The sequence below is a fragment of the Phyllostomus hastatus genome, unplaced genomic scaffold (assembly GCF_019186645.2).
Source record: "Phyllostomus hastatus isolate PE091 unplaced genomic scaffold, TTU_PhHast_1.1 phas_contig_329, whole genome shotgun sequence".
Taxonomy (NCBI): domain Eukaryota; kingdom Metazoa; phylum Chordata; class Mammalia; order Chiroptera; family Phyllostomidae; genus Phyllostomus; species Phyllostomus hastatus.
The window spans coordinates 5,679,222-5,751,310 of record NW_025333854.1 but is presented as its reverse complement, the minus strand read 5'-3'; positions in this window follow the sequence as shown (position 1 = coordinate 5,751,310).

The window sequence follows — 72,089 nt, the reverse complement described above, 5'->3', positions numbered from 1 at the left end:
GATTATGAACACAGAAAAGTGGGAGAACGTATAAAGTCGTCATTGAGGTGAATGTGCATTAGAAAGGCACAGCCTATCCAAATGGCATTAATTTGCTTGTGCACTCATTCATTTATGTGTAACTGTGCCAGGTACTGTCCCAGACTCTAGGTCTGAACCTGAAAAGTAAAGCAAAGCAAGGTTGGCTCCTCCAGAGGCCCACAGCACACCTTGACCTGACCGTCAGTCTGGGGGATACTCTACCTCCAGGTGTAGGACTGTTTTCGGGAAGGAAAGTGTCTGGTTAGAGATGCACAAACTTTGTTTAAGTAGCCGCTGTTTTCCAGGCCTTCTGCTGATTGCTGCCCATGATGGCTGGGCGTCGTCACCCCGCCTCACAGCGGGGCGGTGCAGCGCAGCCGCGGGGTCACGGACCAGGGCCCTCTGCGCCTGGGTCTCGAACCCATAGATGTATTTTTTCTCTCTCCTGCTGCCTCTGTTTAGTTATTTGAAAAATTTTTTTCTGGTCATAAATGTAGAATGTACAGGAAAATGTAAAGATAAAAATAGGGAACACTTGTATCCCACATTCTTGCAGTGCACTGCCCAATACGATGGCCACCAGCTGCCCGAGGCCACCAAGGCCTTGAAAGGCGGCTGGTGGAGACGGGATGCACCGTGGATGTAAAATACACACCGGGTTTCAAAGGCTCAGTACGGACAAAACATAAAATAGCCAATATTTTTTATGTCGATTACATATAAAACTGGTCTTTTGAACATTGGGTTAAATAAATGATATTATTAAAATTCATTTTTCATATTTTACTTTTTAATGTGAAGATTAGAAACTTAGAAATCATATGTGTGGCTTGCACCGCATTCCTACTGACCAGCACTGATCTGCAGAATGTGTGCTTGGTGTTCTGCCTGCACACTTACATACATTAAAAATTGTGATTCTATTACACCTGCTGTTTTCTTTTTCTTCTAATGGAACATCAAGAACATTTTCTTTCTTTTTTTTAAAAGATTTTATTTATTTATTTTTAGAGAGGGAAGGGAGGGAGATAGAGAGAGAGAGAGAAACATCAACGTGCTTTTGCTGGGGGTCATGGCCTGCAACCCAGGCATGTGCCCTGACTGGGAATCGAATCTGCGACACTTTGGTTCGCAGCCCGCGCTCAATCCACTGAGCTATGTCAGCCAGGAAGAACATTTTCAAATGCTGTTAAATGTTTTCCTGCGACATCATGCTACCCACTACATAACGTTCTATTCCATCGGATGTAGCGTATTTCGAGGTTATTTCCAGTGTTAACCTCACAGTGAATACTATTGCATGTAACTCCATCTGTATCTCAGTTTACAGATGGGGAACACTCCCAGAAGTGGAACTACTGTAAAAGCTTCAAACCTGTTTAAGGCTTCTGATAATTATTGCCAAATTGCCCTACAGAAAGCTGTGCTTTGTACCCCCAGTTCCAACTTAAAGAGTGCTCACTTCTCTCAGCGGCCTACTTCATTTATGCTGAGGGATTTCACTTAGTTTCACAGAAACGGGATTTTATGGGAAACAACAAAGGGCTATTCTTTGGGAGTAAAATTTCCTTTTCTGAGAAACTTTTAGTCTGCACGAGGCTTAATTATTCTGAACCATCATGTTGTCGCTTAAAACTATTCTTGAGCTGCACCTTCTACGTGAAACATGAGTGAACTATATACTTTTTAGGAAAGCAGCCAATTGTAATTCCATGCCAAGGATTCTATTGGATGGTCACTAAAAAAATTTAAAAGAACTGTTTTTTTCAGAGGTGTACTTTTGGTTTCAAGCAACTGGTGTGTGTGTGTGTGAGGTTAATTCCGTAGTTAATTTTTTTCTCTGTCCTTCGGAGCCAAGTTGTCAGGAGGGTCTCCTCCTTCGGTCCGGAGCAGGCTGGACAGCTCTGCCCTGGAGCCCGTGGGCGGCCTGAGCGGTGTGTACGCCGCGGGCTGGTTAAGCAGCAGCACATGCTGTTTCTGCCACGTCAGCCTTCCGCCGCTCCCATGCATGTGCCTCACACACAGCTCTGAGGTTCAGCGCCTCTGAGTGGCTCTAGCTGACATTTCTCCACGACCGGAGAGGATGCATCACCAGCGGGACCCCTCCAGCCGCGGCTCCCTGTGGTTGCCCACCGCCCAGCGTGCAGCTCAGTGCTGAGAGCCTCCGCTGGCCGACGCCACGTGCGGGTGGGGGCTCCAGCCGCGCTCAGGTGTGACGGGGGGGGAAGAGCGCCTGGTTGGCTTTGATTTCTGTTTGACTCTTTTATCGGTGTTCCTATGTCTCTGGGCCACTTAGAATTAAAGCTGTCCTTTTAAGGTAGGCATATGGGAAAAGGAACAGGCTTTCCAAAACAAAGCACCAGTGACAAAGGGGATTTTTAAAAATAGTGTGCTCATGGGTGTGTGTGTGTGTGTGTGTGTGTGTGTGTGTGATTCCAACTAACTTACAGTGGACTCAACTGGTCTGGAGTTCTCTAATGATTTTGTCGTGATTAGATAAGATGAACAAAATATTTTAAAATACATTTTGGCCCAAAGAAAAGCTTGCAACAGTAAACTTTAACAGGGAACTGAAAACCACATGTGAAGGGAATGTTTATTTCTTTGAATCCCAGCCACTGGCTGGATATCTGGTGTACAGAGCAAGGCTGTCGTACTTGTTGCTTACCTAACCTGTGGTCCTCCTTTGTTTCGTGACTAACTTCCTCTTAGGTATTGATTCTGTCTGCCTGGCTGCGATTTTCCTCTGGGGCTTGCATTCCCTTTCAAATGTAAGCAGATCACCAAACTCCAGGAGAGAAAAATGTGCGTCCTGTCTCCTTAGCGATTAGCATAGGAAAACTGATTGAGGTCACGTGTAGGATAACGTTGGTGCTGATGGAGTGAAGAGCAGAGGGGTGCTGGAGGCTAATTAGCAAGGAAGAAAACGTTCCATCTGCTAGTGAGAGACAGCTCTGCCGGCGATGTTGCAAGACTCTTGTCAGGGCCTCTTCTAGTCCCCTGTTGCCTATAGTTTTTTAAAACGATTTCTCCATTCTAGTCACGTGACATCAGTCCTTTGTGGTATAAGGGTCATTCTGAAAATGTCTGCCCGCAGGAGCCAGTGATGTTAGTAAAATTCTGTAAATGCATTAATTCTTGTATCCTATGCCCTAAAGAGGTCTTCTTTAGTATATACGTGGTAGGAAGTAAGCAAAATTAGAGATATATATATATATATTTTTTTAATTAAAAAAGGCCAGTAAATTTATGCTAGCAATGCTGAATTAAGTTTTGATAGAAACAGGAAGCATGTGATAGTTAAACGCTTTTTAAATTGTGGTACAATGAACAGTTAAGCATCACATTTCTTTTATGTTTTTTAAATTTAAATATAGTTAGTATAAAGATTATATTAGTTATATTAGTTTCAGGTGTCTAATACAGTGATTTCACACTTTTATACCTTAGGACGTGATCACCCCACTAATTCCAGGGATCTGCTGTCACTGTGCAGACTTACCCCAGTGTCATCGACCGCCTCCCCATCGCCCTTTCCACCCATCCCCATGGCCCTGCCCCGCTGCGGGCCATCCCTGTGGTGTCTGTTTCCACGACTCTGTTTTTGCTTTGTTTGTTTGTTTTATTGTTTTACAGTCCACATATAAGTGAAACCATACCATATTTTTCTTTGTCTGATTTATTCCACTTGGCATAATACCCTGTAGGTCCATCCATGTTGTCTCAAATGGCAAGATTTCATTCCTTTTTTTATGGTTGAGTAATATTCCATCACACACACACACACACACACACACACTATATATGTGTGTGTGTGTATATATATATATATGTATATATATATATATATATATATATACTGTGTCTTCCATATCCATTCATCTATTGATGAACACCTGTCTTGGCTATTGTAAATAATGCTATGATAAAGATAGGGGTGTGTATGTCTTTTCAAATGGGTATATTACTCACAAAATTAAGAAAGAGTAAAACCCCCCCAAACACTAGAAAATAAGTACATAAAAAAGGACTAGGAAGACAGAGACTTTGTGCTTTTACCAAAAAAAGATACTCTAATAAATACTTTTGATGTTAATTGATTTGTTTATTTCATTATATACTTTAAGATTTTCAGATGAAATATATATTTGTGATACTGTCAAAACAGAGAGAATATAGAGATTTAAGAGTGGGAATATGAATTTTTTTTTTGTCTAACAAAGGTAGGCTAGGCCAATTTTTGGTCTATGACTAGATTCTGCTTTCTAGAAATCAGTGTCTCTCTTGCCTTATGTTTGCGGTCCATCCCTAACAATAACTGGTCAATTAAATAACCCAATATGTACTAAGTACCAAACTTTCATTCATTCACACGTTTATCCCAAAAATACGTGAAAGCACACACCATGTGCATAACACTTAATTTTGGTGAGGGATGCAATTAAAAATGTGTTACGTTGTGCCGTAGGGGAATCTGCTGTCTTTTGGAGAGAGGAGACGTTAGCCCGTTGAAGAACCGACCCGAGTTACAACTTCCGGCAGTGGCCCCGTTAGTGCGCAGCCTCAGCGGAGGGGAGGGAGAAACCACTGTGACCCGGGCCAGTAGGAAAAGCAAGTTGCAAACACAGGCATGGTGCTCTGAGCGGCTTTGCGCAACTTCCATGACATCTGTGGATGCGTTGGTTCTAGAATTCCTCTACTCCAACTCTTTTCTCTTATCGATGAAGAAACAGAGGCCCAAACCATGGAAGGAGCTCGGCTGAGATGCAGCTGAAACCCAATGGGAGTCTTTCTCTCACTGGTGCTTTCTTTTACAGCAATTTATGAGATGGGCTACTAGCCCGTCTCTGTTTTGTTGTTAATATTCTCTTAGATTTTCAAAAATTTAGGTTTGAAGTTTATATTTCTTTTTTAAATATATTTTATTGATTATGCTATTACAGTTGTCCCATTTTCCCACCTTCACTCCCCTCCACCCTGCACACCCTCTCCCACCCACATTCCCCCCCTTTAGTTCATGTCCATGTGTCATATTTAAAGGTTCTTTACCTTCTACATTTCCTGTACTGTTCTTGCCCTCCCCCTGTCTATTTTCTATCTATGATCTATGCTACTTATTCTCTGTACCTTTTCCCCCTCTCTCCTCCTCCCACCCCCCTGTTGCTAACCCTCCATGTGATCTCCCTTTCTGTGGTTCCGTTCCTGTTCTACTTGTTTGCTTAGCTTGCTTTTGTTTTAGGTGTGGTTGTTAATAATTGTGAGTTTGCTGTCATTTTACTGTACATGTTTTTTATCTTCTTTTTCCCAGATAAGTCCCTTTAACATTTCACATAATAAGGGCTTCGTGTGAAGGTGATATTTCTGATTTATCGTTCGAAACTGCACAAGTGTTTTCCGAGAGAAGGCGCGACCATTTGTGTGCCGTTGTGAAAGGGTGTCGGGCAAGACAGCAGGAGCCTGCAATTTAGAGCTGAGACACGGGAAAGGAATTGTCTGGGGTTTTGCCGCCCCCCCCCCCCCACCCCATCCTTTACCTCTGCTGGCCAATAGTGCCTTCCCTCCATAAAGAAATCTTTCAACAGCTCTCCCACATGCCTTGTACTTCCTTGACAAATCCTACCAGGAAAGCACTGTTTGTAAAGTTCAGTGCTGCTTCCAATCTGAGGCCTTATCTTTGAAATTTTGCACACTGAGTTAAAATATTGCTACATTTGTGGCCTGGAATCGTCCCTGCTAATTTCATATGGAGCAAAGAGTGCCAAAGAACTCTTAGAACTCCCCTTGTGAATTTGCTTGGTGAGCAGTCCTGGGCTTGGCGCTTTAATCTCTCCATCAGGATCAACGTGATCCTGCGTGAAAGCCAAGGTCAAGTGGGATAAGCAGTTGAACTTTCTCCTCCGTCTTGCTTGGCTCGTTGGAACACGTAACCTTTATGGCTTGCTTTCTGCTTTGGAGGAGATTCTAAAGTCCAAGCAGATGTTTCTTTCCCTCGTTTGAAAACCCCTTTCCATTTTACTAGGCATAGTGTCAAAGGAGCAATTGGAGGTAGATTAGGTGGGAGGCGGGAGGTCATGTTTTCTTTGCTAATATTGCGAAAGAAGAGGTTTTGTGAGTTTGTTTATTTTCATTGTCTGCCAATTGGGCCACTGAGAGCAAGTCGCTGATTCTGAAAACGCGGACCTCCTTCGGGTGTCGGCAGCCGCTCGGCAGTCAAGGTGAGTGGACAGGGGACAGCATGAGGCCTCTGATCCCTTTCTGTTGGCAGAAAACAAAGACCGCAAGCAACCAGCTTCCACCTTTTACGGCTTTTTCCTCCGGTGCAGTCAATGGACATGACTCCCTTCTTCCGCAAAATGCCGTAATTTTGTGTGTGTGTGTGTGTGTGTGTGACTGATAACCTATGAATAAAACAGTAGCTAGTCTGCTGGTCTTGTAGCGTGGTCCTATGTTTTCCTGAAAGAACCAGTGTGCACACATGATCGGTAGTTATAAGCCATATTTATGGTCATCTTTATAGCTCCTGTCATTTCACGTGGCTCACCAGCAAGCCCTTTAAAATGACTGTCCTATAACAACCTCAAGGGGCTGGCCTTCTGCTTCGGAACAGCGCAGGGGACAACCCAACAACCAGCCGCGAAGTTTGCAGGCAGAATTTCGTACAGTCAGTTCTGCCCTTTCCTGTCTAGAGGCAGCAGTGCAACACCTCTGACTCAGGTCTTCTCTAAAGCCCATGGATAAGGGCAGATAATTCCCTGGCTCATTTCATGGAGAGGGAAGGAAGGGAAAAAGGACAGAGAGAGAAAGAAAGAAAATGAAAGGAAGAAAGAAAAAGAAAGGAAGAAAGAAAGAAAGAAAGAAAGAAAAGAAAGAAAGAAAGAAAGAAAGAAGAAAGAAAGAAAAGAAAAGAAAGGAAGTGAAGAACATGATAGAGATTCTAGAATTTTGTGGTTGCGAAGAGAGTCTTGCAGTGAAATTACAGACTGCTGCTGGAGGCCACAGCCAGAATCACTGGCATGTTTGGGGAGAAAATAGTATGTGTCTTGAGTTCTTCCTTTAACCATTTCTTCTTGTTTCGCCCTTTTCCAGGAGCCCGGATGAACATCCCGGCCCTTTGCCATCCACTGGGGAGCACTGACCACTCCTTGTCTGAACAGATGGCGTAATGCCGGGCAGGTGACCTGACAGAAGAGGACTGTTCAGCCCTCAATGCGCGTCAGAATCATGTGGTGAGCACTTAGGAAATACTGTTATCCAGCCCCCTGCCCCCATTCTTGGGCTTCTGACTGAATCGGCCTGGTGTGGAGGGGCAGGGAGGGCAACACTGATTTGACTTTGAAAGATCCCTGGGTGATCCTAAGGGACCGGGGCGGGGAACCACAGCAGCTGGAGGACATAGAAGCTACCACTTACGTTAGGTCATTTCGATCAGCAAAGGCAGATTCTCCTTCAGAAACTATGAAAACAGTCATTCCTTTTTGTCTCGGTATTTGACTGCATTGCTTATAGGTTGACAATTTTTTTAAGATTTTATTTATTTATTTATTTTTTAGCGAGGGAAGGGAGGGGGAGAAAGAGAGAGAGAGAGAGAGAGAGAGAGGAACATCAATGTGCGGTTGCTGGGGGCCATGGCCTGCAACCCAGGCATGTGCCCTGACTGGGAATCCAACCTGCGATGCTTTGGTTCACAGCCCGCACTCAATCCACTGAGCTACGCCAGCCAAGGTGACAATTTTTTTGATGAAGCTAAAATTAAGCTCTGTTTTATTCTTCATGAACAAAAAATGTACAGCGACACAGACAAATATTTCCACTAAAGGAGTGTTTGCTTCTTGGGCCAGGATTGCAAGTGAGAACACATTTTTGGAAAATTTTTGGAAAATAGGAACCAATAAATGCCTTTATTTTGATCTAAGCTAGTGTGAGTTGCTCTGTCAGTTGCAATCAAAATATCTGTGCTCACATATGGGGTAGGCGGAAAGTATGTTTCAGACACGGAGGAAAGTAGATTGGTGATTGGAGGCCAATGAAGGCTTGTTAATAAAGGGTAGACCCGGGTTTCAAGAATTTGGATGGACTGAAGAAAGATGGAAGATGACTCTGAGTGGAAATCATGAATTTATCTGGATTCCACATGGATGGCGGGACACAATTTTTAACTAGTAAAAACCGAAAATGCTTTCTCTCAGCTCAGCGGTAGCGGTTACTACACTATTATTACTCAGCCAGGACTGCCGAGGTTCCTGACACAGCGTCTGTCCCTGGTTTGAGCATTTTACACTTTTTTTTAGGTGTCTTTGGGTTAAACACATAAGTGTTTTCTGCTAGCATTTGGAATCATGTATTTGTAGTTGCTCTGTAAGCTCCTTGAAGGTGATTTTATATCTTTGTATTTTAAAAAGTATTTTGCGACATGCAGCACAGAGCTTGGCCCATGGTAAGCACTTAACAAGTACTTCTCAATGGACTTTCCAGGGGATGGGGAGGGTGACATTGCCGCTTGATACAAGACGGAAAACAGGCTCCACAGACATTAGTTAAATATAGCCTTTATAAGACTGAAAACACACAAAAATAGCTATCTTGAAATCTCATGAAAGATCTAAGTGCCAAGAGATGGAAAGATCTAGAATGAGGTAATGAGTTGAATAAGATGCTGAAGGAGTATAAGAAGTTCTGATAGTTTCTTATTTACTCAGCTGGTTTTAAAGGCAAATTCTGCAGAGCCCTTGGCTGACTCTGAGCTGTGGCAATATGGTCTGGTACCAACAGTATGGGCTCTGGATTCAGACACACTCAGGTTCAAATCCTACCTCTGCCAGTAACTACCAAGATCATGAACAGATCATTCAGTGTTTTTTCAGATCCCATTTTAAAAAAGTTTTAAAAAGGATTTTATTTATCTATTTTTAGAGAGGGGAAGGGAGGGAGAAAGAGAGGGAGAGAAACATCAATGTGTGGTTGCTTCCCATGCCCAGGCATTACCCTAGACTGGGAATTGAACCGGTGACCTTTTGATTGGCAGGCTGGCACTCAATTCACTGAGCCACACCAGCCAGGGCTCAGATCCCATTTTATGCATGAATGAAGAACACAACTGTACTGACCCTTTAGAACTATCAGGGAGCTCTGAGGAGATAACATCTGGGATACATATTAGGTGCCCTAATATTATTAGGTGGCCATTATCACTGATTTCAGGTCAAGGCCATTCTGTGAGGGACCTAACTGAGTGGTCTTCAGTGTATTTTCTCAGCACGCTCTGGCCACTCTCCCTCCCGGAGCCACCGGAAACCAGGACAAGGCTACACGGGTCAGATGTGAAGCAGGGATTATATATAATTCAGCTCCCTCCGTGTGTGTGCAGATAGCACAGTGGAGTGGGAAGACCATGGATGGTACCATCTGCTGCCTCAGGGTCACGTCCCAGTTCTGACACTTACTGTCGTCTCCCGTGTTCCTCTCTGCCAAAATGGGTCACAGCTCTCAGTTGATCCACCTCTCAAGGTTGCTATGGGGAATAGTGACTGAAAAAGGAATTCTGCAACTACAAAGTGCTGTCCAAAAGTGATTGTGAAAAAAGAGAGAACATTCCTAGTTGTTTTTTTTTAACTGTCACTAACTCTTTTTTTCCCAAAGATTTTATTTATTTTGAGAGAGAGAGAGAGAGAGAGAGAGAGAGAGAGAGAGAGAAACATCAATGTGTGGTTGCTGGGGGTCATGACCTGCAACCCAGGAATGTACCCTGACTGGGAATCGGACCTGGGACACTTTGGTTCGCAGCCTGCGCTCAATCCACTGAGCTACACCAGCCAGGGCTGCTGGGTTTTTTTTTTTAAACTTAGAAAATCTGTAGATAGAAAGGGTGAGGTCCTGATCGTTTTTAGTCCAGTGATGGAGAGCATATCATTGAAGATGAGGTGGACTGGGTGCCATCCAACGCGCTCTGTCCTTCCCACCGCATCGACATGAAGCTCGAAAACGTCTTTGGCTGCCTCGAACTAGAGATAACAAAAAAAGTCTAAAAAGCGCAATCTTATAAATGACATAAAAACTCTCACTTCGTACAGTGACCCCGCAAATTGTTCCTGTACGTGCAGGTCATCGCCTCCCTTGCGGCTGACATGTTCCTGAAGGGAGCCCCCAAGCACCGAGGTGCCGTTTGTTTCGTTTGGGTTTGTTTTTCCGCCGCCTCGCCCGGGGTCTCGGGAAAGCCTGCACCTAGTCGCAAAGGCATGGAGCTATTTAAACAGCATGGCCAGAGGGGGAGCTAGAGCCCAAGAACTGCCACCGCAGAAATAAACAGCGTCTACTTTTATGACTTGACTTGAATAACAATGGGACCCACAGAATACCTCCCACCGCTACAGGCGGGGGGTGGGGGGGGTGGGGGGGGGTGGGGCGGTGTGGCCCTTTGTTCCGCGTCCCACATTTACCCACTCACCGAAGGTACAGATTGCCACACGCCCTCCCCGTGCCAGGATCGCTTCCTCTTCTCCCAGCGTGCAGGTTTGGATGCACTTTTCGGTCTGGAAATGTATCCAAGTCAGTCCCTAGCCTGCGGTCTCGAGTGCAGAAGGGTTTAGTCACAGCTTGGTCCAACTTCTGAACAACGATATTAAGCTTATGATTTCTGAAATGTTTACGTTAGCCCCAGCCATGCTGTTGACGGCGATTGTTGACACTAACACTGTTGGGTCCAGACGCGGGAACACGATCAGCCACTGAGATTGTTTTTCGGTGTAAGCTTGCAGATGTCCTCAACCTAATGAAAGCCAGAGTGTGTTTCTTTCTCTGGTCACGTGATCAGAAAGCCAAGGTTGCCGGGGACGTTCAGGAAAGCTTTCTTTTTCCAGGTTAACAAGTTAAGGGGAAGACATAATGCAAGGCCTGGCGAACACGGCCCGAGACGGCGCGGAGGTGCGCTGCCTCGCGCGGCGTGTTTCACGGACCCCTCCAAACCTCCTACGAGGGCAGCCGCGTGTGAGTGGCGTCTCCTGGGCCACTGTGCGTTAAACTGCAAGGGTCTGAATTGTTTGGGGTATGGAAAACAAGCCTCGAATTCAAGTAGTTTTCAATCAGCTAAAAAGCTGCTTTATTTCCCCGACATGTTTTGGCTTTGGAGACGTGGTTTGGAGCTCGCCCTGCCTGGTCTTAGAAATATGCACAGAAAGAACCTTGTTTCATTTTTTTTTCTTTTGTTTTCATTTGTTTAATATTATACTAATGGACAAGTTGGGCCAACGAAAGAGACAGAAAAGGAGGCAAGTTAAGAACAGGGTGATTTTAATTAACTCTTTTTAAAGCTGCTGAAATCTGTCCTTTGGGTTGGCAATGGTTTCCCATTAGAACCAGACAGACCCTGAAAAATCTTGAGATTCCCTTTGAATTTACATTTTTTAAAAGGCAATTGAGTTGGCAAGGAAGGAAGGATCGTTTTACAAGGTTTTTTGCATGGTGCTTGGTAGATGGGTATAGTTTTAGACCCTTACTTGAAGGAAAGTATTTGAAGCTATCGGTGGAGGGCATGAGCGCTAGTCCATGGTGGAAAACACTAATGCAGTAATACAATGGGAGCATTGTGCATAAACAAAACCAATTCTCACTTGCGCACCATGGAAGCTGTGTGATTTGCAACGGGGTGATCACATGACACAGGAAGCTGGACAGCAGCTTGAGGTCTGCTGTAATAGTATTTGAAAGGCAACTATCTAAGGATTTTGCCCTCATTTACTAAGTTTGATCTTTGACACTTGAATTCTGAGAAAAGCCTTTTTGATTGTTTTTGTCATAGTATTTTTGAAGAATATGCAGATAGTCTCGTGTTTAGAGCCCTACTGGATATATCTCGTATTGAGTGTATGAAGCTTTTTCTATGTGCATGTTGTCCAAGGTAAATGTCTTCATTTAAGAGAAACTTTGTAAGGAATGGTGGTAGCAAAGCATGCATTACATGCCAGAAGAGTACTATGTACTTCACATGTGGCAAAGCCCGACCGATTTTCTCCCATCCTGCTTCCTCTTCTTGGCAACCCAATGAGGACATTCCCATCCTGGTTTGTAATTAGGCATCAACGTGTGAGTTAGTTCTTGCCAGTGGAATGTGAGTAGTAATGACGTGTACCACTTCTACGCCTGGTCCATAAACCCGCCCACGGCGGGGCTGGTGTTCTGTCCTCCTCTGCTGGCCCGTCGCAGACAACACAACAAGCTTAGAAGTGATGTGTTGAAAAGGGTGGGGTTGCGAGATACAAAGGTCCTTGGTTGCAATGTTCCTCCTTGGACTTGAGCCCTCTGACATGGACTGTCAGGAACAGGCACTCAGGGTCGTACGTGTGTGGGGAAATAAGTGTTTCTCAAGTGGGAGTTACGTACTTGGGCATTTGTTTGTTGGAACAGCTGGTGATACTTTAATATGCATATATTATTTAGTCCTTGCTCTTTGAGATAAGAATAATATTTTATCCTATAAAGGACACGTGGATAAAAACTAGGGGTGGGTGGAAATGGGAGGGAGGAGGGGGAGGGCTGGGTGGGTGGGTTGAGACGGGAGTAAAAGATAGAAAATTGTACTGCAACAACAATTAATATAAAAAATAATTCTTATAGAAAAAAAGAATAATATTTTATCCATTTTATGGGTGAGGACACTGGCTCATAGAAATTTTAAAAAGCAATGCCTAAAGGGAACATAGTTGCTGTGTGGTAGAACCAGGACCTACCCCCGTTCTGTTTGTAGATGCCTCTTTCTCCTGCTACAATTATTAGTAAGAGATGAGACACCTCTGTTAGTTTCAAGTCTTATAGCTTCTATTACACAGGTAAACCTTGCAGGGTTGAAAAAATGTTGTGTGCATACTGGGCTCTCGATAAATTCCTGTCTTCACCAAAATTTGTCTTTAAATTGTAGGTTGCACTTAGCAAGATTTTTGTGCAGATAAGTTGGCAAAGTTTTTTTCAAAGAAAATTGGGGTTCCTTTAAGTTATGTAACACTAATATTTTAGATTAAAAAAGTTAAAAGATCACTAGGTTGTCATTATATAAAGGTTCATAATGAATATTGTTAAATAATGTAAGACTATAGTGTGTACTTTTTACAGATCACGTTTTCTAGTTTAAAGTGATTATTTCAAACATACTAACAGCAACCACTTTTGTTTACTACTTAATATTTTACTCAAGTTATTTTCACTGAACTATTTTGTGGTTTCAATCATAGGAAATCTTTACAGTCTTTTTAAATCTGATGAGTTCTGTCTTTTTGGACCCTTGTATCTCCTGGTCATTCAAGACACTGGGGGCTTTCCCACATCTATCAGGGGCAGCACTGCAGCTGCATCGCGATGTTTGGCTCATTGGAAACGATGTTTTGAACTATTTCCATAATATATGCACAATCAAGTTCATAAGCACAGTAAACGCACTACAGGGTAGTAGGGCTTTAAATGTAAAGTTGGCAAGCTTATTTACTTTATTTTTGTGAAGAAGGCAGAAGAATCACTATCTGAAGTCTTGGAAGTTAAGCAAGAGTCCATGCCCAAGGAGAAAAAGCCTACTGGTTAGTGGAAAAACTTGAACATCAATTAGATGAAAAAACAAACAAACAATAAAGCATTCTCAAGGTCCAAAACAAGTAGTGAAGGACTAAAGAAAATTGAGGAAGCTCACGACTCATATAACAAAATACTTGAAATACCAGAGGAAATACAGTTTTTGCTATTGTTTTATAAAATAACATATTTTTTTCATGGTTAATAACCGAGCATAACATTCCATGCCAAGGACCCAAGTGCTTCATTTTCTTGTTGAAGCGCTGGAATGGGTTTTCATAATGAAAAATGAAAACGGACGCCGCTTCTCAGCACCAGGGTGATGAGTTTGCTTTGCTGCGGAGCACTCCCTGGCAGCGTGCTCTTGATCTCTCTCAAGGCTCCCTGCTAATTTTTAGCGTTGCTTGTTACTCTTGACCTCATCACTCTAGGAGCAGAGTCTAGTTTGCGGGCCAAACTTCCTAGAGGAACACTGGGTCCTACTCGCTTTGCATATAAAGTTCCATCTCGTCCTGGCAGCGCAGGGCTTTCTGGTTCAAAGAGAAGAGTCTTATAAGACTTCTTGGACACCGAATAACTCTTACAAAACAACATTTTGATGAATTAAGTGTAAATGAATCAGAAACATATGGATTAAATTTCCTTTGAAATATGCATGCCTTTGCCGAATTAAGGGGGAAAGCGTTTGGCAAAATGTATTTTGCTGAACCCAAAACACTAGAATAAAGCTCAAAGTGTTCCTGGACCCCCAAACTATGCTGGAGTCTCATTTCTTTTAAAATTAATTCATTTTAGGCTTAATACTGTGTTGTTGTTGTTTTTTTTAAATTTGAAAATGGCTTCACTCTGACCTCTAATTACTCCGCTGGGCTTGCGTTTTCTTTTGTTCGTGATAAAACCCCTTGATGCCCAGGAGTATGCATCCAACTTTAGGTTCCTTGTCGTTTGACTTCGGACAGAAGTGCCTTCTTCTTCCCCTGTCAATCATTGTGCAATCTGTATTTTCCATTTCACTCAAACTCGAAAGTGCTGTATAAGCTGTCTAGAATTTCCCCCCATGCAGTGGTCACTTGGACGAGGCTTGAACCACAAGGACTTGGGACGATTCAGAAGACAGAGACAGCAGGTCTGAAGTTTGCACAGATCAGCCTACTGATGCCCCAGTGAGGAGGGGGCCTGTCGTGTGGGGCGGGGAGCCCCGCACCCAGGCCTCCCCCCTGCCCTGCATTCCTCACCACACCGTTGTGACAGAGGAGTGAGTGTGCACGGGTGGCTTTTCCTGGTGTCAGTACCCTTTCTCCATCTTTGACTTCATGTCCCTCATGGGGTGGGGGGGGCAGAGGGGTGGCTTGTTCTGAGAGGAGACAGAGGAATGCATGCTTACAGAATCAACTCAGCTGCGTGTCCTGGCAGTTACGTTCTCGTGTTCTTTCACCTGCAACTTCTAGGTAAGGAAAGCCAGACTCCGGGCCTCTCCAGGCTGCTTTAAACACTCGCTCTTTTCTTCATGAAACTGTAAGTGAACAGATCTTCATGTTCTCACTTAGACAGAACTCCCCCCCCCCCCACACAGGGCCTTTGCATATGCTCTTTCTCTGAGCTCGCAATGCCCCTCCCCTATTTCCCATCTCCCAGCCACTCTCACGGCCAATCCGACTCGGCTTTCAAGTGACAGTCAGACGTCGCCACCCGTCCAGAGAGCTCTTTCCTGAACAGTGTATCTTGAGTATGTTTCTCTTCCTTCCAAAGGTTTTGTTTCCCTTAAAGCATGAAAAGTCCCACCTTGGGATTATTTGAGTCATGTGTTGGTTGCCCCATTTTCTATTTCTTAAAGGCAAGGACCGTATTTGCTTTATCTGTGATTTTTCATCCGTGCCCAGTGACGTTCCTGGCCCACAGAATGTACTAAATGAGTGCTTACTGAATGAATGAATAAAAGAATGAGGCACTTCGTGGTCTGATCCTGCTCCTTTTGGGCTGTGTCATGTTAATTTTTGAAGCAAACTTACTACAGAAACAGGATTGCTAGAAGACAGAATGGGTGGACGGGTTTTGCTCAGGCGTCGCTTTGCTCGTTTCTACCTGCCATTCTGGTTGGATTATTCACAGTGGTCTCCTTTGCTTGCATCAGGGTTCTTGTCTGGGTGCTGCATTGTATGTGGTCACTCCAGTCTTCTGGTGTGTTGAATCTTGTTCACTTCTTTTAAGCCCTGGTGGGGTTGCTTGCAATTGCACACGGGTCTGGTGCTGTGGTTGGATGTACCTGAGGAGATGTACCCGTGTCCCCCTGTCATCTGGAAGGCCCTGTACTGTCCGGAGAGGAAAAGGAATCTTGTTTTCTCACATGCAGCCATCAGAGAGATGGAGTCACAAAAGGACAACCAAGTCATACCTTATCTGGCATCTGGGCAGATATATAACAGTGCTCTCAGGCTCACTTTTGATATGAATGCAAGAATACACAAAGTGAGGTTGCAAAGGAAAGAGTAAAAATGCACCTACAGCCAAACTCCTGTACACATAGTTCCTGGGAAATCTGTGGGATAGCTGCGCTCAAATTCACCTCTAGCACTTGTCATTTGATTTCTTCCAGGTGGAAGATACATCCTTTCTCACCCAGGAGTGAGTGCCAAGGAAACTTAGGGTCCTAGGGCTGCCCAGCGGGGACTCCTGGGAGACAGGGGAGGTTGGCTAGAATTGGAGCCTTGACACCAGGCGGCTTCCCTAAACGTAGAGCTTCTTTTATAGGCACTTTAACACCAGAGGCTGGGGGTGGGGGTGGGGGGGGGGTGCGGAGGAAAGGCAGAGCGGGGGCCGAGGGGGGAGAGACAGAGGCAGAGAGAGAGATTGATTTGCTGTTCCATTTACTGATTTACACATTCACTGGTTGCTCCCTGTGCGTGCCGCGACCAAGGGTCAAACCCACTGTCTTGGCGTGTCAGGACCGTACTGTGACGAGCTGAGCTCCCCGGCCGTGGGCTGCTCTCTCTCCCTCCAGAGTGTGGTTCTCCTTGACGGGCAGACAGGACAGACAACCCAGGAGGGACGAACTGCGGTCAATTGGCCTTTAATAACGTGGTGGTGAGGTGCGGGCGGGAGAGCGTTCCTGGCTCCCCGATGGTTCTCTGGTCAGGCCTCAGACCTGCAGCGACCCTGTGCCTGGGACCGTGAACTTCACAGGGGGCTCTCGGTCACTCCGGCCTCCTTACGTGAGACGTCATAGCAGAGTGAGCTGGAGCTGGGCATTCTCCTTCTCCCACGTGGAAGTTTCGAGGAAGCTGGGTGTTCCCCTTCTCCCAGCAGGGTGGGCTCTGGGAACATACCGGTTAACGAGCTCCCCCTGGGAGCAGGCCTGGGGAAGGAGAGCGGAGCGTTCCCGCGTCTTCCAGTGTGGCTGCTCCCCCTCCCCTGCCGGCGGGGCGAGGGCATCTGTCACTGAGACTTTCTGGGGGGACTCGGTCAGGCTCCTGGAGGTAAGTCTCACAGTATCGTGGGTGACCCCCTAGGACCCGGTGTCCTTGGAGGTTTAAAACCTCAGAGCGACCCGCACTGAGCCCCCAGGAACCCGCGGTCAGAGTTTGGGTTTTCCTTCCACGGCCCTGGTCCCGTGGCCGTGGCCGCCTGGGGAGCTCTGGCCGGGTAAGTCGAGGATCCAAGAAGAGCTTTTTTTCTCTGTTGTTAAGATCGAGGGGTAACTCCCAAGCTATGTACATGCACGCGGGAACATTTATAGCACTTTCTAAAACACAGGGCCTTGTTATTAAAACATAAAAGAAACAGGAGGCAGACACTGAAGTGAAGTGAGGAGTACAGAAGATTTGCAGGTAACACTTGGGAAAGGAAAGGAGCAAAAATGGGCGTGGGCAGTGGGGTCCTCAGAATGCCTGCAGCACCCGGGGAAGTGGGCCGCATGGGTGAGCCCCCCCTCCCCCCCGCCCGGAGAGGGACCCTCGGTGGGCAGGCATGGATGGGCCCCTGTCTCAGAGTCTCTCTCAGTCACTGGCTGGTACCATGCTGAGAGGATCGTGACCTTCCTCTAGAGTTTCATGATGTTAATTTTAGTGTTTGCATCTAGTTTTTGATCCATTTGGAATTAGCCTTTGTTTATGGTGTCGGGCAAGGTCAGGGTTAAGATTGTTTTCCATGTGGGTACTGAACTGTTCCCGCACCACGTGTTGGAAAAAGCCATATAACCGCGTGACTTTGCCGTTCGTTATGTTAGTTACACCCCCAGCTTCTGGGGCCTGAGCCCTCTCCCCTGGCCTCCATCTGATCGGAGCCTGTCACCCCCCGTTGCTGTCTCTGCTACCTCTGCTAGGGCATCTCCTGCCAACTCTGATCTGCAAGGAAGAGCCCCTGGGAACGCCCTCAAGGACGGCGTCCTCTCCTCCGCATATTTTGGGTGGTTTCGGTGACCAGCGCGCCCTCTGGGCCTCAGCACGGCATAGCATCCTCGGTGGGTCCTCAGGCCCCGCATGCTCATCCAGCCACACCGGAGCCCCCGATTCCCCGAGCCTGTCCTTCCTTTCCCCGCACTGTCAGCCCTGCTCAGCGCGAGTCGGCAGTTGCTGCAGGCTGCCGGGAACCCCCCGGCGGCCGACTTACACCGCCTCCTTGGGCCCTTCCGAGAGCGTTACACCTCTATCCTGAGACAGGGGCCCCACGTCCACTAACAGTCAGTAAATCCAGGTCTAGGGCAGGCCTCCTTGGCCAAGCGTCCTCAAAATTCCACCTGTGGGTATTATTATCTCGGGCGCTGCTAGCACATGCTGCCTGGCTCTTGTGTGTTCTTTTTATTGTTTTTTAATATAGTCCTCATTTTTCTCTTATCTGGCCCGGCTTGCCCTGCTGACTGGGGTATTACTGCGCTTCAGTGCTACCTGTCCGTGGCCTGGGCGTGAGAGGAGGGGAGGGCGGATCCTGAGTGGGTTGCTTAGCAGAACGGGGGCGTCTGCAGCTTACTCCTACCTGGGTGGGGCCTTTGTTGCCAGCCAGGCAGTGAGCGACCCAGTCCCAGCACCTCCTGTTACTCCTGCTTTTGTAGACTACTGTCTGCTGTGTTACTTGGACTCTCCGAGAAGCAGGTGCTGGGCCAGAGTGGGCATGGACAGGGCGTCCTGGGGACTAACACATGTGAACGGAAGAGGGAGGACGTAGGATCGGGCCGTGGGAAACCGGGCTGCAGTGCAGCTGTGACGGGTGTCTGGGACTTAAGGGAAAACCTGGCATCAGAGGAATCTCACCTGGTATTAGAGGAATCTTGTATTTCATAGTAAGTGGCTGGACCTTCACTCTGGTCTTGCTTGCTCACTGGCTGGTGCCACCTTGAGAAGGTCATGACCCGTGCACAAAAGCTGAGGCAGACAGGAAGGAATTGACACTCCTAGGCTGGCGGGTACCTGCCCCCTTTGGCACTGGATTGAGTTTCGTCTCGAAAGGGAGTTTAAGTGGTGCGTCCTGTCTCCAGTAAGTTGTCGTGATGGTCTAGAGCAGGGGTGTCAAGCTCATTTTCACCAGGTGCCACACTGGCCTCGTGGTTGCTGAAATAATTTTGGGACTGTATAGATGTAACTACTCCTTAAGTGTTAAGGAGTTGAAATTATATGCAACCCTTTGAAGGCAATCGTGAAGCTAATGTGGCCCCCGGTGAAAATGAGTTTGACACCCCTGGTCTAACGTTCTATGACCCTGGATTCAAGAGATTCTAATTTCCTTAATTCTGCTAATTATATTGGTCGTTAAACAGTATAGTAGTGGAAGAGCATAATTATTGATGAATGCTAGCATAACCTAGCAATATTTAAATAATTGCATAAGATTAGGTACAACTTGATTCTTTCTACCTACACTGAACATCTACTTCCTATTCACATTTTATATCTGAAATAAAATTGTGACTTTCTTCCCCCACTTTGGGACTAAATGAGCTGAGAATCCTGGGTTTAGTCAGGACTTTTAAAGAGCCCCCAAGTGGATTATTTAAAAAGTGGTGTTTTTTTTTTTAAATTTAGCTTTGTCTTTTCTGCTTTAAATGCAGGAGTAATTTATTACTGGAGTACTTCTCTACCTTTTACACAGTTCTTTCTTTCCCCGCCTTGTATCTCTGGCTTTGCAGAGAAACGCTACGTTTGCTCTCTAGTGATTGTGGGGTTTGGTCACATTCCATGGTGCCTTTCCGGGGTCCCTCTGGAGGGGAGTGCAGGAGGATGGGAGTTCCCTCTCATTCCGGTGGGGGCCTGCTGACTCTCCTGACTGCTGTGCGTCCCTAGCTCCCCACGCCCCCGCCGTTAATGAAAAACTTATTTAACGCTAATTTATATTTGATATATAATGTCTTTAATAGGATGTTAAGTTTTACAACTTTTATTTATTTTTTTACATAGAAAATTACTTTGAAAGCAAGTATGACCTCTTTCTGAAGAAAAAGCATTGAAAAGAAATTTAATTAGCGTTATGATTTTTGAATTTCTTTTATTAAAAAATGATGATTTCTGAACCTTTGAATTAATGACATCCTTGTGACCAGAAATGGGCTCCACGAGGAAAGAGAGAACAATTTGGAATTTAGGCAGTGGTTAGAAAGAAGAATGGAAATAAATACAAATTGTAACATTTTGTTTTGCTCCTTGCACATGGATGTTTTCCAAGAATAAAAAGAATGACTTTGTAGCCGAGGGCAGAGTTTGATACCAAGTTGAAAATCGTAAATATGAACAGGAATTTTGAAGTAGTAATTGAGACTACTGAAGGGACTGGGTGGAGAAATTCAGTGTGTGTGTGTGTGTGTGTGTGTGTGTGTGTGTGTGTGTAGTGAGAACTTCTGCCTTTGAACCTCCGTTTTAGAACCTCTTATCACAGGGGGTTTCTTACCGCCTTGGATTGGGTCATTGGCACGACTGGCTTATCCTTTTGTTTTCAATCAACTTCATGTCAAAGCAATTATTGCCCCACCTTTAAACTGTTTTTAAAATGATGTGGAGCAAAATGTATTATTTTTTTTATCCAATCCTCCTAAAAAAAGCTGGTATGTTATATCCTTGTCTCACAGCTAAGGCAAATAAAAAACAGATTGAGGACTATACCAAAGAATGTATAGGAAAATTAGAATTAATAATCATAATTCTCAGGTTTCCATTTTTCTAAATAATCATACTGCCATATATATATTACATATATATATTTAATATTTTTATCCATTTATTTTTAGAGAGGGAAGGGAGGGAGGGAGGGAGAGAAACATCAATGTGTGGTTGACTCTCATGCACCCCCTACTGGGGACCTGGCCCACAACCCAGGCACGTGCCCTGACAGAATGGAACCAGTGGCCTCTGCTTTGCAGGCCCGTGCTCAATGCACTGAGCCACACCAGCCAGGACACATTTTTCTACCTCTTGTTCAACCACTTCTATTGCAGATGTGTTTTTAAGTTACTCAATATAATTTTAAGTATAAGATGTTATCTAATTATCTAATTAGTGAAAGCTTGGTTATCTAATTAGCGATGGCTTGGTAGAGAAATACATCTATTTAACTTTTTTTTTTAAAGATTTTATGTATTTATTTTTAGAGAGGGAAGGGAAAGAGAGAGAGAGAGAAACATCAATGTGCGGTTGCTGGGGGTCATGGCCCGCAACCCAGGCATGTGCCCTGGCTGGGAATCGAACCTGCGATGCCTGGTTCGCAGCCCGCGCTCAATCCGTTGAGCTATGCCAGCCTTTTTTTTTTTTTTAAAGGCCTTTATTTGACCTTAGAATTTGTGTAATCACAAAACGTTAATGCAAATTCTAACCTCGACTATTACCTGCACGTAATCCTCGATATGATGTCACTGAAAATGCATTTGAGTTGCCTATTTATCTTCTCTCCCATCAGTATTGACCTGTAGAGGCATAAGACATGGTTTACTTTCCCCACGTTTAGAGAGAACTCTGTATTGGAGAGAACTCTGTACTTTGGATCACTCTGTTTCCTGGGTCTTAGAGAAAGGGGGAAAGCTGTTGAGAGAGTTCACAGCATTCCTGGTTTCAGGGTTTTCTGTCTGTGAAGCTGTCATGCTCTTAGCATTACCCTGATAACTGCCTTAATGCTGGAGTTCTCAAAGCAACTATGGAGACTGTTTTTTTCCCCCCTGACGTCTTTTCCTTTCTTGGGATATGAAAAGAAGCAAGCATTTTAAAAATAATAAAATCCCCTTTTCACAAAGATGATATATGCTGTGGTAATTTTTACATTTTAGAGAACACTCGATGAATATTTGATGAATGAATGAATGATTAGAGATCAGTTTCTCTCTCCACATTTATCTAGAATTTAAGGCAAGATATAGACAACTCTTTCCAAACACCTTTAACCTGTGGGTATAAGCAGACACGGTAGAATTCCTCATCATCTTATTAAAAGGAAATGTAGGATTCAGGGCAGGGTTGAGGAAGCTTCTTTTCATTAGTACCTTTTCTATTTGGTTTTCCTTGCCAGGATCCACCAGGTAGTTCCTGAGTTATTATCTCATTAAACCAAAGGCCAACTAGATGCATATCTTCTATGAAGATGTTATGCCTAAACTTTTTTTGTGGGCACTAAGAGTGTGTCTGATGCCTGATTTGTAGCTGAACTTTGATGAATCACATAATAAATAGCTTTTCACCCTTGGTGGCTAAGGGCTTTGTTAATTTGATGTACAATTATTATATCTGGGACCACCAAGTTTGTAGGAGAAACCGTTACACTGTGTAAGAGAATAGTACATACGGAATTTAACCTCTATTCATTTAAATAGTTCTATAATTTAGGAATGAAGGCAATTTAAGTGTCCACCATCTTCAAATAATAATTTTTTTGAAAGCCTATTTTCCCTCTTTGGTACTTAATAATAAATAAGACTGTATCAAAAAAAAACAAATTTAAATGTCTCTAGGATGCCATTGCTGTGAGGAGGTTTTCACTGACTAGTGAAAGTCTGTTTTTAGAAATCGTCTTGTTTTTCAATGAAACACAAATGTGGTGTTTGTACAAATTATCATTGTTTAATAAAACACAAATGTGACTCAACTTTATGTGTTTGTGAAGTAGCAGTTGATAAACTTTTACCATAATCTTGGACATACAAGAAGACAGAAAATCAAAGGTTCTATATGATCCTATAATAAACAGAATTTATATGGTAAGCACTATGTGTGATATGTGTTTAAATTAAAATTTTGAAATAAAGATTTATTAACTTAGTATTTTTATTTGGTGACATTTAATACTACTACACAATTTTGCTTACCGTTTGTAAACACCAATGGTAACTTTAGGTGCCAATATGTTTATTAAATTTAATTTGAACTGTAACAAATACTAAGCATTTTGGATTTATCTTCACTTCTCATATTTAAAATGTCTCATAAAGTAGATTATGTTCTGTGATTTATAATTTCTTCTCAATATAAAATTGATTGTATAATTCCATTTATATGAACCATCTTGCATTTATCCAAAAACATTTTCTAATCTCTTTTTCTGCTTAGTAAGTCCTCTCTGTAAATATTTATGAGTTTGCCCTTTAAAACAAAACAAAAAAGAACTTTTAAAATTCAAAGCAAAACACAACAAAAGAAACAAATTAGGAAAGTATTTTTTTCTTGGCAAGAGATCTTTTTTGTGACTCTTTGGCTTAGGACACCATTGAAAATTGCGACATTTTATTCCCCCTGGGGCAAGGGCTTCCCTCTTCCTTCCTCCGAAGTCGTGCTGGGTGCTGGTTCTTCTCTCTGTTTATTTTTGTGCAATGATGACAGCACATCCTTATGTCGACCAGTTATTGACAGAAAACATTTTTACGTAAACAGTGACTGTTGTGTTAACAAATTTACTTCCACTTCTTTGATAGTGTCTTCCAAATTTTCCACATGCCTTTTACTTGGTTGCCCTCCCAAAACGTAAATTACTGGAGTCCCTAGGAGTTTTGACTGCTCCCCTCTTGTGAGACGTGTTTGTTCCATCACACGCCAGAAGACAGAGGAGTTCTCAGCTACCATCCACTTGCCCCATCAATGCTTCTAGCTCTTAAGTCTCACAGATAGTCTCAGTATTTTTTTATACACAGCCCTGCGACGTGCTGACTGCTTTTGGAAAAAAAAATCTATTTGATCAATAACTCTGTCCAGCCCATCTGTTAGCTCTGTGTTGCATCAAGTTTAGAAATTATTTAGAGTTTTAGCCCCATGTTTAGTTGTTGACTTTTTGAAGATGCACTCAATGTGTGCTCTGGGGTAAAGGGGTTTACTTAAAAGGAAAGACCACATGAAATGCTCTTGATTTGTACATTGTTCTTGTGTAGATTAGCATGAAAGACCAGAAACCGTGGTCATGTTGTTGACTGAGACCTACTTTTTTGGAGTAGGGAACCTAAAATTATGATGATGTCCTAGGGTATGAAGAAAGCGTTGCCGGTACAAAATGAGTTCTTGCGGTATCACAAGGAAAAGAATTTCCTGAGACCCGCACAGGAGGATGGGGCTCCATGGTGAACTTTATTGATGTTGTCAAATTAACTGGGTTCTCTTCTGACTTCCTGGTGCCCCATCTCTGCCTGTCCCACCATGGAAGAGGTCCCATTTGTTCTCAGCAGGGCCGAGACAAAAGCCAGTGTCCAGAGTGTCTGCTCCATATTAAAGTCCAGTCCAGTCCGGCATCCGGCTAGCGTAGTCTGTGTTTCCAGCTGCGGTTCATTGCTGTGCTGTGGTACCGAGGCCCCTTCCTGGAGCCTGTGAGTGGAGTCCACAGGGCCATGGGCCATGTGGCTGCTAAGGCCATTGGGCTGTGGAGAGAAGATGTGCCAGGGCACGGTGTGGGTGCAGATCAGAGAGAGGGAGAGAGAGAGAGAGAGAGCGCTTCTTTCCCCCCTGGGGTTATATTAGCTTGGGTTTGGGGGGAGACCAGGTGTCTTTTCAAAAGAATCAATCAACTCCCCAAGGTTTAAGGGGCTTTGGATGGGTTTACACTCCCTCATTAGACTGACAGGCCTCTGTGGCCCAGCACTCTCGCCCCCCTGTGAGCCCCCCAACAACCTGGTACTCATACTGGAGCAGGGAAGGGAGGAGTGTTAACCCCATCGGCGGACACAGCGCTGTGGTTCCCTGGAGGGTGAGAAGCTGTAGCTTCCCGGTAAAGCAAATAGACTCGTGCTCTCCAGTTTGTCACGCTCCATGTCTAATTCCTTTTGCTCTCCTCTCATTTATTAATAATTAGTGAAACACCGATGGTAACAGAAGTGCCCTGCCAATAGAGTTGTTAAGCATTAGAACAGCCTGAGGATGAAGAGACTCCTGCAAGCAGTATTTAAAATAAATGGGGTTTTCACCCTTCTGAAACTCGTTGAGGGGACAGCTCAAACTCTTGAGAGGCTAGAAAAGTTCCTGTAGAGGTTTGCTATATTTTTACCTGTTGCTGATGTACAGAAAATGAGTGTTATTGTAACTGTTTTGAGTAGTCACAAGTCGCTGGGATATAAATGAGGGGTTCCATTTTTAAACTACCCCTGTGGCCCTGCAACTCTGCCTGCATTTGCTCTGTGGTGGGCTGCTTTAATGACATCCCAGTTTGAGTTGAAGGGACACCAAATTCTGCCACCCTGAAGCTGCTTTTTTGGGGATATTGGTTTGAAGCTGTTTATTAGGAAACAAAAGACTCAGGAAGAACCTTTGGCCCTGCTGCCTTTCCTGCCCACATGATTCAGACAGAAACCCGTGTCAAGGAGGAGGACTTAGGATGATGCCCCCTTGGCCGGATCGGAATGGAGTGTGGTAGACCAGAGGGCTCGGGGCAGGGGCCTCTTAGCTGGGTGCTCCCCGAGTCCCACAGTCTCACAGCTGCCTAGGCGGGCTTTTCCGCTAAAGTGGGTCCTGCCCTTCCTCAACTACCTGTAAATCGCCCACCCTCACTTCTGAAATCTGATACATACCCCATCTCCCCTTTTCTCCTTTGTCCGAAATGTCTTACCCACTCAATGGTTCCTCACTGCCCGTGGGGAATTTTCATGCATTTGTCACGTCTGTGTGAACTCCCCTTGCACACAGATTAATCTTCTATTTTCTCCTGTCAATCTGTCTCTGTTAATTTGGTCTTGAGCCCAGCCAGGAGAACGTAGAAGGTGGGGGGAAAAGAATTCATATTTTTTAGCCCCACAGAGTTAAGCAAACTTCACTTCCTTTCCAGACCTGAGACATCGGAGACTCTCTGACCCTCTCCACCCCACCCTGCAGCCCGTTCCTGCCCCCCCCCCCCACAACAGGCTGGACCATCCGCTTGCAGGGCGTGTGCTGCTGGGACACAGCTGCGCCCGGCACCCTGCCCCCCTCTCTCCTGGCTTGTCCCTCTGCTGTCCCTGGGGTGGGCGCAAAGGACCAGTGTTCTCCTTATAGGTTTTGCTTGGTAATTTCTTTTTCTTTCTTCTTCCCTCCCTCCCTCTCTTCCTTCCCTTCCTTCCCTTCCTTTCCTTCCTTCCTTCCTTCCTTCTTTTCCTTCTTTCTTTCCTTCTTCCTTTCTTTCCTTTCCTTCTTCCTTTCCTTTCCTTTCCTTCTGTCTTTTCTTTTTTCTTTTCTTTTCTTTTCTTTCTTTTTTTCCTCCCTCCCTCTCTCCCACCCTTCCTTCCTTCCCTTCTTCTTCTACTCCTCTTCCTCCTCCCCCTTCTTCTTTTTCAGCAGATTTTGATTACTTTGCAGTCTCTCTAGGAGGTTGCCCATGAGTGGGTGTGAGTAGCTGGTGGTACTTCCAGCTCCACTAACCAGGGACTCAGGTGAAAAGTGATCTTCAGCTAAGTCTTCCACTGGCCCCCAGCGAGTGGTTCTGATCCAGGTACCCCTTCCCCCACCTCAGAGTGGCCTGATGAGCTTCCAGCCTTTACCGATGTGCCCTCTGGGGCCCCGAGGCAGGGGTGCGGACACAGACCAGCCGCCTGTCATCTCCCAGTGCTGGCGAAGGAGTGCGCATCTGCAGCGATGCCCGCAGTGGTGGGCTTGGACAAGATATCCCTGGCCCTGTCGCCCCTTTCGCCCTCTAAGGCAGGCGCTGCAGGGGAGAGGATGGCTTTGCGTGAGAAAGCAATCACTGTAAGAAAAGTACAGGAGAGGCAGTGACGCAGTCATCCCAATACCCTCCCTTAGTCCCGTTTTCTCTCAGCTTTTCCCTGAGGTGATCGCTTTTATTTCTGGTTGAGCACGGCCCCCCAGAACATTCCTAGTCTGCGTCCCCTCCCCCACTGTTGGATTCTGCTTTTGCCGGATCTCCACCAGGTAGACAAAGTCCGTATTAAATAAGTCAAGTCTATAAAAATGGCCACCGATTTGCCATGAGCTTCTCTGAGCCCAATTAGTCTACGTATAGCTAGTCACGCTTAGGTTTGCAAAGAGGTAAGATTGGAAAACACTACTAAATATGTGTGTCAGGAGGGCGCATGAAGGATGCAGGTGCCTTCATTCATTTTAATGCCCCCTCCTTCCCCTGACTAAAAGCTTTAGAGATGACGGAGTGGTAAATATACATGTCTACGCAAATCGTATCCTATCAGAGGCAAGTTGTATCAACTACTCAAAATACATGAGGTTTTCTGTGCACAGGATGTATGTCCCCCTCTTTATCGAGTCACCCGTGGCAGCAGGGCAAGCAAGCAAAGTTGGATGACGTAAGGCTGGAATCCACACACCTGACCGTAGAGGGAGATTCTATCTAGAGGGGTCAGGTGGCCCCAGGCAGATCCAGGAGCCTCGCTGGGCAAGCCCATGGAAGGCCAGGACGAAGGCTGAGCAGACAGAATTGAGGGCGAGGCCTTTATCTAGAAGAAGGATGGTAATAGGAACAGTTTAAGATGCCGTTAGGTGGTAGGAAGGGTGTCACCATGGGTCAGGGTGGTCCAGCTCTAGAGGAGAAGGTTTAAACAGAGTTCACAGGGTTCAGTTTTACAGGAGGACCTGGGGTGACAGGTGTGCCCGCTGAGGTCTGGTGGAAGGAAAATCTAAGGCGCCGTCCAGCGCGCCGAGCGAGCGAGGAGCGCCGCTTCTGGTCCTGTGCGTGCGCCGCGGTGAGCCGTCCCGATGCTTCCTCCGCCCGGGATGGGGGTAAAGAGAGCTTAGAATGGCCTCACAGTTCACGTCTTTGAACGTGACCTAATTCCCAGCCTCACTGGTATCACGGAGCCCGGGTGGTAATGACCCTGAAGCAAGCTAGCCCGAGCTTGCACATGGGCTGACGGGGAAGTCTGAGCGAGGACCAGGGGAGGCCGAGGTAGGAAAGCAGTGCCGGTGCTAAAATGATGAACTTCTCTCCGTGGGTTCTGGTTTCAGGGAGTATAATCTCAGGCTAAAAGGGTTTCCCAATGCCTGCCATTGACCAAGGAGATGAAACTTCCTTTTTCTTTTTTTTTTTTTTTAAGATTTTATTTATTTATTTTTAGAGAGGGAAGGGAAGGAGAAACAGACAGAGAATGAAACATCACTGTGTGGTTGCTGGGGGTCATGGCCTGCAACCCAGGCATGTGCCCTGACTGGGAATCGAACCTACGATGCTTTGGTTCACAGCCCGCACTCAACCCACTGAGCTACGCCAGCCAGGTGTAGGGTGAAACTTTCTTTGGCTGTAGCGTGTAAGTAAGCTCCAATGCTACTTCCTCAGTGGGAAACAAAATTTCGATAGAGACTCCTGGATAACTTTCTGGAAAGTGCTCGAGGACAATGAAAGGTCAAAATTTACAGCAACGAGTTAGGTAGGAGGTCCTGCCATATAGTATAGTTTTGAAAATGGCAATACTTGATTATCTACTTACTGGCAGGCAAGGTCTAGAATGTGCAACCTGTGATGGGTTGTTTCCTGAGTGGCCGTTTTAGCTTACTTTCACGGTTTTCACCTTTCGTTGGTGAATCCTGGGCCCTGCACTGATATGTGAGGAACAGTTCTCCCCAGCTCAGCAGGGCCGCGGCCCACCTGTGCTGTGAGCCTCATCAGAGGCGCAGGGGGACTCGCCAAGTCTCCTTGTCTGCTTTGCTAAATAACCATCACGTCACGTCCGTGGCCAAGTATTAGTTTGAGTCACCCACAGAAAACGGTGAGGAAACTGAAGCCACTTCCAGGCGAATAATTTTCTTTTTAAAGGAAAACGTAATCCGTGAGTGTGGGAAGAAGAACACATCTGTGGGTGTATCCTGTCTGAAGACATTAAGATTTTTGATTTAGAAGTGAAACATGGTTTTCCTAATAAGCATGTTGTGTTTGTTTTTGAAGAAATGGAGCATGCACACCCCATCCAAACACCATTTCTGCTTTTTTTTTTTTTTTTTGGAAAAAATGAGCTTGGCTGAATTTCCCTACTTTTAAAGAAAAACCTTGTAAACTTGTGGGTTTTGATCATTTTGGGATGTTTGCCACACCTTGGATCTGAACAATGTCTTTCCCTCCCTAGATCCTGTTTTACTTCCTGTTTACTGTTGATGGTCCCGGCTGGGAAAACGCCAGCACCAGCAGGTCCGCTTGGCTGTTTCTGTCCACCCAAGTGATGACCATTTGGACGACCTTCACGCTGAAAGGTCATCCACATGATTCAGTTAGCTAATTGTGAGTTCTTCGTTGTGATGATGGAGTCTTTTTACATTTTAGAACATTCCATTACATTCTGAAGGTAAACGCAAGGCAAGAATGTGTGTTTGCTGTGATGTTAATTAAAAAGAACAGAATTAAATTCATAGATTTTTAACTAATAATTACTTTATAAATTTAAAGAATAATTTTTATACCAACATATTTTATGAGACATCTGTGTACAATCTCCTTAATAGAGGGTGGCTTAGATGTAAGAGAACATGAATGTTCTTTTTAAGAAAGTGTCTAATTCTTTCACATCACCTAATTTTTTGTTAGGCCTACACCTTTTTGATTTTCATAGTTTCCAAGCATTTATTACATGTGAATATTTTTTGTTGTTTTTAGAAAGGTCAAGCCATAGATTTTAGGTTCAAAAGAGACATTCCTTTTTGTCCTCAGATTTCCATTTTTTAAAATAATTTCTCTTAAAAGTCTGTTATCTGTTTCAAAATTGACTCAGTGTGTTTGTTATCAAAATAATTTCTCAATATTGAACTTTGCTTTTGGACTAAAGTTGTAAAATATTCTGGAGAATGTGGGAAAGGAAATTCTTCAATTCCAATGTCATTCCTGTAGGCATGGTGGTGGGGTTAAACTGGTCTGTTCCTTGAAATTTAAAAAGTGCAATCCACATATCTATGCCCCTGTTATGAATTGAAACATTTTTACATTTACCGATAGTCTCAATCAGCCAATCTTCATCTCTTTCTCCACAATTTGCCTTATTTTATTTGAGAGAAAAACAACTTTTCCTATTGGGCCAGTGATAAAATCAAAACATATTTTTGGTTATATGTAGAACCTCATTCTGGGCTATTTTATTCCTGTTCTTTGAATGGGGAGTGAGAAATTAATTCCAGGTGAAACACTAAGGACTCACCTGTTTATCCATGCTGTTTATTTAAGATGACCGAGTTCCATCAGACCAATACATTAGATCCTCTTTATTTGAACACCGTAACCCCAACATTGAAATTAAAGTAACTATACATACAGAATTTTCCTGGACCTGAAAATTTTCTGGGATCTTCCCCTAGGAAAAATGATAAAACTACTACTATTTATTGAATGCGTACCATGTGTGATGGCTAAATTAATTGTTTTATAAGAAATGTATTATATTTTACAATATCTCTATGAGGTGCTTACTGTAAGTATTGTATTTTACAGAAGAAACAGACTCAGAATGGGAAGTTGCCTGGAGTGTTAGGTGTCATAACTAGTTAAATCTTTTCTGATTTCAGAAATTCAAGTCACTTTTCCCTTCTAGTCTTTTGATTTCTTTTTCTCAAAAACCCATCTCCATGTCAGTAAATTAAGAAACTATGCATATTGGTTCCCTACTGCTGCTGTAGAAAATCGCCCCAAAGTTAGGGGCTTAAGCAACACTAATTTATTATCTCAGGAGTCCCACGTGGATTTCACGGGCGGAAATCAAGGCATCGGTGCAGCTGCATTCCTTTTCGGAGACTCCAGGAGGGAATCCGCGTCCTGGATGTGGTCGCCTCCATAAGCCACGCCCATTCCTTGCTCACGCCCCCTTCTTCCACCTTAAAAACCAGCCAGGCCCTGGCAGGCAGTTCATTGGTTAGATCGTCTCTTATTTCAGAACACCTTTGTCCTAACATTTCAGTGATGAGAACCTACAGAACTTTCTTTTTTTCTATTGTTCTTTAAATAGCTGCAAATGCTTTCATCTCTATCTATGGGTTTAGCTTCTGAGGCTGCACATTTTGTGTGCAAGGAGGACAGTCGAGGTCTCTCAGCAAAGAGCCTCCACTGCCTTAGAATAAGATTCGCTTGTGTTCTAGACTTTTGCTCACAGTCAGCACGGGTCTCTGCTATTTCTTACTATTTCCTCTTGCCAACCTCCTGGCCTCTGTGGGCTACGATTAAGTCATTGGCTTCCTGATTCCTACGTGACTTCCTAGCTGCCAGAGCTTCTGGTTTGAAACACTGTGTATTATGCACGGATTATCTAATTTGGGGCTCCCACGTCTTCTGTTGTACCCTGTAGTCACCCCTGCTGTGATGTCAACAGAAAATCAATATTATGAAGGAATTCACACTATAAATTATACTCCTACCAGGATTGATTTTGAAAAAAAAAATACCGTTTGTCTTAGCTTGACTGCTGTCACGCAGATGTCAGAGACTGGCTTAAACGACCAGGTTTTATTGTCTCACAGTTCTAGAGGCCAAGAAGTCCAAGGTCAAGATGTTGGCGTATTCAGTGAATTGTAAGAGTTCTTTGGCTCGTGTGCAGCATCTCTCTGTGTCTCTAATGACAAGGGCACCAGCCCCATGTAAGAGGCCTCCACCCTCATGACCTAAGTTTCCGGAAGGTCCTACCTCCCAATACCATCAAATTGGGGGTTAGAGTTTCAGCGTATGAATTTTGGAAGGGCACACATATTCAGTTCATAGTGATCCTTAACTAACATCCTTTGAGGCCTTTATTATGGGTATAGAATTCTATATACAGGGTCTGGCAGAAGTAAGACTTTTTTTGAGCGTGATTGGTAGGGTCAAATGTGGCTGTCATAATTTATAGTTTTAATTTGAACATTTCACCTAAAATGTCACATGGTATGCTTGAGTGTGGTACTGTTATGTTACAGAATTACACACTTATGATTTTATCATAAAAGGTTTTGTAATAAAAAGGGGGTGTTATTTGTGCCAGACCCTGTATATTAGCCGATTGTATGGTTAAGTTTTGAAAAACCATGGAAACTACCTGTTGCTATACAATTGCTAATATTTAATAGAGTCTGAGGGTGCAAGAGATTAGTGAGGAAAATAAAAAACTCTTTTCTTGGTCTAATGGAGAGATGAGAAAAGATGATGTCCGTTTGCTCTGTCCCAGGAGAAATAAAACCAAGAGGAGACATGCTAATCCAACTGCCTACACAACTGTCTCCAAGGACGGATTACTTTAGTAGCCATAAGGCTTCTGTCTCTGAAATGTTCCTATTTTATCAAGTAATCAGAAATAAGACAAACATGAAACAATATGGAAAAGTTTCCAAATAAAAAGGATGACAAGATTTTGGGGACAGAAGAGCCGTTCAAGAACGATGGGTTGGGGACATTAACTCAGAGCTTTTTATTGACTCCAAACAGTTTTCACTTGACATTTACTTAATCTTTATGTAGCTTTTCATTTACTATAGCATTATAGGAGATGATGCGTTCCAATCAAATTTGACTGCTCGTGTAAATTGTGGCTCTTCTGTCAACTTAACAAAGATTTTTAAACTAGAGTAACTTCTATCACCCCGTTGGACACTTTCAAGAAAGTTGCGGGGACAAATGAATTCTGATTTTTCAAATAAAAACCGTATCTTTTGAAATGCAACATAGTCACTATACTAAATTTTCACACTAAGTAGAAACACTTTATTCAGTTTTGGACCCACATACTCACTGGGATTCAGGTGTGTGTTTAACATTCATGCTTTCACCAGGGTTGAAGGCTGTTTTCTCTATTTATTTTCTTTGCGCATTATAACACAGTGATTACATCTGTGAACTATAGTTTCAAATGTCTCACTAGTGTGTTCTTGGGAGTTTATTTTATACTGGAAACAAAAATAAATCCCTCTAATATGGGAATATACATTTTTTTAAACACACTGGATGGAGGTTCAACTGAGCAGGTGTCTTTATTTTATTGAAAGCATTTTTAAAATTTGTTAATTAAAATGTTTCCCCCAGTTAGAATTCTGCCTGCTACCACAGCCATTTCTTCTGAGTCTGCTTTATTACGTTTTAAAGAAGAAATAGGAGTATTGGGTCTCAGATGACATGTTAATTTGCTGTAACAAAGTGCCACGACCTGGGGGCCCGAAAAGAGAAACTTGTTGGTTCCTGGGGGCCTGGAAGTCTGAGGTCCGGGTGCCAGCCGGCTTGGTGCCTCCTGAAGGCGGTCAGAGAGAACCTTTCCTGTCTCCTTCCTAGTTTCTGGTGCTTTCCGAGCGTCTTCAGCATTCTTTGGCTTTTAGAATCATCACGCAATGGGACAACTCTCACGCCATGTTAGAGACACTTGAATAACCTCCCTTTCTCATTTTCACTTGGATCACGTCTGTCAAGACCTCACTTCCAAATCAAGTCCCATTCTGAGGGTTAGGACTTCAACACACGACTTTTGGTGGAACACAACTGCCACCATAACAGAAGGCACTTCAGGATATTTTTAATAACATCACAGGCTTTTGCTGAGCAGTTTTCATTTCTTTCCGATACCCGGGTACCATGTTGCAGGCAGAGGCAGCTTTGCAACGCTCCGTCCTGGCAAGGCCGACTCCCCCATCCCTGAGCCGAGCGCAGCAGTGCTTGCTGGCGCGTGTCTCGTTCTCGGCTCTAGTTCAGCTCTCAGTAGCCGGCTCTCCCAGGAAACTTCTAGTTGTTTTGTCTGCGCGAGCCAAGCGACGTGGAGAAAGCAGAAAGATACAGATACTCCAAACCTCAGTATTAAACGATGCTTATGTTTACAGGAAGCTCAGAGAGACCTTGGGACTGGTGGGCGGGCCCTAGGGGGGCGGGCGGGGGAGCCCGCCCCGGGCAGCACGCGTTGGGCTGCGTGATCCACGGAGTGGCAGGCGGGCTGCAGAGGGAGCTCCACTCTGCGTTTAACTGTGGGCGTTTGACCTTTCACAGGGCCGGGGGACGGGAGATGATTTTTTTTTCTTATGTAAAAAAATTGCCTCTCACTCAATGTGAACACTTTGGTCAGTGACTTATTGTGAAATTTGCCAAACCTCGGGAAATGCAACAGTTCAGGATGAGGTTGAGAGAGAAATTCTGTCTGGGGTGTCCTCTTTGGTTGGTTTGGCTGTTCTGATTAAAACCTTCTGTGAGGAACGGCCCTTGCGTGATAGGCCCAGACGCAAATTAAGACGACGATAGTATGTTGACTTACTAAACAAAAAGCACAACAGCTTGGTAACTATGAACAGATACAGTGACTTCACCGCTGAGTTGAGCGGCAACCCCCGCCCCCAACCCCCGAAAAGGGAAAAACTCGGTTCAGCGGTGACTTCTCTTGGGCATATGTAAACCCCTTCATGGAAAGTTACAAAACCTCAGGAAATCCCACCTGGGAGTGATTGCAGTGTTTAACCCTGAGGTTATTTTCTATAATGCGCATTTCATGACATGCCTCCCCCACGCCCGTTTTTCGTGGTTAATTTGTATAAGGCGAGCTGAAGACCATAAGCCTGAAAAACGACAGTTTCCCAACAGGCAGGATTTCCAGTGAAATAGTGTGAAGGCGACAGGGTTAACAGGTTAACCTCATAATTCAGGGAAACCGAAAGTCTCCTCGGAGTGTGATGTCAGAGGCCGCGAGGACCTTGGAGTCCTGCGAATGAGTTTTCACGTGTGACATATATAATCGTGTATGTGGTTAGTCGTTAATCCGTGCGTGCCCTGCAGTTAGATTCATGTTTTCACACCCCGAATGCCACCTTTGTCTCTGCAGGAGTCACTGTGAGTGAGTGGCTGGCATAAGGACGTTGGCATTCCGGGGGCCACGTGTCTGGCAACTGAAGGAAAGTTGGATACAATGTTTTTGTCATTCTCTCTCTTTTTTTTTTCTCAAACCACAATTTTATACAAACTGTTTAATCTGTCTTCTGGTGGTACAGTATTTACAACAGAAAGGTTGTATGTTAAATGGTTGACTTGCCAGCAACTCAAACACCTGGTTGGCATAAATCTTTTAAGAGCAATGCCACACTTCCTTAACTCTTTTGTTTCCAGAACTTTTGAAAATCCCTGTGCTGAAGAGCTGGGGAGTGACCGGCCAGCAGTATGAACCCGATACTGCATAGTCCTGAGAATTGGCCAGTACGGTTCACGTGAGCATAGGAAACTTCATAAGGAACACAGCAAGTTGTTCCTGGATTCGGGTTATTAATTTCATTGTCAATTTATGTTTAATTTATGGCTTCGTTTTCCCATTTCTGAATTCCCTATTCTAGGGCACTAATGATTTCCATATTGGAAGTCACGCCTTGGATCGAGGAAAATAGCTTTAACCATTATAGAAACAAATCCAAGATAATAAAGACGGGCACACAAGGAAGAGACGCCGCTTGAAAGATCTCACCTAGGGAAATGATTACTCACATTTTAGCCTTGTGTCTAGTGAGGCAGAAGTACACAGAGTGAGGGTGAACTATAAATATAATTTTTGTGCAGTCCTTTATGTAACATTTATTACTTGCAGTCAACAGTTGTTTTAGCCCCTAACTGATACACGTGTTCTCTGTTGTAGAAATAATCACTTTTGGTTATGGAAAGTTAAAAGGAGTGAGTGTTAATTGTGTTCTGATAAGGAAGTTCAATGTTGCTACGATTTGAAGCAGAATTCCACTGTGCATGTGCATATAAAATACGTATTTACATCCATACTGTCCAAGCATGTGTCTATAAAACTAGTATAGAGACTGCCCATAGTTTTATACATTTATTCATTCATTTATTTGTCCACTATACAAACATGTAATGAGTGTCTACTTTGTTTTCAGCAAAAGGCTGGGTCCTGGAGATGCCCAAGACCCATCGGAGAGAAGTGGTCCAGTACAGAAGAACACTACGGAACACAGAAAGCCTACTTGAAACTATGCAGACCAGATGGTCGAGATGACTGAGAGAACCTCCCCTGGATGACGGGTTCCTAGCACACACCCCAACTCTGGCACCACTCCTGAACTGAGACTTTCTCACACCTTTAATTTCTGTCTGTGTTTCGCAAAGGTATGTTACTTAAGTTAATTTAAACAAGATATATTCGGAGTTTTCTTTATGCCAGGTGTCATATTGGGTGTTAACATTCTTAGCCAAAGGATGCATTGAATATATCTTGTTAAAATTAGTCAACCTCCCTAGTCAGAAATGTCCAGTTCTTTAAGTTTGCTGAAACTTGTGGTTCTTGATATTATTCATGTTCTGGGTCAGCAGGTTGCAGTGTGATGGGGGCCATCAATGTGTAAACAAATCGGCACAGTATCATTGAAGAGAGCTAGGACCGCTCTGGGAGCTTACGCACGCAGCACATGGTAAATAGTTCTGGCTGAGCCTATCAGGGAAGATCTTACACGGAGGGTGATTTCTGACCTGGGCTTTGAAAGATCGACCTGATGAGAGCAATAGGGGGAGAAGGACTGGTGGGTACAAAGACCCAAAGGCACAGAAGTAATCAGCCAGTTTGGGCACTTGTGAATAGTCTAGTGTTGCCTTAGCAAAAGTGGTATTCCAAAGAGGGTAGGCAGCTATATTATTTCCCCTTGGTAGTTAGGGGCTCTCTGCTCAAACCACACTCTACCTCCATTTTCACCAGTGCACCCAGTGCTATCCAGGGCCCCAAATGGTCAGGTGGCTGTTTCTAAATCAGTGCAACTTCGTTATGCTCCCTGTTTTCTGTGGGAAGTAGGTTTTTTAAGTATTAAATTTTTAAAAAATTAGTAATAAACTCTAGAGTCTCCAAGGTGGAAAACACAAAAAATAGCAAATGTGTCACTTGGTGTTGAGAAGCAACACTGTCTCTTCTACCCCTTTGGTTTCTAGACGCAGACACACTTGTTCCCGAGAGCATAATGTTGGCTCTTGGTCCAGATCACGTGTCTTGTCCCGTGGGGCCATCTCACAGCCTTGCAAGACCTTGTTGCCCAGCTAGAACTGCATCAGATGGTGGTCCAACTGATTCTTAAGAACTTGCACTTCAAGGATTTTTTTGTGGTGCATATTCATGGCATATAACATTTTTATTCTCATGCCAAGAAATCCACCCACATTACTCCTGCCCCCAAACCTTTTTGTCAATTGTCTCCCAATATTCTTTCCTGTCTTTGACTTGAGCTATCAGCCAGAAATCCGTGTATTCTTTAAACTGTTTTGCTCTAAGTTCTGCTTTTTTTCAGAGCCAATTTTCAGACACTGTATCTTCACAGTAGGTCACTTTCTGTGATTGTCACAGATGCTGAAAAAGTAGGCTTAAGAGTGTCCTCTCCCATCAACTCGAAATAAGGATGATTTCATGAGGCCCTCAGTGTGAGCTGAATAATGCGTGGCAGTGTGGCAGGTGCGGGCACATGGCGAGTGTGAATGACTGGCCCCTAAAACCTACATCTATCCGACTTAGTCGATGATGGAATGTTGTCACACATGCCCGGTGTAAGTAAGGGCTAGGTTGTTCAGGAATGGCTGTTAGGTGTCTTCCCAAATCCTTTCTCCCCTTTTCGCATATTAACAGGGTTTATCTGGGCATGTGCTTCCTTTAACTAGAAAACATATGTCTTAGTCTCCTCCGCAGCTAATATGGCTATGTGTCTATGTTCCTGTTAATGGGCTTTGAGTGGAAATTACATTTTACCTCACTTGCTTCAAAAGAACTTGTTTGTCCTGGACTTTCTTTCTTTGCTACTTTCCATAGGCTGGCATGTGGGCATGTTGTTGAGCCAATTTTTGTCATGAACACGAAGATCATACCTCAGGAGACAGTAGAGAAACAAGACAGAGAGAGAAACTTCTACAACAGAGCTACCTCTTGAATGTGCCTCTGGATGCCCTTGGATAATTAATTGTGAGACAAAAATGAGCCACTAACTTTTGGGTTTCTTTGTTATAGCAGCATGTACTATACTGTACTGGAATATCTTTCTTCTTGGCAGCTCTAATCCCTTGATCACTTAATGTCCCTTAATGAGGCATTCATTTTCATCAGGGCCTGATCTGAAGTTAAAAGATGTTCTTAGAAGGAGATGACATGGTTACCGAAATAATTACATTCTGAAGATGGAGTGAATTTGCTCTGAAACTCTAGAGGCTTTGCTTTGGCTCACAATTTGTCATGGGCCGTATTCACCATCTGGTCTTGACTACACTTTGAGCACCATTGTTGAAGGCATCTGTGTTCTTTGTTGCAAGCCAGAGAATCTGTCCCTGGCTAAGGTAAGTAGAAAATGAATTCATTGGAAAGATACTGAGTGGCTCACATAGAATCAAGGAGAAGTTAGGAGACTCAGTCTTGGAAAATGGGTAGATGAGGCTGCAGACATCAAAGCTGACATCACAGCTGTAGGAACACACGGGTTACAATGCCACTGTTCCTGGTTCTGTTGGCAGACTCTGGCATGTGATACTGCCATTGGCATGCAAGGCCTCCACTGAGACTCATGTTTAAAACTTTGCCAGCATGCTGGGTGCCCTGCCCCAGTTTGCTCAGGCTGACCTCGGACTACCAGTATCTGTGTCTCTTTGCAAAAGGGCTTTCTCTGACTCTACAGAGACTGCTCAGTTTGGATGTGGGAGGCTGAAAGTACTAGTGAATGAATATCTCTCAACTCTCAGCAGTGATTGATGGGAGCTGGTGTATAAATACACAAGCTTCCTCTCCCCTTCGGTGGAATTACCCTAATGTGTTTATTTTGTACCATTTGCCCAAGGAAATGAGCTCTGGTCACCTCACCGGGGTAGCTGGCTTGATAACTCCTCTATCATTGACTGCCTCTCATTTCACTTCACCTCCCCTCTCTCCTACTGGTGTTCTGGCATTTTCCAAATAAACTACAGGCTCTTGAATCCTTACCTCAGCGTTTGCTTTGGGGGGAACCCAACCTAAGACAGCAGCAATCACTCAAAATTCAAAGCCATTGAGACTATTTCACTGGCTGAACCCAGGTCAGATTTGGGAGGTGGGGGCCATATGGGAATATTTGATATCTTTGGCTTCCATAGCTTGAGGTGAGTCCTTGTCTCCTTCCATGACTCATAAAATGGAGCCATTCTCAAAATGTGGAAGGGGCGTTCATGCCAAGGGGTCAGAACCAGTACCTACTTTAAAACTTGTTAGTATATTTTTTCTGGAATATACTGCAATATACTTCTAACTGGTTTACCTTTTCCCTTAAAGCAGAAGAGAGAGGGAAGGTTGGAGTATGGAGAAAGAAGCCCCCAAATTAGACACCTAACCACAAGGATCCAGTCTAGCCCTTTGGCCAAACGAAACCTCACAGCTCTAATTTGAACTCGATGGCCTTGGTGAAGTATAACATTTCTGAGCAGCTTCCAAAGTTAAGTACCAGACTACTAACATTCTTGTACTCGACTTTTGTCGAACACTACATCTCACAGCTTGGACCAATATGGGAATATTTTTAGGAAGTTGATTAGAATGTTATGTGCCAACAAAATCTGAGGAGATGCAGTGTTTGAATAGCGAGATAAAAATGCTCTGAAGCTGGGGAAGGGAGTGGGGGGCCTGGGTGAAAAGGTGAAGGGGTTAAGCAGTGTAAATTGGTCGTTGCAGAATGGCCGTGGGTATGTAGGTCCCCGCACAGGGAATACAGTCATTAATATCCGGATACATAGGTATGGGACCGGGTGGGTATGTGAAGCATCAGAGTGAATCGTGCACTCTGTAAAGTACATGATTTCCTAACCACTTTGCTGTACTTCTGAAATGAACACAGGATAATACTGAATATCAACTGTGATTGAAACATAAATTTAAAAATGCTCTAAAGGCAAAATTGTATTTTCTCAAATTGGTGGATTTTAGTATGTCAGAACGGGCCTAATATTCCTTCAGCATTCATCCGGTTGTTCATCTTTATCTTCCACCATTGAGACTGCTCTCGTAAATTTGGTTTGCTGTAAGGCAGTACCGACAAGGTGTAAGTGCACCTGCACTGTCTTCTGCCAGGGAAGGCGGGCACCTTCTGACTGCTCCGTCATTTCCCCTTCAGGGTCAGAGTACAGTTATACTTTCCATTCACTTCTTCCTCTTTCCTTGGGCAAACAAAACAAAACAAAACAAAACAAAACAAAAACACGCTGCTCCAGCTAACTCCTTGAGCTAACACCGGATTAAGATGGATAGGCTAGGGGTCATTACAGGAAGCAGACTTCACCAATCCTTGTTATTTGGAATCCGCCCCAAGAAAATTGCTTGTAGGAGGTCTTGCAATGTGTGAGAGCTTCTAGCACTTCCAAAATCACTTCCAGAACTTTATTTAGACACATCTTTCACCTGGTATTTATCTAAAACTGTTCCCTTCAGGAAAAGCAAGTCATTACGGCAAGGACGGGAGTGGGAAGGGCGTGTGGAGAACCATATGTGGGATGCACGTGTTTGGCATTTGTGGTGAGCCAGGAGTCAGGGACCCGAGCAAGCCTTATTAGTTTTGATTGTTCTATGTCTAAGATGTTCATTTTTTTCCATTTATTTATTTATTCCCTCTTTTGTTTATTATATAATGCCTGCCATGGCTTATGTACTGTGCTAATTACTAAAGATACAATTTATGTATGGGATGTATGTGCTTTTCTCACATTAGAAATGGCCAGAGTGAGAGGCGATAGGTTTTTACAAGACAGAGTGATCTTATTTTATACTTTTCAAACACTATTTGAACAATGGCTACATTGACTAATAAATTGCATATGCATATAATATATATGTATATACCAACATTTGAAGTGAGTAAAAAAATTAGACTTTTCTCTTCTTCTTCCAAGACCTCCATCAACGCTGAGACCAGTGTCTTTCACTCGGGTTCGCGTCACCACAGCAAGAAGAGAAGCAGAGGCGGCAAGAGGGGGGAAAGGGGCAGTGGCGCCATACCACGCCATCTGTTTTGCCTCAAATGAAGGAAAACATATATCAGACCACACTTACCTTACATAATTTTGGCAAAGCTTTTTTTATTAGCTTGAGAGAATTTGGTCTTCAATGCATGCTGCCCAAATCCTTGTGGAAATCGCACTGGCTTTCCTAAATCCTGAACCCATGACAGGTGCCCGAGTTGAAGCATGGGTGCTGTTAGAGATAAGGCTGAAGGAACACATCCAAGTCGATTCCCATGGGTTGAAAGCAGGAGATGGCTCCCACCTGTGTGCTTTGAATATGGCTGTACTCTTCGGTTAATAACAATTCTCTTTACCTATTTGTTTTTACTTCTCATTGTGTGAAATAGTGAACCTCAGGTCGACCTTGCAGAATGTGTAGCAGAACAGAGTGCATGAGAATGTCTATCCTTGTGCTGGGCTACAGGCTCAGTGTTGGTCAGATTTTGGTGAGTAGCTCTTGCTTATGAAACCGATGACAGGATTGTAGAGGTGTATGGGATAGCAATGTCACCAGCTGAGCACCGTTAGCCTTTCATTCGAAATGTTCCTTTGGACTCTGAGGAACTCAGAAAATGTGAGCTTGATGGAGTTGGGTTTCTGCATGGAAGTCCATTCCTTCTTGGAGTTTGTAGAAAAATTCAGAAAAACTTGCTTTTGTGGAGAGAAAGCCATGCACCAAAATAAATCCAGTTGGAAACTTGGTGATATGTAGTCCTCTCTGGTTGCAAAATATTTAAATCTCTGGTATCCTGATGTTTGTTCTTCTTTCTGGCGTATCTTTCCCTTATTATGTCTGGTTTCTTAGATACATAACAACATGAGATAAAAATGATTCCTTCCAATCTGATTTTAATGAATAGAAAGGCACCTGCTTTGCATGTGTTGTGTGGTGGGGAGGGGTGGGCACAAATTCTTCACTGTGACTTCTGTCTCCAGTTACATCACACTTAATAATGGGAACAGCCTGAATCCTCAGGCCCCCCGCCCCCCCCGCCCCCCCCCACCATGGTTGGTGTTGCACATTCAAGTTTCACTGAACACAGCAAGTTGTTAATAGATTTTAAGACTGAGTGACAGGGAGCAGTATTGGGAAAGAGTTTTGAACTCAGACAAACTAAGCCTTGGTTATTTATTCTTCTAGGTTTTTATTTTCCACTCCAGACATGTGCATACTTTTATAGGATCCGAAAGTGACTTTGAGATCTTCAGGTGACGTGCAAATACCGTTTTCCCAAACGTGACTTTCTGATCATTACTTTGTAGTTTGCAGTTGTTTTGTGCCTTTACATTTGTAAATTTTGTTTCCTTTTTTGGTTTGAAAAAAAAATGAAGTGAGGGGTGAATCTCTGGTTGGAGAACGTGTGATTAGAGAGAAAGAAGGAGCTCCTACCCTTCGCAACAGCGTGGATGGAGCTGGAGAGCGTGATGCTCAGTGAAATAAGCCAGGCGGTGAAAGGCAAATACCATATGATGTCACCTTTCATTGGAATATAATCAACAAAAGAAAAAAGCAAACAAAATATAACTGGAGACATTGAAATTAAGAACAATCTAACAATAACCAGGGGCGTGGCAGTGGGGGGGAAGGGTGTTCAGGAACATGGACAGAACCAAGGGGGAGGGTGGAAGCAAGGGAAGGAGGTGGGTTGGGCTGGGGTGGGGGGAGTGGTGGGGGGAAATGCAGACAACTGTAATAACAATAAAATAATTTAAAAAAAGAATATGTGATTGATACCAACTCAAATGTTCTGTAAAAACAAATCTTGATTCTTCTCCTACAAGTTACTTTGAATCCCTTAATTTATTGATATTGATGTTGTATATTTCATATTTTTATGAAAAAGTTTTTTCACTTTTTAAAAAAATTTTGAGAATGTTATATTTAGAAAAATGTCCCCAAATACGCTAAGTCTGGGGAAATTTGATTTTTAAATCTTGGACATATCTATTTGACCTAAACTCAACTAATCTGTAGTTGTTCTTGAATGTTATAGGAAGGGTTGTTAGTGGTGTTTGTTTGAATTTGTAATCTGATACAGAATTAAGACTTAGCTCTTCATGCACTTGAACTACTCCCTTCTGGTAGGTGTTTCCTGTCAGCGGGCACTGAGTTTTTAGGGATGTGGATAGACATTTTAAATAGTGTGATTTACCAGTGTTTAGGAAACTGTTCTCCATAATTCCTGTAATGTTCAAAACTCAAATCTAACTCAATCATTTACAACATTCCTCTGGTTCCCAGCCTCATTCACTTTGATAATAAAAATATTCAATGGACCTTTATGCAGAGCTAAGTTTTGTGCATTACACAAATGTAAATTTATATTTAAGGGGCCAAGCAGAAATAGAATCGGGTGGGACTGAATCAGGATAACTCCGTGCACCCACTTGCTTTTAGGTATTTTAAAATAAAGAGGAAGTCATATTAAGTTGTATAGGAGCCTACAGTTTAAATTGGAAAATGTGATATATGATATAAAGATATACTCATGATTTGTTTTTTCCAAACATATAGCAGGAAGATAAGATATTAATGTTAATACAAATTTTCATTTTGATAAATTTTTAGATTTAACTTTTATGGTTCAAAGGCAAATATATAGGCAGGGAAAATCATGGAAAAGACTGTAGATTCAGCTGCACAGATCGGGCCTCTGCTGTGTGCTAGGAACCGGGGAAATTGTTTCTCACGTAATTTATCTTGTCCCAGCAACCCGGAACGGAGGAGGCACGGTACGGTGTTTCCCACTTCTCCACAGAAGTAGAGTGGTGGGAGGTGATAAAAGGATCAGTAATATCAAAAGGATAAAGCAAAGGGGTAACAGGAAGGTGATGAGCCACACATTAGAATTTCAATTGGAGTCTCAGTGAGAACTGCCTACGTGCAATTCTGTTTGACCTGGGGGCTCTTTGAAAATCTAGAAAGTGCGTTGGTCCTCTTGGGGCAGAGAGGGCTTCCAGAGTACCCACCTGGCCCTAATCCCCAAGCCTGCTGGCCTAGAACCGTGATCTGAGGATCTGCATCCCAGAAGGGGCAGGTCAAAGCCACATTTCACACAGTGCGTGTGTATCCGTGCGCCCTGCTGAGAGGGGCATTGTGAACTCAGATGCTCAGGGCAGGCACAGGAACAGCTCCGGAACACCTTATGTGCGTCATTTTGGGCACAGCTTCCTTTCTCCAAGTGTGTGAGTGTGTGTGTGTGTGTAGTCTCTGGCCCTGGCTTTTGATCTCTCCTTCCTTTGTACTGTTTGTGGGCTTCTGTCTGGCCAGTTCAAATTATTTGAATTCTGACGAAAACCAAGAACAGTTTCTGGCTGCTGTTGCTACGTACTGTAGGTTTTGAGCGTCCATGTCATTGTATATTTCTGCAGGAAGGGACAGTCTGCAGGAAGGACTCCTTTCTCAATTGCCACATGAAGGGCAATGCCCACGTTCTTTTGTCACAGTGGGTTGGGCCAAACTTCCTTCAACATAACCTGAAGGCAATTTTGATATGGTGAAAAGCCAATCAGCATTCAATGATGTATGCAGCTTCACTGGATTATATACAAGGCAAGGATTCTGACTTTAATATTGGTTCTTCTTTGTCACTGCACTAGAAAACAAGGAGGTGGGAACTCATCACACAAAACAACCAGAATGCCTGACAGTGTAATAACCTGTAGTTTTGTTTATAACATAAATGGCTTTTTTGGGGGTATAATCTGCATTACATCTTAACCAGGAGGAAAAGTCCTAAATGTGAAAAGAGGAATACTGTGTTTATCTTAGCAAAGTGGAGATAAAATGCTGGAATTCACTGAATACTTATTAGTGAACTAAGGGCTGTGTGAAGTGCTTACATGAATTTTTTCTTTTAATCTTCATTAAAAAATTATGAATATACTTTGGTATCTCTATATAATAATAATAATAATAATAATAATAATAATAATAGAAACCTACAGATGTTAAGTATCTTTTCAAACCCCAATTTACATTGTGAATGAATGGACGCACCAGAAAATGCACCTATGTCTATTTGTGGGAAAATTCATAATTTTCTCACACAATCACACCACTTCTCTCTTATACCACTTCTTCATTAATTTGAAAATAGTTATTCACTTGTATTCTCAGCCAGATGCTGTGCTAAATTCTAAGTCTAGAGAAGTGATCAGTATGTATTTTGGAATGATAGAAAGATGGCAATGAAATAGTAATATAAAATACTGTGACTCTTTGAAGGGAGGCCAGATCTTTCCCCATGTACTTCTACTCTGTTTACATGTAGGGAGTTTTCCTGTGCAGTAAATCGTGCTTGATGGTGGTGTTTGTGGTGGGCCCCAAGCCCTCCTCGCCACACTATTGGATGCTCTAAGAGTGTTTGGTATGAACCAGTCTACAGCAAGAACTTAGTTCATGGTTAAAGAGATAGATTTTCCAGAATGTGTGGTCCTTCAGAGCTAGAACTGTTGGGACAGCTGTAGTCGGACTTGCCGCAAGCAGGTGTGGCGTTAGGCAGAGGAACCCCATGTGAGTGGAGGTGGGGGAGGGGAGGTAGGACCGCAGGTACCGACTCCACGCCGGTGGTCTGGGCACTCGCGGGGCCCCCCAGTCTGGTGGAGGGACTGGTAACGCAGGTTTCCCGGCCTGCCCCTGAGAGGTCCAATTCAACACTGTGAAGCGGGGCTGTGACTTCACATTCTAACCAATTCCTGGGGGCCACTACGGCTGTTGGCCCGAGGATGCACTTTGAGAACCACTGGTCTACATGAAAGTGTCTTCCTACTCTCCTTACACAGAATGAGCAAGACATGAGACATCTGATACAGTCCCTGGGTCAGCTTGTTCTAGCACTGCCAGTTACTGCCTGGGCCTCGCAGGTGAGATTTGATGATCGGTTGGTGTGGGAATACGGACCCGAAGAATCTGTAAGATGAGTAGCAAGTCTATGTCTGTTTATAAGTTCATGTTTACAATTTTTAAAAAGTTTTATGTTTGCTGATATGACTTAGAATTTACTTACATGTTTACTAAAATCAAAGTTAATGTAATGGCATAATCAATAAAATATATTTAAAACATTAAAAATAACATCTTCATCAAGACATAGCTCACATGTCATAGAACTCATCTATTGAAGTGTAGAGTTCAAAAAATACATATAAAGCGTAAAATTCAGTGGATTTTAGTATATCCACGGAGTTGTTCAGCCATTACCATAATAAACTTTAAAACATTTTGGTCTCCCCCACAAAATAAACTCTGTACCCATCAGCAATAACTCTTTGTCCCTCCCTCCACCCCCCTCACCCCAGGCAACCACTAATCTATTTTCTGTCTCTATAGATTTAGCTATGATGGACACTCCATATAAATGAAAGCATATATTATGTGGTCCTTTGTAACTGTTGTTTTTTCACTTAGCATGTTTTCAAGGTTCATCCATGTATCATCCATTGTAACATGTATCAGTATTTCATTCCTTTTATTGTAAAATATTCCATATTATGGATATGCCACATTTGAGTTATACATTCATTTATTAATGGACACTGGCTATTATGAATAACCCTACTATAAACATATGTGTACAAAAAAAGAGTAAATGTCAGAGGTCCTTGTCAAATAGAAAATGTGGAAAGTTAAGTAACACAATAATCTGTTTTCTCACCACTTCTAAGTGATAGCTAGTTGCATTAAAAGCCCTTGGAGGAGGCCGATGTGTTTGCAGAGACCTGGCACACGTCTGCTTTATGAAGGACATCTCATTCACTCCAAGCAGCAGTGAACTCCAGAGAGAGAGGCACCTCTTCATGTTGTAGAGGAGCAAACTGGGCTTTCTTGTACCTGGCGTATAATCCAACCATCAAACTCAATGGGCATGAGTTTCTTGAACTTGAGTGAAGTGATAACTAAACATTTCAGCCCCAGACTCGAGTGTTTGGTGTAACATATAAAATGCACTCAGCCGAGACCCTAATCTGCTGCATTCTGTTTTTCTCCCCTTGATTTATGTTTAGTACTTTGTTAGAAGGTTCTCTTTCATCCAATTTCACATGGATGCAATGTTTCCTGTCTCTCAGCCAAAGTCAACCTTTTAAGGCCGACAGGGGTGTTGTGGGCATATAAATTTAACAAAGCGGAGAGAAGGCGGGAACCCAGGACCACCTGCATTCCAGCAGCCGCTCTCCAACCACACAGGTTGGTCAGTGTGCAGGGGGTCAGAGGAGGAGGACACAGGGACAAGCCTACGAATCCGATAGCCACAGAGCTGGTGGAAGTAGCATTCCTTCTAATGGGAGGTGAAAGGAGAGGCAGCGTAATCAGTGTAGATTAAACAGACCTGGGATATATTAGTCACGCGTCTTAAAAACAAAGGGTTCTCCCAGCACTTGAAAAAGAGACTTCTGCAACTTTACTTCTCAACTTGGCAGACTTAGGGGGTCAAGGGGCTAGTTCACAAGACAAGAAATTTTGTGCAAGCTTCTCTAAACCTATCATCTGTGCTAAGTGAGATTGGATTGTTGGAACGGTGTTGGGAAGAGAGCTCTGTGTGAGTTCAATTCAATCAAGTGGTTCTCTGGTTTCATTAATCATTTTTTCCTCTTTATGGCTACGAGAGGTTATTGATAAAGAGCTAAATGATAAAAACCCTTGTGGAATTTTGTTTTATGTACTAATTAGACCTTTCCAGCATGCCCCAGGTTTTCCAGCATGTGATATGTAATCGTTTCTAAACCAAGTTTGTTATTGTTGGTGTAGAATATGAGACAGCAGATGCGTTTGATAAACACTTTTAACACTTTTGAGAAAAGAACGTTTTGCAACACAATAAAAAACAATTTTTTTTGGATCCAGTGGAAGTTATTTATACTCTAAAAGCAATTATTTTGAGTCCACATAATGTCCCCTAAAAGTCATCTAATTATAAAAGAGAGAAAATGCCAGCTCTTAATTGGTGTCACCACTCGTTCCCCGCCCTAATCAAGAATCTTGGGATCAAAAAATGGAAAAAAAGCAAGAAAACTGGAATGTTTATTATAATACATCCAAGGATTTGTAGGGTGTTACCAAAGGCAATGAAACTGTCAACATGATTCCTTATAAGTTTATTATGCATCTATGCACTGGCATGTGTTGTACATTTGCTGGAAAAAAGTTTTCTCATATTTGCTTTCAGGGTTCCTTCCCTGAAAACAGCTGGAGAAGTCAAAACTCCATAAGCTGAGCTGGACATTTTATTGGTCATCACATGTCAACCGCTGAACCGAGACTCTGCTCCGTCAGCGCATCACAGAGTTAGTGTTTTGAAGATTTCCAGACTGTCTTTAGAGTTCTCTGTGTCCTTGGAGGTTTCAGAACCCCCTTTTAAGAATCCATAGTTTATGCTTAAATTCACATTGTATGGGATTTAAGTTTTTGAGCTCTGTGGTACTTTCTGCTACATGCACAGGAGTCACGGGGGGCAGTCGACACCTTCCCCAGAGGTAGCAGATGTGATGATAGTTGGCAGTTTAATGAAGACCGTGAACATCTATTTGTTCAACTATATCTCACTCTAGGCAAAAGCAGCGAGTTGGGGATTTCTTTGAGCCGATTTTCCCTTCCTCCCCTCAGATACATGCATACCATGTCATCATTCACTATTCATTTTTGTCACCTGGGCTCAGTACCGGGTGTGATCTCCCAGGCCTAATACACATAATGGACCAGGTCTTGGAGTTTTCATTTGGTCAGTTCTGCTGGCCTTGTTCTCCTCCTGGTTCCCTATGTTGCTCCACTCCTGGCCTCATCCTTCTCCAGGGACAGGTAGGCGTCTAGGGTGCCATGTCATCTTTTATCGATGCGCTAAGGAGAGAAGGTTGGCAGGGAGGCACCTCTCACTTAGCGTGAGTCTCTGTAAAATATAAATTCTAGCAAGATGGGTCCCTAGTAACTGAAAAATTCACTGTCAGTGGAGAGAGCACAGAGGATAATTGTTGTAATGGTCAAAAATATTTATTGAATAAAATTTCCTATTGGGTACTTGGGGAAATGCCCTTTACTTTTGTATCTGAATCAGATAGACATTCCACTCCATTCAGACAGCATGGGGAGTGATGTGGATGGAGAGTGTGGCTCTCTCATCAGACTGGCTGGCGTATTTTCCTATGTAGTATTTTCACTTCAACCTGCTGATGATGCCTAAAAATTATGCCAGGAGAGAGGCTTTTGTAGATGAAGCCTCCTAATCCCTGTTCTTAGGATAGCGGATATTGCACTCTAACGAACACACTAGAAGCAAAACAAAAGAGAACGCAAGAGAAGAAGGGGCAGTAAAGGAATCTCATCTCCTCTGGGAGTCAAGGAGGCCTCTTGGGGAAGAACCGTCCAGACTAAGACCTAAAAACGAGTGCATGCTACCCAAGGCGCTCTAAGGACCCCTGTATTTATGAATTGTAGAGGTCAAGGGGGCATGGGGTTTGAGATCAGGCTGAAGAGGTGGGTGGGGACCTGAGAACACAGGATCCTGCCAGCCTTGTGCAGAAAGAGGTCTGTTTTTCGTAAGGGAAATGAGGAACAAGTGAAGACATTTGAGCAGGGATATGACATGAATAGATTTGCATTTTTAGCAGCCTTTCGTACTGAGGCAAGCCAACATATTGGTGCCATCATAATAAACACTTTAATGCCAATTAATTCACAGTGCTGTTCTATTCATACTTCCTGTACTATCGTGTGACAAAAAGGTGGCAACTACCAGGTGTTTGGTGAAGACTCGCCTGAACGGTGAACCCTGGGTGACAGGAAGCATCACAACGTGTAAGACGCGTGGAAAGAGGGAGACAGAAGAATGTACGGGGTTGGCCCAGAAGTTCATTTGTTTTTTTCTGTATGACGGCTCTAGTAGGGCTTAGTTGTCTTTCACTTCATTTGAGACAATTTTGTTAGATTGTATTGTGACAGCTGTCATGTCACTATGTATTAAAAAATCAAAATTGCTGAATTTTTGTGAATTTTAATATTAAAGATGGAAGAAAATATGCAACATTTCTGGCATCGTGTGCTTTATTATTTCAAGAAAGGTCAAAATGCAACTGAAATGCAAAAAAAAAATTTGTGCAGTGTGTGGAGAAGGTGCTGTGACTGATTGAATACACTTTGTATTTTAAAGATTTTGATTTTTTCTTTGTAGCCATTATCATTCCAAAGAGAAGTGCAGCTCCTTTCCTTTGAGTAAGCTTGCTGTGTCCCTCAGCAAATGTTTACCCTCTAATTTCATTCTTGTTCTTTCTGACATAATGTTTTTCTGTGCTCTGATTCTTTTTAAGCAACATTGAGGATACTTTACTGTCCTGTTAATGTCTTTTTTTACATGTGACGGTGTGTCTGCTTCGGTAGCATGGGTAACCCCGAATTTGTGCCAGATCTCAGCATTGGCTGGAACATCTTTCTAAAACTGGTTGAGTCCATTTTCAGGGAGCTAGTATAACAATTTCAAACACCTGTGAATTGGAGACGAGGTTAATTATCCTGAAAGGCTGCGTGTTACAGCTAAAATACTTTGAGTCAACAGAGTTGGGCGCTAGCCTGTGATGATTTTACCCACTCACGGTATCTTACCTAGTTATCCACACTGGGACATTCGCCTCATCGCTCCCCATTAGTTTATAATAAAATCTCTATATTGTATGTAGGGAGGACTATTTCGACATTGAAATAATGTTCAACTGACATTTACCTATGGTACTTGACTCAACTATTTAACTAATTTATGTGGGAGGATTGGGTTACAGTTTTTGTAGAACGAGAGGCAGCAATCCGAAACAACCCACTGCCTTGTTTTCGTGGGTCAATCCAGCTTGTGATGCAGCAGTTCCTCCAGGTGCTTCAGTGAGCGGAGAGGGGTCGTAAAGGTCAACAGCGGCCGCACTTCAGGCTGTGGAGAATGTTCCAGAGTCTTTGCTTCCGTTGCTTGTCTTGGTTGCAAATTTCTGCATTGGTTGACATCACAAACGGGGCAGAGAAGCAAGAAAGTAAGATTACCGGAGAATATAGTGTTTTAGGAGAATGCTATTTGCTTGTGCTCTCCTTTTGCTGAAACTTCGTGACCGTGTCTCGTTGGACTGGGACTGGGGGCCACATTGCTGACTGCAGACTAAGAGGAAGTGTCATGCAAGGCACCTGGACCAGCGCCTGTGCGGGAAGCAGGGCTTACGGACCCCTGTGTGGTGCCCAGAGCTGCAGGTGCTAATCCTGGTGAGTCTGCGTCCTGGTTTCATACAAGGGTAGGGACATGTTTCTTTTTCTTCTGGCTTCATTTCCCAAATTGCATGCTCTCAGTATTGATGTTTGTTATTATTGTTTATTTGCTTGTATAATAACATACTGGCCACATATCTCTGAGGAAAGCATGTCCTGGTGCCCAGGCCCTTTTCCTGATATTACAGAATTCCATGCATTTTATGTGGACTTGGGATTTTTATTCCAGGTATACATTATTTTAAACATATTATAGCTGAATGCAGGTCTAGCTGCCCGCCACTTCGAGCCAATACTCGAGAGGCAGGTGCTGATGTAAAGGAGAGTAGCTTTATTCAGGTGCCGGCCACCTGGAAGAGGGGGACTCCCATCTCAAAGCCCATCTCAGCATCTCAGTGCAGGCAGAGGTGTTCGCAAGGTGGAAGAGTGAAAGCAGAACAAAGAGATTGGGGGAGGGGCTGTGGTCACACGTGCAGTGTCCTTGCTGGTCCCGAGACGATCTTGAATGTCAGCATCCTGGAGCTGACCTGTGCCAGCCAAACACCTGCACTTGGGCGAGCCATGTCACCTGAAGTCATGGTCACGGTTTCTTGTACAGGCAGGGACTGGAGCTGCTGATGCCTGTAAAATACTTACAAGGAAACTTTTAATACATGAATCTTCTATGAGTTTGTTAGTACAGCCTCTTCTGTAATCACCACCTGATTAGTATATTACGTGTACTTTAACCACTGTTACAATATTGGTACAAAAGTTTATCTGCTTATTTTCTGTAGAGGTAGGTGGTTTCCTGAAATTAATTGGCAGTAATCCCCTTCTGTGTACTGGGGAAAGAAGAGGGGAAAGAATGAGCATGACATTTTAAAAATGGGAATGTCCATGATGGCCAAGATTTGTCTGCATGAGGGCCTGACTAGTGAATCTTTCGTTTCATTAAGACTTGAGAGAAGGAGGGGGGTGGGATTGAAGATGAGCTCAGCTTTCATGCCATGGTTTGATACCAAAATCCTGAAGGTCTCACACAGAATACTGAATCAATAGGCTGAACTGATGGACCTCCTGGGCAAATCCTTTATGCTCCCACCATGCTGGAGGCTGGAGCGTGCTACCAGCAGGGCACAGCAGCTTGGTGGTCCAGCCCTTATCAGAGGGGGAAAAGCATCTATGACTGTCAGTGGTGGCAGAAATCGTGTCCCCAGGAAAACACATGGTGGCCTATATCTCACTGGTTTGTTGACCTTCACCAGGCTTGCCAATGGCCTATGAGAAGCTCACCAGCAGGAAGGAAGCTTTGTCAATGAGAGTGTCTTTGAGGAGATTATTTAGGGTTCATTTTCACAGCAGTGGACACTAAAAGTCCACTCTATATTTGTGGACCAAGGAATTCTAACTATATTTGTGGTTTTTCACCTGGCATTTGCATATTTAAACTATCCTCTTTGATTCTGGAATTAGCTAATGTCAGTGTTCTTAGTTTTTTTTAAAGAATGTAATACTGTAGGCCCTGGCTGGCGTAGCTCAGTGGATTGAGCGCAGGCCTGTGAACCAAAGCATCGCAGGTTTGATTCCCAGTCAGGGCACATGCCTGGGTTGCAGGCCAGGTCCCCAGTGTGGGGTATGTTAGAGGCAACCACACACTGACGTTTTACTCCGTCTCTTTCACCCTCCCTTCCCCATGTCTCTAAAATAAATAAATAAAATCTTGTAAAAAAAGATAATGTAATACTGTAAATTGCATTGGACGATTGGGCCAATCTTATTATTGTCACATTGTATACGTCTCTAGTCATTCCAGTTTTCATGAATACTTTCGTGTATTTATTTACCTTCATGGAATGTTGGCAGTTGCATATTCTTTTTTCTTGGCATTCAGAGAAATATGTGAAATATAGCAGAAGAGTTCAAGGCAAAACAACTCTATGGGGAATCTATCATGAATGCCATAGTGTACATATGTTTAACCTAAGTGTGAGACTGCAGAGATATCAAAACTTCCTGGATAAGGTCAGACCCTGAAACAATCCACCCTCTGGTAGCTGCTGATCCTGTGTGTCCTTTTCCCGATTGATGCGGAGGGCCCTGGGGACCCTAGTTTCTGTGTTTAGTTTGTCCGTTTTCCTAGGACTCCAGAACAGAAGGTGAATCTTGGAAAAGGTCACGAAATCTGTCAGTCCCATCTCGGTTGCATTGATTTCTCTCTTTTATGCAACTGTTGCTCCTGCTTGTTCTGTTGCTGGATCTGGCTTCTCTCTCAGAAACCCTGGTCTGTGCACTGGCTGTGGCTTGATTAGCCTCCTGGGATCCCGAACCACAAAACCCTCTCGGATGGGATAGGGGTCTTAACTACTGGAATATCGTTGTGGTCTTTTATTATGATTGTTGTTTTATTTCGTCTTATGGAATCTACAATAAGTGAGGTCATCACCGTGACCTGGTTGCTTCAAATAACTCCAGGAAAACTGTGTTTTTCTTTAAGAGGGATGGACAAAGTGGAGTGGGCACAGAGGGGAGTGATGAGGACGGGCTAGGGACCTGGCATCCTCGCTCTGGGGAAGAGGATTAATCTGGAGAGGATACTTGCTGCTCCCTTTAATGTGTATAAATGATTTTAATGAAGGAAAGAGGTGACTTACCCCTGGGGAGCTTCAGAGTTCAGCACTAAGACAAGAAGGTGACAATCAAAAAGTTTGATCTGAGTGCACATAAAGGGAATGTTTCTGTTGGATTGAATGGTCAAAGGCTGAGAAACAGGCTTTAGGGAGACTGGAGGATGTTTCATTCACGCAGAACCTTGGAAAGTGGAATACCACTCAGCCAGATTAGGCTGGACAGATGAGGCTGCACTGGATTAACATCAGGGGCTCTTTCCAGCTCTGAGACTGTGGGGGTTGATGATGCTGGTATCAGCAGCTGACACAGGTATTAGGACATCTGAATATTTGTTGTGTGAATGCTGAAAAAATGACAGTGTCTTTGAATGCCTTAGGTGTTTACCTTTCTGGACAAAACATCTTATAAGGCTCCTTTTAGTCTAAAAGGAGCCTTATAAGGCTTCTTTGAAGACTATGATTGTTGTCTCTATTTAAAAGTGATTCTTTTGGGCAATATTTGTAAAATAAAATATAAGGTTTCAGCTGTGGCTGGTGTGGGTCAGTGGATTGAGCGCCGGCCTGTGAACCAAAGGGTTGCAGGTTTGATTCCCAGTCAGGGTGCATGCCTGGGTTGCAGGCCAGGTCCCCAGTAGGGGGTTTGTGAGAAGCAACCACACATTGATATTTCTCTCTTTCTCCTTCCCTTTCTCTCTGTCTAAAAATAAATACATAAAATATTTAAAACAGATAGGTTTCAGTTAGTGCTTTCCCCTCACGGTCATAAGCAGCTTCCCTTTGGCCTAGCAATGCCAGCTGATTCCTACAGATTGATGTGTCTTGCGTTGTGGTCCACGTGATCTTGAAATAAACTCTTCCATCTTCAGAAACGTCACTCTGCAGACCCATCTGGTCCTTCTTACCTAAACCGCGGCGGTCCCACGGCCCCCAGCTGCAGTCCCTGTTGCTAATTCAGTCCTGAGGGAGAGGTCGGTGGGACAAATAACCTTCATGGGCCTCTTGGCCACTCTGTCAACTCTCTGTTGACGTCTTAGAATTATACATTTAATTATACGTTAAAACTTAGAATTATAAGTTTTCTTTAACTTATATTTTTGGGTTTTTTTTTTGGTAGCCTTTTAAGCTAATTCCATTTCCTTAATTTACAGATAAATTAAGTTCTTTTCTTTTTTATTGCGGGCATCTGTATCTGTTTAGGTGTTTGGCATCTCCCTGCATTCTTTATGAGACAAGCTGCATTCTCCTCATGGTCTCCCAATAACAAAAAAAATTAGAGCCAAGTATTTAGGAGGTTAAAATACTCAACTTGCTATAGTTTAGTTGTGACATTAGAAAGTAACCATAAAGGAAACAAACTAAAAGTACCTTAAATAAATTGAATTTTTCGTGTCTGTGCAAATGCTGCTGAGAAATCAACACCACATTAGCTGTCCTCTCTGCTTACTGGTTTGCAAGTTCTTGGGGGATTCCTCTTTCATCTCTCGAGGTTTCACACTTGCACCAGTTTAACCTTGGTGCGCAGTGGGCCGCATTCATTTTGCGAGATTCTCAATGGCCTTCTCAGTAGGATGACTCGGTGATTATACCTTTAATTCACATCTCTGCTTTATTACTTTTTTCTGCATTCCATGGTCTTCCCTGTAATTCCCATTAAATAAGTGATGTCTAGACTTAGACATCATTGTCATTTCTCTCATATTTTCTGTCCCTTTCTCTTTTAATGATGCATCCTGGGAAAATCTGTGTATGGGTAATAAGCACCTATATGTGTGTTAGTGCTTAGAAATGAGGGTAGAAGGATACATAGTGATATGTTAACAGCAATTAACATTGGGATTATGGGAATGAGGAAGGACTTTCAAGTTTTACTCTAGATTCTTCTGTTATATCTGAAATCGGGAAAGGATGCATCTGTGAATTATCCATAACAAAAATTAGAAATATTTAAAATATATGTACCAAAGAAACAAAAAATACCCTACTATTTTATTAAAACCATTTGTAATTTTGTTTAATTTACTTACCATGTCAATTTATGAGAAAGGTGTTTTAAAGTCTAATGCAATGTATTTCTAATGTATTTGCTTTAAATAATTTACTGATATTTGTTTGGTGCATTTAGGTCTATAGATTTTCTTGGTATAATGCATACATGCCCACTGCTTCAAATCGTGTCTAATGTATATTGTGCTCAATATAATTTTACTGAATAAATGAATCAGTGGGTGAGATACCTAGAGATTATCTATTTCCAAGTTTGAAAATACATTGAATCCCTAGTGTCTTCCTTCTCTCTGGAGATCTGCTCAGAGGATTTTATCCTGAGGGAGAAATCTGGGTGAGGTGCTCTGAGGGTCGTGGGTACAACTCATCCACAGCTCTTTGGTTAAAAATGCTGCCATCCCAAAACTTTGTGGCTTCATTTGACTCCTAGTTCTTACAGCCACTGAACTTGTCATCTGGATTCTGCTCAGAACACGAGTGTTTTCCCAACTCTCTTCACTTCGTCCATCGGTCTGGTTTTATCTGCTTTACATCTTCCTAAAAAGTTGTCAATATTCTTGTCTGCTGGTGGCATTTTTCTTGAGTGAACTTAACCCGCCATCTTGACTCAGAAGTTCCACTGAATGATTTTGATCTGTACGTTTAGTTTTACCTTCAGGTTAGGTGATGCGTTCTTCTGTTATATCTTAGAATACTGTATTTCTTCTTCGGTATGTTCTATTCAGAAACAAAACTAAATGCATGTTTCAGCTCCACTGAGTGTTTTCCATGTAGATCATCTGTTCTCACTGTATTCTCTGTGCTTTTTCCCTGTGTTTTGACGATTTCAAGTCTTTGACTCTGAATGTATGACACCCATTCACTTTCCTGTTGTATACTTTCTGCTATTTCCTCAAGTTGAAAAGATATGCTCTTGCATTACTCATTCATTGAAATCTTTAATTGTTACATATTAGTTTATTGTATTATCATGCAATTTCTCATCTGTTATCTAGTTTTAACCATACAATAGAGTTGTGACCTAAAATTTTCTCCTCTTTCTAGGGGCAAAGGTACTTCAACATAGGATCAAATCTAACTTTTGCATGCCTTTCTTTCTTTGATTGCCAATTTATTTATAGGTTTTATATTTATGCTTTTGTATTTTTGTTTCATCCATGAGGAAAGCCTTTCTGGGCTTGCTACTTCCCCCAGAATTATACATCGGCTACTTGGATTACACCTGTGCCCATAAGGGGCCAACTTCATGGGCATGTGGCCAGTGCTGTAGTCTCATGTAAGGGTTTCATGCTCTGCGGTTGTCATCTTGAAATTCTTCATTTTATCTTTGAATTAGTGTGTTGTACGTCAAGTCCAGTGGGATGGTGGAGCGTCCATGGAACCTCAGCTCACAGGTCTGGGTCTCCCTGTCTGGGTCACCTGCCTCCCCACTCCTTGGCGGCTGCTCTCCCCCTCCCCCACTCCCTTCTCACCCCGAGCGGTAACCACTGCTGCCCTTTGTCTTCAGTGGGTGCCTGGGAAAGGGTGTGAGGACGGTGAGGGTCAGGCCAGGGGCACGTGGTGTGCACTGGGTGGCCTCTGGGCATGGGGGTGGGACGGAAGTGCCCGACTCTGCTCCAGCCGGCAGCTCCAGGCTGAGGAAGCCACACAGTGCGGGTGGACCTCCGCCCCAATTCCAGTCTAGATCTGGAGCGTCTTCAGGTGGGAGCTGCACTCCCTCGGGATCGGTTCTCTGCAGGCCTTGGGCAGGGGAGATGGGCTCCGCCATGCATGCTAGGTTGGTTGGGCAGCCGGCAGAGAGGCGGACCCAGCAGTCAATATTCCAAGCATGAGGAGTCACCAGGCTGGGTTGGAGGGTTGCAATGGGTGCCTTTGGGGGAGTGGGCTAGTCTGGATGTGTCTGTGTGCTCCCAGAAGCATGATATTAAATAGCAAGTAAAAAGACCCTGATGTAGTTTGAGAGAGCACCAGAGGAAAGAGAATGTTTTAGATGTTAGTACATTGAAGGGCATTTCCCCTGCTTTTTGAACACAGCCCCACACTCTCGTTTTGCACTGGTCTCGGCAAATCACGTACCTGGCTCTGCTCACAGGTACTCTCCAGATCTCTCACCTTAGAACCCAGCCTGGGGGGCCAGGGGGATGGCTTACGTTTATCATTACGGCCGTTCACTGCCTGAACTGCACGGACCTCAGGAGTGATCCCAGGAATGTTTGTTTCTGTAGAATTGGTTCTTTGAGATTGTACGGTGGTCCCAGTACAGTGGTGCTCCCCCTCCCTCTCTCTGTGGTTTTGCATTTCTTGGTTTCCATTACCCGTAGTCAGTAGTGGTCCAAAAATTGTCAATAAAAATGTCCAGAAATATAAAATTTATAAGTTTTAAATTGTGCGCTGTTCTGAGTAGCTGATAAAATCTCATGCCACCCTGCTCGGTTTTGCCCAGGAAGTCAGACACCCCTCTGTCCTGTGTACCTACTCCGTGTACCACCCATCAGTTCACCACTGAGTAGTGGCTGTCTCAGTTCTCAGACTGGCTGTGGGAGACAGAGAGACCAGTCACTGGGCTTTTATTATAGTACATTGTTGTAATTGTATTTTAGCAATTATTGCTGTTAATCTCTTCATTGGTCCTAATTTATACATTTACATCGATCGCAGGTATTACATAGTATAGGAAAAAACATCGTATGTATGAGGGTTTGGTACCACTCACTGCTTCGGCATCCATGGGGGGACTTCACAATGTATTCTCCAAGGATAAAGGGGCCCATACAGTATGGACAAACTTCACTCAATTCAAGGACTCTTACTGAGCAATGGCTGAAGGGGACAGTGCTGCCTTCTTTAGAGATTTGTGATTGCTCCCCTTTTGGGGGATGTGTTTGTCAGGGTGGTGTAACCTCCAGTTAGAAAAAAGCCCGTAGCCCTGGCTGGCATAGCTCAGTGGATTGAGTGCGGGCTGCGAACCAAAGTGTCGCAGATTTGATTCCCAGTCAGGGCACATGCCTGGGTTGCAAGGCATGACCCCCAGCAACCGCACATTGATGTTTCTCTCTCTCTCTCTTTCTCCCTCCCTTCCCTCTCTAAAAAATAAATAAATAAAATCTTAAAAAAAAAGGAAAAAAGCCCATCACCATTCTGGCTTCAGGTGGTGAGACACAGGTACTTTCTCTTTTGGAGTCCTTTGGAGAATATTGATATCATATGTGTCAGTGGGTCAGAGCAGGTGATTTCCTGTCTCTCCCCTGTTTCCCCTGGCTTCCACAAAACACATGGCAGGTTAGGGGTTGAGTTTATTTTTTGTAGGAGGAGCCAGGACACTATTCAGAAATCGGGTCAAAGACAGCTAGCTATTCATGGTGTTTTGACTTCTTGCTTTCTATTCCAAATATGCTTCGTGTTTTCTGGTGTTATTTGCCCATGTTTTTGTCCTTTTCCTCTCTTAATTGGGACATGTAAATGAGACTTGACACTTTTCCCTTTATGTGTTTTCTATAATAACTATTTTCTGGAGAATGTGAATTTGCTTAAACTTGTGCTAGATATGGAAAAAAATCACTCAATGGTTAAAATAATATGGTTGCAGAATTTTTTAAAATTAAAATTTGTTTTTATTTTTAATATAGTTTATTTAGTATGCCATTACAGTTGTCCCAATTTTTTCCCATTTTCCCACCTCCACCCAGTATCCCCCCTTCCCTGTAGCAATCCCCCCCTTAGTTCATGTCCACGGGTCATGCATACAAGTTCTTTGGCTACTCCATTTCCTATATCATTCTTAAATCCCCCCATCTATTCTGTACCTACCAATTTGTATTTCTTAATCCTTAATCTTTTCCCTCATCCTTATCCTTCCCCTTCCCAACTAATAACTCTCCCAATGATCTCCATATTTATGATTCTGTTTCTGTTCTGCTTGTCTGCTTACGTTTTTTAGATTCAATTGTTGATAGTTGTGAATTTATTTCCATTTTAATATTCACAGTCTTTGATCTTCTTTCTCTTAACTAAGTCCCTTTAACATTTCATATACTAATGGCTTGGTGATGATGAACTCCTTTAGTTTTACCTTGTCTGGGAAACACTTTATCTGCCCTATAATTCTAAATGATAGCTTAGCTGGATGGAATAATCTAGGTTTTAGGTCCTTGCTTTTCATCACTTTGAATACTTCTTGCCAGTCCCTTCTAGCCTGCAAAGTTTCTTTTGAGAAATCAGCTGAGAGTCTTATGGGAATTCCTTTGAAGGTGGCTATCTACTTTTCTCTTGCTGCTTTTAAGATTCTCTCTTTATCTTGAACCTTGGGCATAATTCTTTAGTATCCCTCGTGATGAAGTTGTTTCCTTTTTTTCTTCTTTCCCTTCAAGTTTTCTTGTTTTGAATGATCAGTTTCTGTTAAGGGGGTGCTATAAGCTCAGTTTGTTGCTGTGATTCCAGGAAGTCCTATCATTCTCAACTTACATAAACTCTATAAACATTCAGCTAAATGGCTGTATAACATTCCAATATACCTCGGTATACTTAAGTAATCTATTCCTAGAAAAGTTTGCTAATAACTTTGCAATTCCAATTTATGTTGTAATAAACATCTTTGAGAATATACTTTTTTATTGTCTTTCAAATTATTTTTCAGGCTTGGTCCTCCAAACTGGAAATATATACATATTTATAAAGCTTTTGGTATGTATTGTGAATCAGTTTACCAGAAAGGTCATATCAATTTAGATCTATACTGGCAGCCAAAAGTGTGTCCATCTGGTTTGCCTTGGGTATTACCACTTAATTCGTGAGAAATCGTATCCTGTTTTGAGACAGGAAGCTTGTTCCAATGTTTTCCGCCCTCTGTACTTTGTCTTTCAGGCTTTTGGTTGAAATGAAAAAAAAAAGAGTCATTTGAGCATAATAGATTTTAGAAAGCATATTGAATTGTTAGTAATTGCCATGATAAATCTTGTGTGTTCAGTTGGACAAAGGGAAGAAAAGTATCTTAATAGGGATGTCTTTCATGGCTAGCTGCAACAGTTACAGCTTACTAATTCTATTGAGGGCCAAGGATGAGGCTAGCCAGCTGCCCAAAAGCACTCTCACCAAAGATAGACGAGACAGCTTCATGTGAAATTTCATAAACAACAAGAAGTTGCTTAAGGGCTTTTATTTCCCTAAAGGGGAGGAATTTACTTTTCATTAGAGGTTCATTTAGTAATTCATATTTCCTTTATGGTCTACATGCATTGTCAGTGATAACTCTTACCCGGTGTATCGTCTTTCTAAGACATGTGTTTCAGTAGGTGTGTATTTGTGATAAGGTGTTTGTTTAAGTGACTAAGGACTATGGAGAGCCACATGCACAGGGTATTTAATCAAGAGTGTAAATGAAGCAGAATGTAGAGACAGTAGTCTTAGTGCTAAGACAGAACATTACTTACTTTTAGTTGAGCCAAGAAAATTAAACTACATATAGCAATGCTGTTATTGGCCCTGGTGACTCAATCCTACAAATATTTTACAAAATAATATAAACAGAAGCATATGTGAAGTGTGGGCAACTGCAACCATGTCACATTCTCTAAATAACCAGGAATTGATGAGTACAAAATCTTGCATGTTTATAATCTCTAAAAATGTAATTCAGCTATAATATATATTTTGTTTAAATCAAGAAACTCAAGTCTTTTGGCCATAATAATTTCTTTATTGATTCAAATGAGTCCATGTGCATAAAAGGGTATTACAAAGCCATAAATTGCTCGTAAGCTGTCAGCATTACAAATGTTTCATAAGAATTTCCCGAGAGAGAATGAGCACGGCTCAGTAAAACGAGCCGGGGGGAGGAGTGCATTCAGAAGCTGGAGGGACTCTCTTGACGCGAACACTGTTACCTAGGACCTTGAGGACCATCCTATATTGGCACTTTTATTTATCGGACAAATAATCATGGAGCTGTTCTGTGCTAGCCACTGGTGGAGGTGCTTGGAACGCACCAGCTCATGAAATCAGGAAGACCCCTGCCCTCATCCGGGCTTGCCTTCTGGTGAGGAGAGAGAGAAGAAAAACAATAAACATGATTGACAAGCCAGCCGTAGTGCATAGGGAGAGATACGTGCTACGGACAGAGGGGAAGCTAGAGGAGGTAAAGGGGATTAGGAGCCTGTGCTGGGGAAGGGGAGGAGAAGGTCTGAGTAAAAACTTCGAAGAAAGGAGGGGGCTAGTCCAGAGGTTATCTGAGGAAAGAGCACCGAAGAACCGCTCGAGGAAAGGCCAACGTGGAGGTAGCAAGGCCGCTGCCTGGAGGGAGGGGTCAGAGGGCAGGCAAGAGGCAGCTAAATTCAGAAAGCTAACTGGGAAGGCTTAGCCACACAGGCCGGGCCAGCTGCAGTGAGCACTTCGGGTTTATGCCGCGTGAGGTGTGGTGCCGGGTCCGCACTTGGTCAGAGGGGCGACTCGCCATGACTGCGTTTTGAAGGGATGCGCCTCGTTCCTGTATTGACATGCATTGTTTGGCGTCAGCGTGAACATCCAGGCAGGACGTGTGGGAAATGCTCTGAACATTCCACCCACGTGGCCAGATTCTGAATATGATCTGAAGGTAGAACCCATGGGATTGGCCAGTTCGTAGGCAGGATGGGTCAGGAGTGGTTCCCAGAATCCTGGGCGGTTCCTTGGATTCTGCCATGTTAACTTTGTCCTTGGTGTTGAGGCTTCCTGATCTCCTCCGGGGTCCGAATCTGCCTCTGGTCACGTGGTAGTGATGCACTTTCCCTCTGCACTGCTCACCTGGTTTCAGGTGTCTAGCTCCAACATTGGAACACGCCCCTCGATCCAGCCCTCCGCTGTGCCTGCTGTTGGCCCGGATTCCACCTTTCCACATTTTGGCCTGAGATCCTTATCCTGGAATATGTTACTGGCTTCTACCTATAGCATAAGGAATAACCATAATTGTAGTTATTATTATTAATTCATCAGTTAAGCCACAATGAAGAGATGGGTCAAGAGTTATTCAGGAGTTTTTAAAAAGCAAGGGAATTTATATTTTATCAATCCCTGGTTAAACGAGACCCTATCTGGGTACCACTTAAAGCTGAATAGATTATCTCTGGAAAATAAATGTATTCAAGGAGGTTTTCAGTACGTATGGCATCCTTTCTCTTATCCAGGACCAAAAGATCTCCTTGGTTATGGAAATGATGATGAGTTATATTTCTTTCAATGAAAGAGCATGTTGAAATTCGGTTGTCCTATAATTTGGCTAGTGGATAATTGGGATATTTAGGCAGTTACAAGTATAGCAACATTAATGAACTATTTATGAAAAGCAGCTCTTGTTTGACAAGGTTTTGTCACGTGTAGGGAGAGGTTTTAGGCTTGCTCCATCCACACACTTGACTGGTGCAATCTCCTCTGAACTCCGTGTGACCTCATCTCGCTTGAAATGGCCTGCATAGGAAAGCAAGCAAAATACTTTCAAATAAACATCTCCTAAAACGCATTTTAACCTTGGATCTGGAAATCTATAAAATAATATACGTTTCTTCCTCATACATTGATAACACGGAGAGAATTCCTTACAGCTGAAAATGACGGTATTTAAAGGTTTCAATATGTCTTTCCAGGTTTCATGCTGGCAGCCAGCCAGTGACGGAATGGCTGGGTTTGAAAAGGCCATTTGCCTGCACCGTTTCAGCTTTTCTCGTTTTTCACATCAGTGCTTGCTCCCAGAAAATATTTAATATATTCTTTAAAGTTCATTCATTTTTCTATTACTCTAGATGCAAATCCCCCCCCCCCCCCCGCATCTTCAAACAATAAGTAAAGGACGTAACGAATCCCTGAAAACCCTAGAGAAACTGGCCATCCTTAAGTGTATAAGCACAGACGTTTTGGCTTAGTTCCTTATAAAACTTAAATAAATGTTTACATAAGAATCTTAGTATTGTATCATTATTTTCAGATCAACTTCTAAACTGGTTTGCAACAAACATACCTTTTGTGGTGTGTGTGGCTTGCTGAGCAATCTTAGTGGTTTAGAGCATCTGTGTGACATGTAATTTAAATACCTTTGAATTCTGCTCCCATAAACCATTGATTGACCACAGAATGGGGGCCTTCCAAACCCCACTCCTTTGGCTGGTGCCCCACATCCCATTGTGTGAACTGAAACGCGGCAGGCGCGCCCCCGTGGAGGGTTTCACTGCGCAACCACAGGAAAGGCTCGGTGGCAGAGCTCCGAGCACTGCAGCACGAAAGGAAGGGAGATGCATGTGTACCATGTCACACAAATGCTTTTTTTGTTGTTTCTGAGTAATGCCCGTCCAGAAGCAATGATTTTTTACTCTACTGTCAGCGCTTGGGGAAAAAAAAAAAACACAACAAAAAACAAGAAAAACCTCGGTTTTTGTTTCTTAGACTGCCCGAGAATTTTTATGACTGTGCAAGAGCTCGCCTCTTGTGGTCATTTGCAAATTAAATCTATTGCACAGGATATGTGTATGAACCTGCCTGGGGACCACTTATGTAAAAGTTAATAAAGTGTATTTACTGGCTGTATGGCCTTAAGCGAGCAGAATCAAAGGCAACTGGAGGACACTTAAAATGAGGAAAAATGGGACAGTGAGAAGAACACAAATAATATCAGGTGCTTTGGAAACAGAGGTCACCTTGGTATACGGGAAAGTTTATGTATGAAGTTAGGGGAGGGTGCATCCAGGAACCCCCAGGCTGGCATGTTGCACTGATGTGCTTTGTACTCACGGATGTTCACCGTGCTCCTGTCGGGTGAACAACCCGGGCAAGGGCTGGACTGGTACTTCTGTTTTTCCGTCTTTCTTTGCTTAGGAAAGCTTTTCCTCCTCCTATACGCCAATTCCTGCCCTATTACAAAACTCGCCTTAACTTTTTCCTTTCCTTAAAATATCCTTAAGCTATTATCTTCCACCCTGCACAAGTTTTATTAATGTGGCACAGCCCACATCCTCTTCTGCAGGCATGGCATGCACACACACACACACACACACACACACACACACACAGATCATGTTTGTTGGGGCAGAAGGTATCTCTTGGTTTTCTTCTGTTTCCTTTGTAAAACCCAGAACAATAATCTTCCCATAGTAGGAATATTGAGCTGTGGTGTTGGCTATGCTAGAGAATGCAACCAGGTATATTACAATATTTCTCAATGGAGCTCTATTGGCACTTTGGATAGGACAGATCTTCTACCCCTGCACCCCCAAACTGCAAGATTTGTAACATCCTCGGCCTCAATACTACAGGCCAATCATCCCTCAAAACATTTGACAACTCATGATGCCTCCTTGGAAGTTCTCATTGCCTCAGTGGAGATTCAGTTCCTTCCACGATAGAATAACTAGGAATGACTTACTGGCTATTTTATCGGTCCACCTCCTACACTGAAATGAACTTCAGGAGGGCAGGCACTGTTTTTTTTTTTCCTTCCATCCGTGGTATTCCTGGTGCTCAGCATAGTGCCTGGCATGGAGTAGGGTCTCAATGATTTATAGAATAAGTGTGTACATAGGCCATGCTGTACTTATGGGTTTTGGTAAACTATTTTTAGCAAAAGCAACTAATTCTAGTAACAACCTACCCAATAGTTGGTTGATGGCCTGATTTAAAATAGCACCCACTGTTTCCAAACAGAGACTGGGTTAGATATGGGCAGAATGTGGCTTTCATTAAAACTGACCACTAACCTTACTAGGAAACCTTGGAAAAGTCAGATTCTTTTTAGACCTGCTTTCTCCGACTATGTAGTATGACATTTAGTAACACTTGCCTTTTCCCTGTGATAGTGACTGTTAGGGCAACTGTTAGGGAGTAATTCTGGTCCAGATACCAGGCAGAGAAACGCTGTGTCCATAACAAAGACAAACTTAGAGGGTCATTAGCATTTGACAGTGTTTTAATATTGCCCTCTTTTGCTTTTGAAACGATGGTGGCATCTGTCCTGTTCCAGGGGCCACCCGATTACGTTCCCAGCTAGCTAAGATCAGGACTTACAAAGGAGAAGTTATAAAGCAGATATGCTACCATCACTACCCAGGTATAATGTTGGCTGTTATGAATTTTGCACATGTTCTATGTGGCTATTTTTTTGTAACCGTTTTCTCAAATATCTAGAATCCATGCTGAAGAGTTAAATGAACATGACCATTTGTCTTCCTCACCTCTGTCACTTGGGAGGATAAAAAAGTTTTGTTCTATAGCTGCTTTTCAAAGATTTATTTGAATATAAATCTTTTTATTTTCCTAAATCAGGACTCAAACACTTTCCAAGGTCAGAATTCATTCAAGATGCATTTGTCTCCTTTTGAACATTCGTTTAATTCCCACCAGTTGTGTGGATTCCAGGAGTAGTAGCTGTTTGAGTTTGCTGGTAGCTCGGCAGTGCTATTTCCCGGGTTTTATTGGGCTTACTATTTTGCTAAAGGCTTAACAGGCTCCTTTTCAGATTCTTAATCAAGAACAAGTTTAATGATTGAAGGTAATTATCTCCAGATTAGAAGGGCTCTTAAAAATTTATCAGCATTCCAAAATTTAACAAATAGCTCCGTGATAATCTAATTAAAATCCGACTTTTGCTGCCAGAGTATGTCGAGCCAGTTACTCGTTCGAGCTCTGGTATGAAATCATTACACTTTGAAGCTGTTTCTGACACAGAAGTTGGCCCGCGTCGATAGTGTTCATGTTGCCTCTTGGAGGAGGACGGTCTGGAATGGTCAGGTCTGCCTTCTCACTGATTTTTCAAGGAGATCCTCTTAGTTTTCTCTGGTTGTTACGGGGCTGTGTGTCCTTCTGAAGCAGAAGGGTATACCTGCGTGTGCAGAGCAGACACAATTATTTCCAGCGGCAAATCAGAATCAGCTGCTTTGCGTCGTAATGAACGGTTTTTCACTTTCCATTAGATTTGCACCTTAGATGGTCATTAAACTTAGGGACCATATTGTAAAGGAATTTGGTCTAGTTTAGAACTGTGGAATTTTGATGGGTAATTAAACACGCACAGAAAACCCCATACTGTTCGTGGGAGCTATTTATATAAGCCAGAGGCAACATCATTTTTTCATAGTTCTGAAAATCATTTGGACTTCTTAAATAAGCCTTGTTTACCCAGTGACGCACCTTACCCTGTTACTAACTAGCTGTGTTTTAGAACTAACTTGAAATACTGAGGTCCAACAGTAGGATTTCTGCGCCATCGGACAACCAGACGGGTCTCAAAGGCGTCTAAATGAAGACTCCAGAAGCACAGTTTGTCGGGAGCGCCCAGTTACTTGTTTTCAGTTCTTGCCGCTCCCCAGGAGGGTTTTATGGGTCTTGTCTCCCGCTGCCGACTTCTCCGGGGGGACTCAGTGGCGGCGTTGGAAGTGGGTGAGGCCGAGGCAGCTGCGCGAGGCGCTGCAGAAGTCGCAGGCCTGGTCTGTGGGCAGATCGATGTGCTTCCAATTATCAGTGTGTGGGAGTTGTGTCAAAAAATCTGGGCTTGCGATTCCTTTTGTTCTTCCGTGTCTATTGTGGTTTATGTTTTAAATGGGATGCGGATGTGATTTACAGCGCAGGGCATGACGCTGTCAGAGGAAACCGGACTTTCCAGGGCAAAGCACCCTTGAGCAGGGCGGGGCTGCGTGGGAGCAACGCGTCCTGTGGGTGACAAAAGGAACACCCCAGTGGGGCTCCAGGGAGCCCGGGGAGTAAACAACATGTGAGAGTCTGTTCTGCGCCACCAAGATGGCTCCCCTCCCTGCGGTCCGGGAGCTCGGCGCTGGGGCCGGCTCCGAGACTGTCTCCGGAGCTGGGAAGCAGCATTCCTATGCTGGGGCGCAAGGAGCACGCAGGGCAGCAATGCTCCCCCGCAGGCAGAACTGCGCGCCCCATTCTATCAGGGCTGAGGAGTTCACTTACCACCAGTCCAGACAGCCGCATGGTTGCAATGCCCCCATTAGCACTTTTGATACCCTGTAGCCAAGGCCGTTGCACGGGTTGAGCCGATGGCCCTGGTGCATGGCCCACAAACGGTGCAGGCTGAGGCTCCTGCCAGTGGGAGGTGCCAGCGCAGATTCCCGCAGATGCCTCGCGGGGCGGCGAACTCCCATTATGGAAGCATAATTCATTCAGTCACTCCATAAATCCATGTTGAGGACTTCGCTGAGACAGAAAGTAAATATGCTTCCAAATAGCGAAAATGAAAATCATTAGCAAACACTGGATTTTCAAAGCCTGGATAAAAAGAGCTGGGCTTTAATCTTGTTATGCTCTTGTAAGCCTTGTTGCCACCATGCAAATATATGATGACCCCCAGTCTCTGGAAACATGTCCAACGTACATTTCCAATAGGCGTGTTTCTTTTAACACATATTAATTTTTTTTTTAAATTGTAGGATGAGGAAATTGGATTAGGGCTGGCTTTTGAGGAAATATTTGGGTTTCAGATCCCATTACTGCCACTTAAGCTTTCTGGGAGTCTTAAACAACTACTCAGTCTCTCTCATTTTCTGTTTGTCTGTCTTCAGAGTCATACCTGCTCCACAGGGCTATGGTGTCTTTACTAAAGCACAGGAACTGCTTGGAATAAGCAATGGTTCTAAGCTCATCTTTGGTGAGTCTTGTCACAATGTCCCCTCTCAATGCTAAGTGACATTGGCCCTGAGACATCAGTGACAAATTGTTATAGCACTCAAGGTCAGGATCAGGAGATGTGAAGAACATTCAAACTGTGCCAGAACCATAATCGTTCGTCAGGGAGAGGGAACTGAATTTTTGACTCTTTATTAGTCTAAGGACATCGGTCTCGGCCCCTTTGGGCACAGCGTGCAGCACGCCAGCACCTATCTGGAGGCTTCCTGTCATCAGGAAGCAGCTGGAGCAGGCGTAGAGGAAGAGGGAGCGGGAGCAAGGGAGTTCGGGAACACTACGGGGTGGGGGAACAACTTTCCAGAAAAAATAGTCTCCCGTGAGCACCTGGTTTTGCAGACAGCGAGCACTAAAGGAAAGGGGCAAGATACCTAAGCGTTGTGGGTGGGCAAGAGAGGACGGAAGAGGACAAGAAATCCCTCGGCCTGAGCGAGAGGGTTGCAGATGCGGGCAGTTTGGGGTGGGGGACGGGTGAGCCACTGAGTGAGGCCCAGAGGGAGACATGCCAAAAGCACGTTTCATCTGCTTCCAAACCTCACCTCGGGTCCCTTCCTCCCTGGAGACTGCGCTTAGCTCTATTGTTTTCCCCTTGTCCCCGTTTGGAGAAACGAATCAGGGAAGGGGTGGCATTCGTGAGTGTGTCCTGCTGTGTCCCTGAGACAAAGAAGGGACCCGGCGGAGGGACCTGGCTGGGCTGTCGGTGTTGGGTGCCGGCCCCTGCGGCTGGCTCGCTGGGCACTCTGCAGGTGGGTCAGCGGCTCGTGGAGCGCAAGCGGACGTCTCCTGTCTGTCTGGCTTCTACACCCGGGCCCTCTGCCTCACCTCTGTGCAAAAGGCAGCCATGGTACCCAGTTTCATGAAAGAAGGTTCTCTCATACCAACTGCTAGGCAGTTTCAGGAGAATTTTGCTAATGTTCGACAGTGATGGAGGGAGTGTAGGGTTGGCGGTGAGGCCGAGCAGGGTGTGTCCGTAGGGTTGCTCACAGGAAGGAATCATAGAGCAAAACACAGGATCTCAGTGTATTAGAGACGATTCTCCAGGGAAACGGAGCCAAGCGGAGGGAGGCGTCAGTGTGCGTCAGAGGGCCCGAGAACCAGGGCAGCCGACGAGGGGGATCTCAGTCCGAGTGCAGGGAAGCTGAGATGAGATGTCTCCGCTCCATCTGTGATGCAGGGAAAGGAAAAAACGACTCTTTCCTTCACCTTTGGTTTCCCTTCAGGCTCTCAAGGGATGAGCTGATGCCCAGCTCCACTGGGGACAGCGCCCTGCCCAGTCTGTTGATTGAAATGCAAATCTTCACCCAGAAACTCCCAGAAACAGTGTTTAATCTGGGTACCTGTGGCCCACTCAAGTTCACACATGAAATTGATCTTCACACTCACCATCTTACTTGGTTCTTTATTAAGTAAAGTTTATTTCATGTATTTCCCCCTCATTCTTCTCCTTCTCTCACCAAGAATATACATTTATCTTCTAGTATTATGTACAGTTGTTTACCAACTAACTTTTTGATATTTTTCAAATAATATCTACTAAATAAATATTGAATTTACTGGAGAGGGGGTGGTCATTGTTTCTACCAAATAATCATTTAGCTCTCTACAAGGTCAAGAATTTTTAAGTAAGTTTTTTTTCATCTACTTACTCTTATAAAAAGACACTGAGTTTTCTAACATACATGTCACATGGGACATACTCCAGATGAGTGACTGGTTGCAATCATGAGTTAAATTCAACTCTTATAAAATCCACATTAAGCACATGCTGAATGACAAAAATGACATGATAGTTGATTTCCTGATGGTATTTTCTTGAGAATGTTCTCTCATTAAATGCTAGCCTGAGAGAAACGCTTTGCTAGAGGAGAAGATACTAATAGGATAGTCATTTCCTGCCTAGTGCTTGTTATAATGAGACTTTTACATGGTGACTTCCAACTGTGTGTTTCTGACTTTATATTTTGGAACTGGAAATTGAAAAGCAATTGGCATTGGTCAAGGACACCAAAACCACACAGATGAGCTATGATTGATAAAAACCAGAGTCACTGGAAGGCAACCAAAGAGAAAATGCACAAATAACAGTTTCATATAAAGTGTTTCCAGAGATGATACTGTTCAACTCTTCCTACAGGGAAAGCTGATAACTTAAAGAATACAATTCCTTTTTCCTAAATTTCCCTCTGTTTGTTTTGTGTTTTGTATTTATTTATCTTGTGTTTATAAAATAAGGTGATTCTGTGATTACAAAAGAAGCTCGCACTGATTTTACTGCATCTAGAAAACTCTGGAGGCTGTGAAGGAAAAATCAGTCTGTAGTCATGTTAGTGGCTGTATTAGTTTTTGCTGCATCACCTACCAGACCCCGCATCGCATGGCAGAAGAACCCAGCTGTTTTATTTCATCAGTCCTTCTAGGGGCTGGCGGGCTGCATTTCTCCTCCAGGACAAAAACGGTCAGCTGGTGGCTCAGATGGCGACTGGCTCTTGGGGGGCTTTAGTCATGTGACTTACCTGGTGGTTGGTTGGCTGGTAGGTCTGGGGGCCTCAGGAGGGTTGGACTGTCTCTCTTTTAAATGGTTCTCCCTTCCCTGGAGGTTATTCCAGGCTTCTTTGCACGGCGGTCTCAGGGTTCTCGGAAGCAGCAGGAGGGCTAACACCCACACTGAACTCTTGCTAAGCCACTGCTTGCTTCACGTCAGCGGACGTCCAGTTAGCCAGGCCGAGTCAGGAGGGCGCAAGTGCTCAGGAGAGGTCAAATGGACAGGCGCTATTGGGACCATTATTGCAGGCAACATAGAGAGTAATTTGGGGCACAATTTATATTCAAATTTGTGTCTTACTTAGAAAAATTACTATATGAGAGCCTACCTATTAAATATTCTTCAGAGCCCTGGCTGGTGTAGCTCAGTGGATTGAGCGTGGGCTGTGAACCAAAGTGTCACAGGTTCGATTCCCAGTCAGGGTACATGCCTGGGTTGCAGGCCATGACCCCCAGCAACCGCACATTGATGTTTTTCTCTTTCTCTTTCTCCCTCCCTTCCCTCTCTAAAAAATAAATAAAATCTTAAAAAATATTCTTCAGAAATATGACTCTTAATGGCTATATAATATTAAAATATATGCTTGTACTGTAATTTGTTTACATATTTCCCTACTAGAAATTAGGCAGCTTTTAATATTTCTCTATTCTAAAAATAAATAATACACAACCTTTATGATTTTGCTGCATATTACTCAACCAATTTGTATATGCCTTGAAGCTCTTGATAAAACTTGCATGTCCCCCATCTCTAAGGGAAAAAAACCCTGGAGCAATTATATTCTCAGCAGCCCTGTTGGAGATACCAAACATACAACCGTGGACTTAGGCTAGTGTATGTTTTGACAGTCTTTGTCAATTTAACAGGTAAAAAGGAATATTTTCAAATATATAATTTTTAAAGTGTCAAACATTAAGCACTTGAAAAATAACAATTTCTTTGGTAAGTGAATAGTTATTTTGAAGAATTTTTTTTCTGTTGAAATAAAAAATTAAATTTATGGGGATAGGGGATAAACAGGCCAGTTTGGTGTGGGACTCAAAATACTTTTAATTAAGCAAATACTTAGGGGGGAAGATCAGAGTAACACTTGGAAAAATTTTTTTGTCTATATTATTTGTGTTGGGAAAAAGAGCAATAGATGTAAGATTAATTAATGCTGAGAATCCTAGAATTTTGTTTTTAATCTGATGTTGAAGTAATATAAAGACTACATTTTAATAGAAACATTGGATGT